This window comes from Puma concolor, chromosome B1 (assembly GCF_028749965.1).
Source record: "Puma concolor isolate L17-30 chromosome B1, mPumCon1.1.hap2, whole genome shotgun sequence".
Classification (NCBI taxonomy): Eukaryota; Metazoa; Chordata; class Mammalia; order Carnivora; family Felidae; genus Puma; species Puma concolor.
In genome coordinates this window covers 83,504,108-83,576,196 of record NC_141670.1, presented here as the reverse complement: position 1 = coordinate 83,576,196, position 72,089 = coordinate 83,504,108, and the positions used below count along the sequence as shown (strand labels likewise).

The window sequence follows — 72,089 nt, the reverse complement described above, 5'->3', positions numbered from 1 at the left end:
ATTTTGGTTTTGTAGCAACGGAAGCAGCCTTGTTGGATAACTTTTAGGGTAGTACATACATGTGGCTTCCTATAATTGTTTTAATGTTGAATAATTTTAAGAATATATTTAATATTTTTTAAATTAAAAAATATTTTAAACTTTAAAAATTCATTTAAAATTGAAGTTACTGAAGACTAATCTCAGGCCAGTTTTATTAAACCTAGAAGGGGACAGTAGATTATGGGAGCCTAGGTTAGGAGAGTGTAGTGGACATATGTTTTGCTTGAGCAGCCTCTATTTCTCTTTCTTTCTCCTTCTTCCACTGATTATTCTGTCATTATTATTATTATTACATGGAAAGCTACTTCTTCTACACCCACAGACTATGTAATTTGGGGTGGGGCAGACCCAGGCCCGGTGCAGGTGAGGGGGCTGCTCTTTGAAGGCAGATGGGTAGGTGTGGTCAGGCATGTGATCCCTGCTGGTCAACCAATTGTGTTCATCTCTCTGGTCAGTGAGCTCAGTTCTGGAAGAGATAGGGGACCCCCATCAGCACTGGACTTCTTTCACAACTATTGGGACAGAAGTACTGTTTCCACTGAGGTTGCGTAGCTGGTGGATGTGAGGCTGGAGAAGCTGGTGGCCTTACTGCCTTCATATGTGTAGGGCTTGCCAGTGAAAAACGGCCTTTGACGGAGGCAACAGAGTGAGGACAGTGTCATTTGATCTCCCGAATGCAAACGTGCCTCAAGTTAGATTTACTTCTGAAAAATTTTGATATATATAAAAAAGGCCTGACTACACGGAGAGTACCAGTGGGTATGAGGTGAGGAGATGAAGTGACATTTCAGGAGTAGCATCGGGAGGACTTGGCCATTTGATGGGCTGGGTTTGGAGGGTGTGGGAGAGAGAGGAGACAAAGGCAGATCTGAAGTAATTTGAGTGGTGTTAACCAAAGGAAAGAAGCAATTTTTCCTTTTACATATCCACTCCATGTAGAAAAACATATTCAAATAATAAACTATAAAATTGTAAATTAGAAACATGTGGCTGCTTTTTAGTAGTGTGTTTTTCCTTGTGTTACTACTGGCTTACATTTTTTGATAGGTTATATCTCTGAGGTTATTAAAAGTAATTTATTGAGTTTGTGCAATGCTTCATAGGTTTCAAATAATTTTGGAATTTTTTAAATCTCATTTAATCCTCATAAGAACTGTATGTGGTAGGTTGGATAGTTACTATCATCCCCCATTTACCAACAAGGGTGTTGAGGCACAGACAAGTTAAGATAATTAGTTAAGGAAACCGACACATAACTTGTAGGATTCCTATACATCATCCAGCTTTACTATTCCTAGTAGTTGTAGTTAGTTATATTCAGTAATAAAATTATAGGCAGTGACCAACGTATAAACAGGTGGCATTCCAAATATAGCATCTCATTTTCTCCAAAACATTACAAAATACATTTAATCCAATCAGAACTATTCTAAAAGAATACTAAATTAGAGCAATCTTGGGTGATTAGCCAGAACCCTGATGTGTATCTGAGGGATCACTGTGGGTCAAATTCACCTCTGGAATTCTGAAAATGAGGAGGACCCTGGCTTTAAAGAGAAGGTCCTATAAATTGGGAAGTGCCACTCTAGGGGGTGTAAACATTTCCTTTCTCGAGAAGTAATACTGATAGTCTCTTATTTTTCAGTTTCCAGGAAATGGAAATTGTTTTAATCTCATTGAAGGAAGCATACAGAGGCCTCAGGGAAGAACAAAGATAAGAGTCAGTTGCCTGTCAAATCGATGATATGAGTCAGCCATCCCACAGCCATTTGAATAAACAGGAGTTATTATATATATGATCTTTTGGCCAAGAAGGAAGTGTAGTTAGATTAAGTAGAGTGATAAAGAACAATGTACTGGGCCACTGGGCAAAGTTCATCATAACAAAACATCAGCGTCAATGGAATTCATCTTCCTAAATAGCCACACACATACTCAATTTTCAAGTGCTAACAAAATGGGGCTTGATTGCAAGTAATAATACTGAATAATTTTATGTCATTTCTAATTCTCATTTCTCTGTGGAAATGTAGGAGATGTTGAGACTAACACAAAAACTTTTTTGGACAGAAAAAGACCTGGTTTTGTAAAATTATGTGGCTTAATACTCTGTTGCTTTAGTGAAACTGTTGTTTATATTCTGTGGCTTGAGAGCCAAAATACAATACTGAATTTCATCCAAGTCATGTAGTTAAGCCCATGCTTCCAAATGAAACTAATGGTCTGGCTGTATTTAAATGTATTGATTCTAGATTCATAAAGTTGTATCAAAATGTGATTATACATTCTTTAGTTTCTATATAACTCCCCTACTCTTACCCCTGCAAAGAAATCTTTGATGTAAAAATTCTTCATTTCATCTTAAACTAGTAATTAGGTAAGAAATATGGTCATGATTATTTTTCCCCTCCTGAGAAAAAAAGGGAAACAATAGACAAATCTGATAAATCAATGCTATTCTAAACAAAATCAAAAACCATATTCTAGAAATGTGTCTGTTCTCTAACAAGAGGAAACCAATGTTAGATTCTATAACACCTTCTGGAATTTAGGATGACTGAGATCTGTCTAGTATCTCAGATATCCTCTGGAATTCTTGGAGGAGGAGAAGGTGGAAATGGAAAGAGGACTCTGGTTTCAAAGGGGGAGGGTCTTACAATTTGAGAAGTGTTAACCTACATAGTTTTGAACACAGATAAAGCCTTACTTTGTAAGATCTATGGTTTGATACTATGTTGATTTGTGAAACTGTTGTTTGTAATTGTTAGATAATATGATGTGTACATAGGTTCTTTATCACATATATAATGTGTATAAATACATTTGTAATTGTTAGAGAATAGAATGCATATATATTTTCATCACATATGTAATGTATATAATGTATATAATGTGTGTGTGTGTATACACACACACACATATATATATGTGTGTATATATATATATATATATATATATATATATATATACATACATACTGATACTCTGGTATATATATACTGATAATATATGTCTTTTCCTCCAGTTCCTGTAACAGAACGCCTAAAACCCATGTAACTTCCTAAAGTGATAAGAGCACTAGGATCATCTTTTGCTCCTGACACTGGGCTCCTGAAACCCTTGTAATTTTCTGAATAATGAGAATATCTTTTATTCTAATAAGGTGACTCTGGGTGAACTCCTGGATGGCTCCTGGATGAGGGCTGGTCATCAGTAAGTCCAAGCCATGATTAGAAGCTTGGAATTTTCAGTCTCCCACACCCATTCTCTTGAGACGGGAGAAGGGCAGAAAATGGAGCTAATTGTGGATGCCTATATGATGAAGCTCTATAAAACCCAATACTGTGGGGTTCAGAGAGCTTCCAGGTTGGCAAACACATCCACAGTGGGAGGATGGCACACCCCAGCTCCATGGAGACAGAAGCTCCTGCAACTCAGGACCCTTCCAGACCTCACTCCAGATCCTGTGTATTTCTTCATCTGATTATTCATCTGTATCTTTTACCATATCCTTTAATAAGCCGGTAAATGTAAGTAAGTATTTCCCGGAGTTTGTGAGCTGGTCTCACAAATTAATCAAAGTTGAGAAGAGGGCCATAGGCACCTCTAAGTTTTAGCCACATGCAACAGAAGTCATGGGTAACCTGGGGACATACTACTCGAGACTGGCGACTGAAGTAGCGACTGAAGTAGGTGGGGGCAGTCTTGTGGGACTGAGCTCATAACCTGTGGCATCTGACACTATCTTAAGGTAGATAATATTAGCACTGAGTTCGATTGTAAGATATCAGCTGGTGTCACAGAGAATTGCTTGGTGTGGGGAAAAACCTCCACACATCTGGTGCCAGAGGTTTGTGAATGTGGTGGCTGGAGAGCATAAAGGAGACAGACGGGAAAGAAAGACACAGGAGGGAAAAACTGGGTGTTTTTTTCCGTAACTCAGTTCTACTCAATACATATGTATTATACATCCGTAATATATAGAATTCTATATTATATTATGGGAAGAGGGTCAGGAAAAGAATTGCTTTCTTATCAACCAACTGTCCTACACAATTCTCCCTTCCCTACTTCCTCTGAAATCAACTGTGTGAGGGAGGGGTAGAAGACGAAGCAGGTGGGAAAAGTAGAGATGGGGGACAAGAAGAGAAAGGTGAAAGCAGGTGATACTTTTCTTTTCGGTGCCTGGTTCAGAGGTAGAGGTACTGAGATTGCCAAAAAGATTGGACTTCAAGCTCCCCTACCACAGTTTAAAAAATAAAACATTCTTGTTTTATACGAAGTAGGGCACATCCCCAAAATACCTGGGTGTCCAGGTACTGTGCTCCTGCTACTCAGTAGGTGGGTTACTTGTAACTTTAGGAGATACCTCCATGAGACACCCCCTTCCCCCAACCAAGATGTCCATAGTAGCTGCTTCTGATTTTGCTCTAATCCTATGTATTTCTTATTCTAATAGAATATTATATATATATATATATATATATATATATATATACACACATATATATATATGTGTGTATATATATATATATATATATATGTATATTTTCATTGTTGGCTTTGTCCACTCCATGATACATTTTACACGTGATACAACTATGATATAAATCTATCTTCTCTTAATTGCATATAATGTTCTATCATAAAAATGTACCACGTTTTATTTATCCATTCCCTGTTAACCATTTCCAAGTTTTGAAATTAGCAAATATGTCAATAAATAAATAAAAAAGATTGAAATGAAGTTTTTTCTGTGTATAAAATCCTGAGTGGTTTTTTTTTTTTTAATGTAGATATCTATCTGAGTGTTTGGATTAATTTTTAAAGGATAGGTATCTAAAACGTAAACTGTGGGTTCCTAGAGTAGAATATTTTCAAGTGTGCTACTACTGAGGTGACTTCCCTATTCCACTCTCATCTTCCGTCAGCAGTCTTTGAGGGATCTGCTTCCTCACAATCTCATCCTTGACATTTACAAACGATGTAAGTTTTGCAAATAAAATCAAATACGTGCACGATGTTACCTAGTTTACACACAGCTATTTTGATGCTCTGGGCATTTGAAACCTCACGTCTTTGTCATCCTATTTTCACTTTGGCAGATTCTGCTCCTCTAGCTCACAGGCTCACTTACCTCTGTCCACACCTCACTTACTCTGGAGACTCCGGAGAGGCTGGTGCTGGGGAGGAGAAGTTTCTATAGCATAAAGACTATTTTTTTTTTTTTTTTTTTACAAAGATGAAATTACCATGACTTTATTTAGGGCCATGGAATAGCACTCAAATCAAAGAGGGCATATCCAATATGACTCATAAAACAGTTATGTGAAATTCTCTAATCTTGAATATTTCTTTTATAATAAATACACTTCTCTGAGATAACCTTTAATGGTTGCAGACTATTTCATTTTATGGATGTTCCAGAACTTAATAAATAAATTCCTATTTATTTATTTGTTTGTTTTCCAAACAGTTGGATAGACTGTAATTGTAAAAAATCTCAGGACACATTCAACACTGGACTTACTGGTCAGGAGAGCCTGGAAATACATTTCTCCAAGAGTCTCAAGAAAGTTTGGACTCAAAAGGAAATGGAATATTTTTTCCATGTGTTCAGGAAATTGTATTTCTTCTTTTTGTGATTTTTCTGTCAATATTCTTCCTCTGAATTTTCATTAAATTAGAACAATTCTTTGGATTTATTATAAAAACTGAACAATTAGATTATGAAGCAAATGGATTTTGAGAAAGATATACTCGGTTTCATCTTTACAGAATTTCTTACCCAGAGCATAGTATTAACTGGACTAATTTACAATGTTACTTTAGTATTGTTTCATTCAGGATAATACAGCCCACTTTGCTTGACCTCAACATGGCATATTCTATTTTTACTGCCTTTATTTCACTCTTTAGGATCTCACTAACTTTTCCAACTTAGTTTTTTGCTTCAAAAGTAACATTTGCCATCATCACGGTAGCAAAATACAAGAAAATGCTTTTCTCATTTTTGCTGTTAATCACAGTTGGAGGTGATCCCTGAGTTAGCTGGAAAATATACAATTAATGCTATCTGTAGAGACTGCTATCTTTGTTCTTTTTTTTTTTTTTAAATTTCTTAATGTCTATTTATTTTTGAGAGAGAGAGAGAGACAGAGAGAGAGAGAGACAAAGCACAAGCAGGGGAGAGGCAAAGACAGAGGGAGACGCAAAATCCACGATGCAGGCTCCAGACTCCGAGCTGTCAGCACATAACCTGATGTGGGGCTCAAACCTATGAACGGTGAGATCATGACCAGAGCCAAAGTCAGACACTCAACCGGCTGAGCCACCCAGGCACTACTGTAGAATCTTCTTTGTAAGTAAAGCAAGCAACGGACTCTATTGGGTGCCTGACAAAGTGATGTGCCTACATGTGAGAATATCAGGACTTGTGAGTTCCAGACCCTGGCACTAGAGATTTTTTGCAGATGAGAGTGGTTTTGTTTGTTTGTTTGTTTGTTTGTTTGTTTTTTGTTTTTCTGTAAACCATAAAAGGGTAAAAAGGAAAAGATGGATTTCTGCAGTTTAGTTTCATGACTTTAAGAAGACCCAAATCTCAGATTTATTTCTTCAGGGCAGGGAGCATGACATAGTAATCATCTAATTTTTTTTCTCACTTAACCTGATCTGTGATCTGTTGGACCTTATCTGTTCTTGCAAGCAGAGTTTTGTTGCCACAGTTCTGACATTCAATTAGAAAAATTTTATCCCAAAGCTTCTAATACTTGGGAGTTGGGCCAACTCCATATTCTATTTTCACAAGCACTTCTACACAAATCTTTATAAATCTAAATAGAATTAAAAGAAAAGAAGTATCCCATAGGTACATAACACCTCATGATGGACTGTCTTTTTATGAGGTGGGGGTAATTGGGAGCGTGGGACAGTAGGAGGTCTGTTAGAATAAAAAGTGTGAATAAGTATTATTTTTAATTGGGGCCACTTGGACACCAGGCTATTGTTGCCTTTTTAAGGGATATGTGTTCCTTAGAGCTGCTTTCCTTAAAGAACTCTTGCCTGTGTCCGTGTCTCCACCCACCAAAGTACCATAAGTCCTAGAGAATGAAGGACATAAAAACAGGGTTTAGTCAATCACTGTTCTTTTATAAACTAGGCCCCTGTTCTTCTGGTTTTGTTTTGTTTTTTTGTCTCCAACAGAACATATTTTGAAATTTCTGTTTAGAATATTGACAGATAGTAGAGTCTTTATAGTCTGACTGACAGTTTGAATCCCTATCAATCAAATATTTAAGGTACTTCTACGACACAGGGGAACGACGGCATTTTATGTTATTTACGTGTCTCTGGAAGACAAGAACATTTCTGTACACTGACAGACTACATATGTAAAAGTAAAAGCGTCTGCCCTCTAGCTGGCCTAATCCTAGAAAAAATAGTAAAGAAGACCAGAATATTTCAAATTGGTAGTATAAGACATATAAAGAAAAGGCGTGATCATCTAGATAATACAAATCAATTTCCTATCCGTGTTGTACTAAAACCTAGACCCCCCACAGCACCCTGAGGTAATTCCATTACCATGCTAAATTACTTGGCACCTGCATGGCCTTTTTATTTTTGTGTTACTATTATTCCTGGCAAATGAATAAATTTTGCTCAGCAGAAATAAATTAGACAGCTTGTCACTCAAGCTAATCACTCTGGAGCTTTCCTTTCCCGGTTCAAAAGATTGGTTGACACCTACTGGGCATTTATTTAGTCACTTCTTGATAACAGAGCATCTATTTGCACATGGATATGAGTAGAGTTATAAAGATTTAAAAAGTAATTATCTTCGGGTCTCTTTAGGATTTGAAAGTCTAATTAAAGAAGTTTAAGACACTATAAGTCTTAAAGAATTAAGTTTATAACATCCAATCCAATCAGAGTTTGCGATTAAAGTGAGAAGCAGGTATGTTAAAGATTGCAGAAACATAAATCTTAGCCAGGATTTAGTTGCTCACAAGACTGAAGTTTCAGAGAGATTCGGGTCTATAACTGTGCTGAACAAAGACAGGTAAGTCCAGATCCCCTTTTCTAGCTGGCATTAGGAATATACCCTGGCACACACTTTGCATTAATGATAAATGCTGCCTTGTTGGGTTATACTGGGTAGAAAATGGCCGTGAGACACAACTGGCAGAAGTCATGGAGAAGGGCAAGGACATGGGTTTTGAAACATCTACTCCTTTAGATGACATCTATACTTATGCATAAAATTCACTCCATCCTGTTTATTCCTATATCCTCTCTTTGCTTTGTTTCTTTCAGGCTATACATTTTCTTAAAATATGTGAACAAATCTATTGGTTTTATGTATGCATCAACCCAAGATCTAAAGGATATGAAGATATGAGGCTCCTGGGTGCCTCAGTCGGTTAAGTGCCCAACTCTCAGCTTTTGACTCAGGTCATGATCTCAAGGTTTCAGGAGTTTGAGCCTCACATAGGGCTGTGCGCTGATGGTGTGGAGCCTGCTTCAGATTCTCTCTCTCTCTCTCTCTCCCTCTCTCTCTGCCCCTTTCTTACATTGTCTCTGTCTCTCTCAAAATAAATAAATAAACTTAAAAAACTTAAAAAAATAAAGGATATAAAGATCGACAGAATTTTGCTGTGTACTAAAAATGGTCCATGTTTTTCTCTTGGGAACGAAAAAGTTTTAAAGGTGAAAAATAAACATCTGAGAAGAAAGGGTAAAGGAAAAATGCTTTTGTTGATTATATGTCAACATCTAAAAACAAATCCTATCCTGAAATATCAGCAATTCAAGTAAATTGGCATAGGATGTGTCCAGAAGAACACGTTCTAGTAGGAAAAAAAAAATCAATAAACTTTATCTTAAAAAAATCAACTTTAGGATCATTTTTTGGGAGGTGTGCCTTTGAGATAGCTGAATATATTTCTTTCAGGCAGATGAATTATGACTTCTTGGGTAAAAAATAAAAGCTGTAGAAGTTTGTGACAATCACTAGAAGGGAGAATGGTGATATTCATCACTTTGGCTTTGGCCAGGGTAGGTAAACAGATCCATTTAAAATTTTGGTGGCAGAGGGATATTTGAAAAGCACTTCTAAAGTTATCTATTTTTCCAAACAATTTTCTTCATGTTCTACCACCTTGGGGGAGCTTTATGGAAACGAATGAGCAGTAAATAGACTCTGTATTAGAGAGGAAGAGCTTGCTACTAGCATACTAATTTACTTGTATTACTGAGATTTCAGGAGAGAATTTGCTTTTAGATGTTTACATACGATCAAAAAAAGTATTTTTCCTTTACTCCTTTCTCTCAATTATTTTTCACCTCTAAAGTTTTTACATTCCTGAGAGAAAAATATGGACTGTTTTCAGTATACAAAGCAAAATTCTGCCTTCTTTTTCAAGCCTGGCGTTTCAAGTTTGACCCATACCACAGTGAAGGAGATATGTTTTGTCCGACATCCCTTCGGCAGCGCTAAAAGATATACCAAAAGTCACGTGAGCAAGTTAAGCCTTGTAGAATTTACTTCGATGTCTTCGAAAAATGGAAAAATGCTCACCAATCAGGAAAAAAGAGACCAAAGGAGAATTATGATTTCCCTTTCATAGGTAGTTTTTAAAAAATGTTTTTTTTTTAATCAAGCTCAGAATTATTTTGTTTACACCGAAGTGTATTGCTCAGTGCCATGGTAATAATCAGATGCAGAGTTCAACAATATGTATGATTCCTTACCGGATATAAATAAGAGTTTAATATCATTTCTATCTCTGGGTGAAAATAAATAGCTCTGAAAAGTCGATTATTCTCATTTTCTTGCACACTTGGCCTCTAATAGTCATTTTGTGTCATTCTTGTCAGGGTCCTGATACGAAGTTGGATTGTATGTGTCATATTAGCTGTAAGCCTTTACTGAAAGTGAAATGAGAAATGCCTTTGCCAGCAATTCAGAATTCTAAATTGCCAGTCTTCCTTGGTTTTAGTTTGCCCCTTATCAACCAGCCTGTGATAGACTCACGCATGGATTTTGGAGTTAGATTGCAGGTTGAAACTTTACGCAGCCCCTTATATTTTTATTTGGCCTGTTATGCCCAGAATTCGTGATCCCCAAAGACCACCAAGGAGCCGAGTCTGATGCAAAAGCAAAGAGCCTTTATTCAAGCTAGCTGGAGCTCAATCCCTTACCTGCACCGATGCAGCGGTGAGATACCAGAGAGAAAGAGCGAGTTTCAAAAGCACAAAGGTTCTATAGGGATCTAGGGGCAGTTGGTGGGGTAATGGTTGTGGCCTTAGCCGATTGGCTGGGGAAGGGTCAGAGTCCCCTTGCGCAGGTTGCTGAGCGTGGTTTGAACTGGAAGTTTGAACAGGTGAGCGGGAAGTTACTCAAGGGGAGGAAGCGTGGTCTGAGGTTTGAGTGGGAATTTCTTTCTGTGGTTTTCCTGGGAAGGGGCCATGTCGGAGACATAGTCACTCAAGATGGAGGACACAGAACAAAATGGAGTCAGCCGGTGTAGGTCCGCTCTTTCAGGCCAAGTCCCTTTTGAAGCCTCTCCCCCACTGCCCGCTCCCCCCCCCCCCCCCCGACTATTGGTAGAATGGGAATAATGAATATACTAGCTTCGTGGAGTTGTGAGACACAAAGGAAATAACATGAGGGGTGGATCTAACTCAGGGTCTGTTACTGGCAGTAGCAGTGCTCCATGGAAAACTGCAACTTTTTGTGACACTGCTATTGGTATGATAAAGGGGTATTTCAAGTCTCCTCATGGTTACCACAGGATATCTTCCCTGGGGATGAGCAACAAGCCAGAGGGCTCAGAAAGCCAATGAGCTCTAATACTGAGATGTGCTCAGGAGGTGTGGTCATTGTCATTGGGTTTAATAATCATCAAAGAGAGTGACTCACTTCTTAGAAAAAGTGACTTCTAACTCCAAGGCCCTCAAAGACTGTGACCAGTAGGCACTGCCCTCTGATGTGCTTATCTAATTATAGGTTAGCTATAGTTAATTAAATACCTTAAATCTGATCATTTCTACCTAGGAATGTATATTACCTAGGCTAATATGCTATAGAAAACCCTGAGCCTGATACAGAACCTGGCAGAGGGTAAGCAGGTATTTAATATATATGTTAATAGCTCGTGGAGTAAACCCAGATCTTTCCTTGGTGTTGGGTTAGAACTCTGGGAGCATACCTTGATGGACCTTAGCTAATATAAGCTGCTGAATAATCCTTGAGGTGAGCTGAAACAGTTTGTTATTCCTTTATTTCTACTAACGTTTATTGAGTTTATATGGAAATGCTATAGTTGGCAGTCATATTCACAATTTTGCTTAATCCTTACCCTAGTCCTTCAAGGTAAATATTATTCTTAGTTTCATATAGGGGAACAGAGACTTAGGTAAAATGACCTACTGACAGTAGCAATGTGTAGACTTATATGACACCTTGGCTACTATCCAGATAGTGGTGTGCCTTGCCCAGAGAGGATTTGGGACACCAAGTGCTGTCATATTCAGTTGCTTCCAAAATCTTTCTTTGAGAGTGTATTATTTAAATACATTTTTCGTTTTAGGCTTGGGCCATGTTATGGACTGAATGTCCATAACAAATTTATATGTGGAAGCTATAGCTCCTTATGTGACTGTATTTAGAAATGGAAGTAATTAAGGTTAAATGAGATCATAAGAGTGTGACCTTGATGTGATAGGATTAGTATTCTTATAAGAAGAGATACCATAGAGCTTGCTTTCTGTTTTTACCATATGGGGACACAGAAAGAAGGCAATTATCTATAAGTCAGGAAGTGAGCTCTCCCCAGGAGCTAAACACTGTTGGAAATTGATCTTGAACTTTCCAGCCTCCAAAACTGTGAAAAAAAATAAATTTCTGTTGTTTAAATCATGCAGTCTGTGACATTTTGGTATGGCAGCCTGAGCAGACTGAGACAGGCCAACACAAGGCACAGATGCTTGGATAGTCTCTTGTATGCTTGCTGGTTTACTGGTTGACAGAAATAAGGTATGCAAAAAAAACTAAAGGCATATTTTCCTTTCCATTTGTTTATTTAGACTTAAGATTAAAAAAATTTTTTTTATATATAATTTATTGTCAAATTGGTTTCCATACAACACCCAGTGCTCATCCCAACAGGTGCCCTCCTCAATGCCCATCACCCACTTTCCCTCTCCCCCATCCCCCATCAGTCCTCAGTTTGTTCTCAGTATTTAAGATAGACTTAAGATTTTTTTTTAAAGCACTTTTAGGTTCACAGAATAATTAAAAGGAAAGTATAGAGATTTCCTCTGCCCCCGCAATGCATAGCCTTGTCCCTTATCAACATCTTCTAACAGAGTGGTACCTTTGTTACAATTGATGAACTTACATTGATGTATCATAATCACCTGAAGTCCAGGGTTTACATCAGGGTTCACTGTTGGTGTTGGACACTCCATGGGTTTGGACAAATGTATAATGACATGTAGCTATCATTATATAGTATCATACAGAGTATTTTTATACCCTAGAAATCCTCTGTGCTCCACCTATTTATTCATCTCTTCTCACTCAACCCTGGTAACCACTGATCTTTTTACTGCCTCCATATTTTTGCTTTTTCCAGAATGTCATGTAGTTGGAATCATATAGTATGTAGACTTTTCAGATGGGCTTCTTTGATTTTGTAATATGCATTTAAGTTTCCTCTATGTTTTCTCATGGATTGATAGTGTATTCGTTTTTAGCGCCAAATAATATTCCGTTGTGTGGATATACCACAGTTTTTTATCCATTCACCTAGTGAAAGACATATTGGTTGCTTCTAAGTATTGGAAAGTGTAAACAAAGCTGCTGTAAACGTCCATGTATGGGTTGTTTGTGTGGATATAAGTTTTCAACACCTTTGGATATTTACCAAGCAGTGTGATTACTGGATCAGAGGGTCAGAATATATATGTGTTTAATGTTTTATAAGAAACTGCCAAACTCTCCCAAAATGGTTGTATCTTTTTTGCATTTCTACCAGCTCTACATCCTTGCCAGCATGTGGTGTTGTCAATTTTCTGGATTTTGCCATTCTAAAATATATATATATTTATCTATAAAATATATATACTTCGATGAAGTGTCTGGTAAGGTCTCTGGCCCATTTTTTAGTTGGGTTGTTTGTACTCTTACTGTTGACTTTAAGGGTTCTTTGTACATTTTGGATATTGTCCTTTATCAGATGCATCTTTTACAAATATTTTTCTCCCAGTCTGTGACGTGTCTTCTCATTCTCTCGACATTGTCTTTTTCAGAGCAGATTTTTTTTTTATGAGCAATATGAGTTGATTTAACTATTTTGGAAACAACCCCTTCCCCCCCCCCCAATAATGTCTGAACCTAAAAGGTACGTAAAAATGGCAAAACATATTTTAAAATAGTAGATTTGAAGGTCATTGTAGCTTTTTCCTCATCACATGAACTCTTTCTGAAGGACAGTAAATTACAAACCATTTCAAACTGTGTTAAATCACATAATCAATCTGGCTGCATTTGTAGCTGCTTCTGGGAAAGTAATCTTGTTGGAGCTATTCCTCTTTGCTGTTTGGTCAGTTGGTCCAGAAGAAGAAGTCCTGGAGACAGCAGTGGGCCTCACCTGTCTTGTCACTACTCATTCTGCTCGTCCGCTGTGATGGAAGCAGGCACAGAATCCTGGGCCTTGTTGACATCACTGGTGCACACCCACTGCCCATTGATGGACTCCTTCCACAGGGCCTCCTTATTATTTCTGCCTGAGAAAGGCAGGATGTTGGCCGTGAGGGACCAGCTCACATGCCACATATCATTGAACTTATGCAGCAGTTTGAGCAACCACATATTGCCTGAGGCATCGTCATGGGTCCAAATGAACATGTGACCATCCTGGGAGCTGCTGGTGATGGTGCTGGTGAACAGGCTAATGGAGAGGGCCCAGGCCACATCTCGAACTCAGTCACTGTGCACTTGTAGCTTCTGTTTCTTCTGTTGGCTGGTCTCCTCTTCCTTCCACAGCTTGATGAGGTTGTCACAGCCACTTGATGCAAACTTCTTAATACAGTTGGGCTTCTGCACCGATAGCTGGACTATGAGGCTTCCAGGTTCAAAAGGAGGGGGTCAACTGACTGCATTGCAGCCAATAATGTGAGCGTTGTTGATCTTTTTCACTTCCCACTGGTCATCTCCTGTGTACGACAGCAGGGATATGGCCCCATCTGAGTTGATATAGGCCATAGTCATGGAAGGGCCCAGCACACAGAATTTACTGAGAAGTCGTATCCTGTATGCTTGTCCATCCGTCTTCTCCCAGATGCCATTCTCCTCTTTCTCAATAAGGATTTTTTTGTCAAAGGAGCAGCATGCCAGGATGTTGACATACAGAGAGTGGTCCCAGGCCACTTTCCACACAAGATCCTCATGACCCCTGAGGTCACCAATGAGGATCTTCCCTCCATTGTGCACATTGAAGATTCTGATGGACCTGTCTGATGAGCAGGTTGCCAGGCAGGTGCCATAGTAATCCATTTGGGCATCGTGAAGCATGTCCTAGTAAGAGGTGTCTACAGTGTTGATTGCTGACACCATGGCCCTGATGGCAGCGGCTCCCGGTCTTGGATGTGGCAGCTCCTGGTGGTGCCTCTGAACAGTTCCTCCAGAGCAGAAACTTTTAATTTTAGTGAAGCCCAGCTTATCATTAATTTTTTTCATGGTTTATGCCTATGGTGTTTTATCTATGAAGTCATCACCATACCCAAGTTCATTTAGGTTTTCTAAGGGTTTTATTGATTTGCATTTTACATTTATGTCTATGATTTATTTTGAGTTAATTTTTGTGACAGGTTTAAGTTCTGTGTCCAGATTTTGTTTTGCATGTAGTATGTCCAGTTGTTTGAGCACCATTTTTTAAAAAGACTATCTTTTTTTCCATCATGCTCCCATTGCTCTTTTGCCAAAGATCAGTTGACTATATTTATGTGGGTCTATTTCTAGGCCACTTATTCTGCACCATTGACCTATGTGTCTATTCTTTCACCAATACTACACTGGATTGGCTACTATAGTTTTATAGTAAGTCTTGAGATCTGGTACTGTCAGTCTTCCAACCTTTTCTTCTCCTGAAATATTGTGTCAGCTGTTCTTGGTCTTTGCCTCTCCATACAAACTTTAGAATCAGTTTGTCATTATCCACAAAATAACTTGCTGAAATTTTATTAGGATTACATTGACTCTTTAGATCAAGTTGGGAGGAACTGTCATCTTGACAATATAGTGTCTTCTTATTCATAAATGTGGCATATCTCTCCATTTACTTAGTTCTTACATTTCATTCATCAGAGTTTAATAGTTTTTCTTATATAGATCTTATACTTATTTTGTTAGAATTACACCTAAGTATTTACTTTCCTTAGGTGCTAATGTAAATGGTATTGTGTTTTTAATTTCAAGTTCCACTTGTTCATTGCTGGTATACAGGAAGGCAATTGACTTTTGTATATTATACTTGTGTCCTGCATCCTTGATATAATTGCTTATTAGTTCCAGGAATATTTTGGTCCATTATTTTGGATTTTCTACATAGATGTTTTCCTTTTATTTTTAAGGTGGAAGTTTTAGGTCATTATTGACTTATTTGCTGTGGGAAATCATATTAATTGTGTGTATCAGTGTTGGTAAGAACTTATCTACAAATTTAAAATGATTTTTAAATCCTAATTGATTTCTAGATATTCAAATGAGAAGACAACATTTATGTATCGTCAGAAAAAGATTTAGGGAAAATAAATTAGTAAAATAATAAGTATTATATGTACATATATCATATAGCATCATATATGTATAGTATTGGAAGGATATATAAAAAATATTAGTGTGATAATGTGATCTCTTTGTGGAGATGCTATATGTAATTTTCTTTGCTTTTGTTTATATGAATTTTTAAAAAAGATTTCATCTTTTTAAAGTAATCTCTACACCCAATGGGCAACTTGAACTGAAACATCAAGATCCAGAGTCAAATGCTCTACCAACTGATCCAGCCAGGTGCCCAGTATGATTTTTTTTTTTATATTTCTGTCTTCAAAATATGTAAAAGAGAATGAAAGTCATTAACAACCAAAAGCAAGTCAATTTTATAGATGGGTGAAATACACTTGATCCTTGAGCAACATGAGGGTTGGGGTGCTGACCCTGCCATGCAGTGGAAAATCTGCATATAATTTTTGACTCCCCCAAAACTTAACTACTAATAGCCTACTGTTGACTATTAGCCTTACTGGTAACATAAACAATTAACACATATTTTGTGTGTCATATATATTATATACTGTATTCTTACAATAAAGTAAGCTGAAGAAAAGAAAATGTTATTAAGAAAATGATAAGGAGGAAAAAAATACATTTATAGTAGGGTACTCTAAAAAAAGTCCACATATAAGTGGACTCACACAGTTCAAACCTGTGCTGTTCAAGGGTCATCTCTACATATCTTCTTCCAAAGAAGGACAAAGAATTGCAAATAAATGTTTAGAGGTATAAGAATTAGCAAGTAGGATGTGTCTTTTGTCCAGAAGATCTATGGCATTAATTCACAGATACAGGTGTAAAAAATGAAACAAAACAAATCACTCAGAATTTCCACAAAATGTTGCTTCTGTAAATATACTATCAACACTAACTTTAAATAGGCTGCACACAGGATATCTTTTAAATGGGTGACTGAGTTGTTCACATTTTGTTGTTCTTATAGGTGTTACCGCACAACTTTAGCTTTGTAGAGGACTCTGTGGGGAGTTCTTGGGATAGTGTCCTGAGAGAAAGGACAGTGGCTTTGGAGTCAGCAAACCCAGAGTTGACTCAGGTACCAGCTGTGTCACTGAAAAATCATTTAAGCTCTCAGAGACTTCATCTTCTCATCAGTAAAGCTGACTTCACAATTCTGTGTCCTTTGCATGATTTTTGTCAGTATCAAACCAAATGAAAATAATATACGCAGTGCTTTATGACTCATAGCACTCTATGCAAATTCTAGTTATCATTATTCTGAAGATGGCTATTACAACCAAAGTTACCCAAATTATAGAAACATAACAGAAGTAGTGCTGGAAATATTAATTTAAAAAATTTTTTAAGACTTATTTATTTTTGAGAGAGAGAGACACACGCACACAGTGTGCGAGCAGGGGAAAAGAGAGAGGGACACACAGAATCCAAAGCAGGCTCTAGGCTCGAAGCTGTCAACACAGAGCCTTATGAGGGTCTCAAACTCATGAACCATGAGATCATGACCTGAGCTGAAGTCGGATGCTTAACCAACTACTTAGCTTAACCAACTACTGAGCCACCCAGGAGCCCCTGGAAATGTTAACTTAAGCCCCTGGAAATGTTAAGCTTAGCTTAACTTAGCTAGCTTAAGTAGCTTAACCAACTACTGAGCCACCCAGGAGCCCCTGGATATGTTAACTTTCAATGTTGGAGTCTTAATTAGGCTAGGGCATGGCCTTTTCATATTCTTAATTTCTGCTCTGATCTTAATTAATGTATACCACTGTAGGTATTTTGGATTTCTGGTAGATGGTGAAATTTGAGGTTTAAGAACCCTTTTGAGCAATGGCTGTCTAACCAGGGTATAGTTTTGCAAATTCTAATTTTCATTCATTCAATATTTACCACTGAAATCTATTGCTTACGGTATTCCAAGTTTTGTGGTCACAGCAGCAAATAAAACAAAGCACCTGCTGAAATGGAGCTTGCAATTTAATGTGGGGGGGTGTTGTGGTCCATAATACAGTGGAAAATGAATATCTAATAGGTCAGTAATGAATATAGGATAGAGCAGGAAGTGTAAGAAGTGCTATGAAGAAAAACAAAGTGGAAGAAAGGAGGTCGTCCAGGAAGCAGAAACTGGGATGGAGATTAAATGCAGAAAGTTTACTGAAAGGATCAACACTTGTCAGAGAACAGGAGGAGGTAGGGTTGTTTGGGGGGAGAACTTGGGCTACAAAGTAGACACAACTAGGCCTCCACTAACACCCTGGGAGCTGGGAAGCCGGGAAGGGCCTTCAGAATAGTGTTGAATTGTGGCAAAGGAACCCAGGTCTTTATGCTCCCGCAATGACCAAAGAGTGGTTGCAAGCTGTCCCTGGGGAAGGGAGTGTGACCTTGTGAGGTGACTTTCTTCTGCGCAAGGCAATTCCCAGAGACAGCTAATAGCAGTAATCAGCCAGTAGCACTGTATCCATTAGAAGGTGTGTGTGGTGGGGGGTGGGGAGCAAGGGATTGCTTGTTTTAAAAGATAATCAGGGGAGCTTCTCTTAAAACTTTTTTGAGAGTATATTTGAAGGATATGAAGGAGAAACCAAGTAGACATCTAGGGGAGGAGGATTCCTAGGGAAGAGAATTTTGACCTTCATTTTTAGATTTTTCTTCATGTAATTTCTATGCCCATCTACTGCTTTTCTACTCACAGTAGAAATAATAATGCTACTCTCAGTAATAATAATAACAAAAACAAAACCAATATCATTTTTCACTCTGTAATTGCAAGCTTTAATTTTAGAAGCTGATGTAAAATGTAAATGTTTCATAAGATTTCACTAGAGTTTTAATAAACCAATCCATTTATTCATTCAATTACACAGTGAGTATCTATAAATGCCCAATGTATGCCCGTTACCACGTGAGGTGATATGGGTTTAGTGGTGACAGGTGAATCAGTCCCTGATTTGAAAGCAATTGACTTGGGGAGACAATTGAAACACGCTATTTGAAAACACAGCATAAAGAGTGACTTGGTGTGGTTAAGCACAGGGAATGAAGATACAAAAAGCAAGTCATTACACTAAACCACGATGAAACCAGCGTACATGATGGGGAAGGGTGGGTAACTAAAACAAAGTCAAAATGAAGCTTTCTTTGAATAGGGGAAGAATGGTGTGTCCACAACAAAGCTGGTAAAGATAGGGGAGGTAAGTTTCTTTGCAAAGGGAAACCATGTTTTGTTCACCTTTTAAGTTGTAGAATGGGTTAAATCCATAAGGGTCTACAAAGATCAAACCACCAATGCAGAAAACACACATTTCTGTAAGAAATCAGTTGTGTGAGAGGTTTTCATTGCTAAAGATGGACTTTGAGCATAAAAGAGACTTAGGTAAAACATGTATCAAGGACTGAGCTGGCATCTTTTATCAGTGTGGCTGCAAGTTTGAATAGAAGTGTATTGATCAGAGGTAGGATGAGTTCTGAAAAAGTTCGTTTTGAAAAGCAACATTGAATGTGTTAAATATTTTTAGGGGATGTGATCTGCTAATTGCTCTAACAAATTTTATACATCCTAGGGAAAGGTTTGAAACTTTCCTGTCAGTCATTCCACCACCTATTTATTGAGTGACGTCTCTCTTCTACTCACTAGTCTAGGTATATAGGGACCCCTACAGTCGTTGCTCTCAGGAAACTTAAATCCTGGTGCCTGTGGGGCTGTAGGTGGCTTATGACAAACAAGGAACCCAATGTTATAAGATGTTGTGAGATATTCCCATTCTCTCATAATTGGCATCCATGATGAGAAAGACTGAGTACCACCTGATTCAAAAGAGAACCACTGAACTGCTGCTCACTTCTGGGGCCCAGCCACCTCACAGGAGTTTCTTAGACTTTACAGAACCAGACTTTCTACTGGCCAGGCTCATAGAAAGTGAGCAATGTGGAGGGAAGAAACTCATCGGGGATTCCTGGTCAGTGATCTGGTAGGGAACACATGGAGGAGGAAAGAAGGGTGCTTTCTATTCCCAGAATCTAAGTGGGGAAGGGAAAGGGACTCTGAAAGAAAAGCTTATAAAGGTTGAGGACGTCTGCAAGAAAACAGGAGAGACTGACATTTTGCTTACTGTTGGAAGGCTATGTGGGCAGCATTTTGCCAATATGGCCCTATTTCTATATGAGTAGGGGAGAGACACCTGAATGGAACAACAGGGCTTAGAGAAGGGCAGCGCTTGAGCAGCTGAACTCCATCCATTTGGTGTGTACAGATGCCAGAATATCCAGCAGATCTAGCAGAAAGTGTCGCTGGCAAAGAATTATGTCGCTGGCATCTGGCATAAAAGGACTGCCCCCTAAGCAAAGTGACATTAACAGTAAGAGCCTTGGGACAAGAAGTTGGGGATGGGAGTTGAGCCAGAATGGAAGAGGTAGAGCTGGTATAATCCCCATGTGATGTCAAAATCCTCTGAGATTCCCCCATGCCTTTGAGAGATCCAGCTTTGTACTTTGACTCCCAGAGTCCACTGGTGGCCAGTTTGTGTAAGCCAGATTAGCAGCTACAACCATCAGGCAGAGAACCACAACCTGGAACAGTTAAGTACAATGAATTTTGTACTTCACATTTTGAAATTGAAATAGCTTTAATAACAAAAGAGACCAGAAAGTTTATTAAGTTTCCAAGATGTCTGGAAGTAATAGGAAATGTATATTCCATATAGCGTAAGTGAATAAAAGATTGAATGTTTTGGGGCACCTGGGTGGCTCAGTCAGTTAAGCGTCTGACTTCAGCTCAGACCATGATCTCTGTCCATGAGTTTGAGCCCCATGTTGGGTTCTGTGCTGACAGCTCAGAGCCTGGAGCCTGCTTCGGATTCTGTGTCTCTCTCTCTCTTTGCACCTACCCCATTCTCTCTTTCACTCTCTTTCTCTCAAAAATAAATAAACATTAAAAAATTAAAAAAAAAAGATTGAATGTTTTTTAGCCAGGTGAATCGAGACTTACCAATAACCAGTTATACAAATAAAGAGTCCTAGGAACTGAGTGCTATGAAGAAAATAAAGGAAAAAAAGTGAGATAGAATTTAATGGAGGAAGGAGAGAGGCAGCTGCTTTACTTTGGGTAGGCAGGAGAGACCTATTTCATTCAACAAAATGTCATTGTTTTTCTGCCCACTCACTATTCCCAGCTTTGGGGATATGGTGGTAAACAAAGCAGACAAAAAGTAAAACCATCAATAACCTTTGAATGTGTGAGACAGGAATGATATGCAGGAGGCAACCAAGCAAAGATATGAGACAAAAAGGAGGAAAAGGTAGAACAAGAAAGGAAGAAGCATAGCGTGTTGGAGTTTCAGGAGAAAAGGTCAGTGGCTGGGGCCTATGAATAAGGAAAGGGTTGAAGGGGGTAGGGGAGGGAGAGATAAGATCTGGCCTAAGGACGGTGAGATTCTTGAAGGTGAGATCCTTGAAGAGCATGCTGAAGAGTAAGGGTTTTGCTCTGGTACAATGGGAAGCCTAATGGAGATTTTTAAATAGGGGTAATAGTTTATGGGTTTTTTTAAAAAAAATTTTTTAACGTTTATTTATTTATTTTTGAGAGAGAGAGAGAGAGAGAGAGAGCATGAGCAGGGGAAGAGCAGAGAGAGAGAGAGGGAGACACAGAATCTGAAACAGGCTCCAGGCTCTGAGCTGTCAGCACAGAGCCCGATGCGGGGCTCGAACTCACGAACCATGAGACCATGACCTTAGCCAAAGCCAGACGCTCAACCGACTGAGCCACCCAGGTACCCCGGGAAGTAGTTTATGTTTTAATTTATGTTTTAAGTTTTAGAAAAATTACTCTGATTGCTTTGTGGTAGAGGGAGTTGTAGGAAATAAGAATAGAGTTAGGGAGATAAAATGTGGGCTGTCACTGTGTTCCAGACAATCTCATCTATTTTTTGTAGTAAGAATAAATGATGTTGGTCACTTTTCAGTGCTCCCTTTTCTAAATTTCAAAATACTTAGGGATGGAGTTACTTTGATCTGAGAAAATTACAATATTCAGCACTTTTGTGCTTTAGTAGGCCTAGAAAGAATTGCATTGATTTAGGGTAAGTAAGACTTACATTAAACGGATTGCTTTTGATTTAAAGATATTATGTTTCATCGGAGAATGGAAATTATTTTCACATGGTTGGCAATATTTGAAATAATTACTCAACTTCAGTTGATAAATGGTCTAAAAATTATTTTATCAGCTTTCCTCAGAGCACATCTCATTACAAATAACACTACCCTCAGGAGAGAAGAGTCCATGAGAAGGGTCAAGGACATCCTGTGAGTAACATAAGTAGAGGCTGAAATAACATGTTCTAATATATGATGCACTGATAGCATTTGGCAAAAACATCTGGAAGAGACCCAAAATGAGACAACAATCCCAGTTAATAAGCTCCACTGAGTGATGTTCATCAACTGATAATGTGAACTCAGGTTGAACTCTAGTCATAAAACTTGGAAAGAGGGAGGTTTGAGAAATTGTATGTTCTTTATTGCGAAATGACTGGCCTGAGCAGAAGATCAAATCTAGGAATGACTCTTAGGGTCATATAAGTTCAAGGCCAAGCTCAAATAAATAGAAAACACTCAGCACGTGCTGATCATCTCAAATTCCATTCCCCAACCCATCTATACTGAAGAACATTTTGGATACCCCCTGAAGGACTGAAATTCTTGTCTCTAATTTGAACTGAAGTCACAATTCTCTGTAAACCACAATTAAGCAGTCACTAGAACATATTAGACAGGCAAGCAACACAGTCTAGGAACTCATAGATCTAGAGGACTGTTTTTATTATTTGTAAGTAATACCCCATGTAGACTAATGTAGTTTATCCATTAGAGAAGTGTGAGTTAGCAACTGTGTGGTCATGATTTTTTTTTTTTAACTTCGAAAAAGTGATTTCTATTGCAGTTTTTCTTTAAAGACGTAATACAGCTTATTATAGAAATTTGAAAGCTAGGCAAATGTAAAAAAAAACACCCTAAAATTAGCTATAATACCATTTCTAACCACACACATGCATGTGCTCGTGTGTGCACCTGTATACACACACACACACACACACACACACACACACACACACACAATGAGCTCTTACTATTGGACCCCTTTGTAATCTTTTTTTTTTTTAATTTTTAAACATTTTTAAAGTTTATTTATTTTGAAAGAGAGCAAACAGGAGAGGGGCAGAGAGAGAGAGGAGAGAGAGAGAATCCCAAGCAGGTTCCTCACTGTCAATGCAGAGCCTGACATGGGGCTTGAACCCACAAACTATGAGATCATAACCTGAGCCAAAGTCAAGGGGTGGGTGTTTAACCAACTGAGCCACCCAGGCACCCCCAGGTTGGTAATCTTTTAAACATGTAACAAACCACATTCCTTGTCATTAAATCTAACAGACCCATCATAGTGTGACTGTTAAGTAATGTTCTGAGATTTCCAAAATACACTAGAACTTATATATTCTAAATTGTCACTTTGGGAGTTCATGGTATGCATTTAGGCAAACGATGCTGCTGAGCAACACAGATGTGCCACAGTCTTCTTATAGTCTATCAAGGGAAGGCATGTGACAGGGCCCTGCCATACCCTGTCTCTTAGGACGGGAGACATGAAACCTCAGACATCCCTTACCTTCACTCCTAGGGCAAGGCTGTCGTGGTGCATCTGGTGTGAGTGATGGGGAGGGGGAGGACTACATGTTGTGACATTAGACCCTTTGGTTTAAACTTTATGTCATACACCTGGGGGGCTCATGCAGTCTGTCAGACATTTCTGACCCAGGATCTGCCCTGTCCTTGAGATGACAGGTACTCTCCAGAGATCATCTGGATGTCTGGCCTTCCTCTGCATGTTTCTACCCTATGCTTGTCACTCTCTTTACTGTTAAGGAAAGACTCTAAACTCCAGGCAGGTGAACTATAATTGAGATCACTTCATACCAATGGAAGCCTAACAAAAACTGTGCCTTGGAGGCAAAGACTTGAATTAAACTCTTCCCTGCCCTCAAGCTGCTCACAGAATAATAAACTTGGCCTTTTGCTTGTTTTATTTATTTAAAAAATTTTTTTTTAATGTTTATTTATTTTTGACAGAGAGAGAGAGAGAGAGAGACAGAGCATGAGTGGGGGAGGGCCAGAGAGAGGGAGACACAGAATCTGAAGCAAGCTCCAGGCTCTGAGCTGTCTGCACAGGGCCCAACACAGGGCTCGAACTCACAGAGTGTGAGATCATAACCTGAACTGAAGTCAGCTGCTCAACTGACTGAGCCACCCAGGCACCCCTGCTTGTTTTTAATCACAGTGCAGCTTTATCAGCAGGCACCTGGGGTACTTGAAAGTCTCAGTTTTTCTATGGCATTCCTTTCCCATCCTTCACATGTTATTTCATTTGTGCCCAGACAGCCACACAGTGAGAATACAGGCTGATGTCTTCCTCATGCTTCTGCACATTCTCTGCTCTTGGCTTTGTTCATACCTTCATTCGTTCATATTTATCCTCCTGGGATGGGCTTAAAATTTTGAAAATAATAAATCATCAAGGTAATACATGTACATTTTTAAAAGTCTAATGTCTTTTCATGGGATTATAATAAAAATCGTAACAGTTGATATTAATTGATCACTATTCTAAATGTTATATATATATATATGTATATATATATATATAAACTCATTCACTCCTCACTACAGCCCATTGAGAAGGTACTTCTGTTATTATCACCCTATTTTGCAAATAAGAGTAATGGGGCACAGAGAGGTTAAATAGCATTTTCAAGACCTCACAACTAGTACTGGTAGAACTTGGATTCAAACCCATGTGTCATGGCCATAAGAACTGTGTTTTTAACCACTATGCTATTCTGTAACAATTCTTTGTTCCAGCCTCTCCCCACTGCTCATTTTAGGCCCTAGAAACCAACACTCACACAGGTGGTCTTGTTATTCCCCAGGTAGCTTACTGTTTTTTGGGAAAATTCTAATACACAAATCATGTTTCCTCTTCCTTTCTAATTCATCAGTTAACCCTTTAATTCCTTTTCCATTTTCCAGATCTTTACTGAAATATTCATCTGTTGTTATTATTATTTTTTCTGTTCTTTCCATTTTGCTTCTTATACCTTACTATTATTGTTAGATGGCGTCTTAGAAAAGAGAAAATAGTCACATGTCCATTGTACCATCTTGAATGAAAAGTCTGCTTTTACATGACCTAGAGAAGTGGTATTTGCATTAGGATTCATAGGGTATAACTTGTGATCCACCCCCAGCCTTCTCTCCCAAACTTGACTTTGGGCTTACATATGCTTCTTATATATGCTTCATATTTTTCTGAGTCTGGTGTCTAACCCTTTCAGTCTTTCTTGAAACCTACAGCTGAACATGATCTTTCTCTCTCATCTCAATTCCTGGAACACTTGTGGTGTTTCTCTGGAGGCAAGATGTGCCTCATGATTTCTCTTTTATTACCATCATTCCTATGCATAATTTTATTTCCATGTTGCACAGAAGCTTCTTAGGAGTGGCTGCCAAACCCTTTTGTAGTGGAAAAACCTGGGCTTGAAATCAGGTGTAGTTCTATTCAAGCAATAATTACAAGAGTAAGAAATATTTAAATTTACAAATTCTCAATAGCTGAAGAAAAAAAGCATTTGATAGGATTCAATAACTGTTGCTGATGAAAAAAATATCCCCTAGCAATTAGGATGGAGCTTTCTTAAACTATAATGGTTGTAGACAAAAAACTTATATTGTTCTTCATGGAGAAACTTCAGTTCAGACATATTCCCTTTAAGAAAAAGAGTGAGAAGGATGCCAACTATCACTGCTACTGTTTAACATATTACTGAAGATAGTGGCTAAAACAACAAGTCTTAGCTTCCATGACCTTTAGTTGTGGTTATGCAACTAAGTCTGGCCAATGGCATGTGAGTGAAGGTTACCACTTATACCACTTGCCAGTCTGGCCCAGAAAACCTCAACTGAGTGTCCTTCCCTTCTTTTTCCCTGCCACTAGGTGATTGGGAAGATGACTTTGCAGACCAAGAGGAACTATGAGCCTAGATCCCTGAATGACTTTATGGAACAGAAATCTCTCCCCTTCCCTTCCCTCATTCACACTGGACAGTGACCAAAATGACAAAATTTAATTGTGCTGAACCCTAAAATTTTCGCCTTGTTATAGCACTTAGCCTATCTAATACAGAAATAGAGATTCTACCACAGCAAAAGCCTGAAATATATGTCATTGGCTTAGTATTTGGGTGTCAGGAGACAAAGATTTAGATATTACTTCCCCAAAGCAGACTATTCATGCTATGCTGAAGTAAGTAATCTGGTAAGCATTGTTTACAATAATTTGGAAGGGATACTGTGTGCCTTCTGCATCTATAGTTTAGGAGAGTGGTTAGAGCCCAAGTTTTAGTGTTTGTTAATTGTTATTGCTTTTAACAATATTATAACAAAAAATGACTTTAGTTAGGAAAGAATTGCCTGATTTTCAAGAAGAAATTAAGAATCTCAGAGTGTTGGCAAAAGCAAACGCTTCTGAGCTTAAAACACTAGGATAGATAAGACTGTCAAAGACTTAGAGGGAAAAGACATCAATTCTTCTCATTAACCAAAAGAACTCGGCCCTAGGGCTGAGATCACATCAAGAATATTGCTTTTCATCATAGCCCATTATTTAAGATGCCTCAAAGGAGCTGTCATTAAGTTAGAGGCAAGGATTAATTCCAGTCCACAAAGAAAGGAAAAGATGTAGAATTTTGTCTCAGAAATAACTTTGGGTGTAGTTACAGGCAAATGGAGCTGACTGAAAGTAAACTGACTACAAGTCACTTAATTTTCTAGGGAATTTGTGTTGCCAGAGTTAAGTGTCAGCCTGGCTTGAAAAAGCTTTTGCCTGTTCCTGTAGCCAAACAACCCTAGCATCATTAGAAAACGTGTTACAAAATTTGTATACTCACAAGCTATACACAGGGCACACTGTTCAACACTCAGTTCAAATATGGCCATGGAATTTAATGACCAGGAAGAACTTACCAGGTACAAAACCAAATGTAAGTGCATTGCCGTAGAGAATAATGGATCTTTCCATATCCTGGGCAGGAGTCTTCACAGTGTTGCCCATCAGATTCTCTCATTGCTATGGACAACTGACTGATAATGTGTTTCAAATTCATCTCTTTTTTTTGCAGATATCTTAGTTCCACCATTGTGTATTAGGTATAGCAGTAGGCAGAAAACTTGTCTTCTTAGTTTATTGACTGTCTGGCCATGAGAAAATACATTGCAACCTGATGAGAAGACTGTACGTCCTAAGACATCCTGGGCTTTGCTGTACATGCAATAACAGAGGGAAAAAGAGAAGAGTGTGATACATGTGTGGGAATGAGGGTATACATGAGTATGTCATGACCAGAGGCCTGGGTTGTGGAAGGGACAGCCAGATGTCCAATAAAATCCATTCTACCTTTATTCCTGGACCCAGGGCTTGACTTTTCCCAGATCCCCTTGCAGTTAAGTGTGGCAACGTGACTGAATACTAGTTAATGGAATGTGAGTTGAGAAATGGCCATTCCCCATCTCTGTCCTTTTGGTTCTTGATTCATGGGAAGGACGGATGAAACCTCCCACATATGCTTCTACATACTATTTCCCTCTTCTGGAATAATGATGTCCAGGGAAACTTTGGAAAGCATGTGTTGACGATGGCAAAGATGCCATCAGCTTAGATTCATGAACAACTATGTGAAGGATAATCTCTATTCCCCACTGACTTGGAATATTTCTGTATCTTTACCCGAACAAAAAACAAACTTTTTTATGTGTTAGCATCATTATATTTTGGGGCTTAAACTGCTCTAATTAAAGCCACAGGCAATCTGGTGGGTGAGATAATGTAGTAGTAATTTCAGACAGTGACAATACTCAAACTCAAATGGATGGCAGCCTGAGTAGGCTTGGAATCACCATCACATCAGGCCCTGAGGATACAGAGAAGACGGCTATCTGGTCAGCAGCCAGATGAAAGAGGTAGGATTCAAGTCCATTTTTCAACTAGTGGAGGAATTGTGGGAAAAGCCCTTCTTATAAATCCAAAATCAGTATCAGTCACTTGAAGAAACTACCAGGAAACACAGTACTGTTCTCATTTCCAAGTATGTCTTCAGAATACTTGAGGACAAAAAAAAAAAAAAATACATGAACTCTTGGTCTGTCCCAGTTTTGATTTCAAGAAGTTACCAGACGCCTATGTAATAATGTATCATTGTGGTGGGCTCTATTCTGAGCACGGTGAAGGAGTTAGACGTGAAGAGCCTCTGTATTGCCCTGGAAACTCTGCTGGTACACACTGGAGGTAAGAGAAGAGTAAAACACATGATACTGGAGGCAATACTATACAGCTGTATTAAATAAGAATAAGGGAAGAAAGCTGGGAACTTGGAGCTCCCATATATTGGAAGCTTTGTGATAACCCTGAGGTAAGGAGATCAAAGCAAATAATTAAAAGTTGTTGTTGTTGTTTTTAATACTACACGGTTATCATTTCTTAGAGGGTTGAGTTTTGCTTTAGAAGTAAAAAGGAACTGTTATATGTCAGGGGAAACGGACAACATAACTCCTATGCGTTTTGTTCAAACGGTCCAGTAAGAGACATGATGGCTTCTTTTGCTTTCTTTTTGGGTTTTCTTTATAAGGCCCCTGTGGGAACCATGGTCCCTGTTCCACTGCTGCATGGGGTGGCTAGCAGATAATCTGGAAATAAACATTATTCACTAGCAGACTTATTGGGAGGGGTGGGAAACAGATGCACGATTTTCTGTCTTCTGTTGTTGGGATGATACTCTGCTATGGCTTCCTTGGGTTTCTAAGAGGGAGAAGTAGCCTGATTCTTTCAAACAAGGATTTAAATGATGTAAAATTTGTTGAGCTCATGAATTATCATATACATACGTACTCCTAACATTGCACCAAACTGATAGATGTCTGAATAGGAAAAAAAATAGTTTTTAAGACTATAGCATGTTAAAAAAAATGGGATCATGTTCCTTTTAAAGTGTACAGGCCAAGTTATTTTATTGATGAATTTTTCTGTTTTTCACTTTCTTTGAAACAGTTATCCTTCAAGTTTCAAGGACGAGTTTTGCAGAGTCACAGAACGTTTTGAGCACACCCAAAAATATGTTTCATGAGATATGAACCATCGTGCAATACCAAGGTATCGCTGGTGTTCAGGTTTAAAATAGAACTCTGGCTTAGAGATATTCAGCAGGACCCTGCAATGTTGGTTTCACTAGCGCCGCTTAACAACAAAGAAAAAGAAGCTATTAAGTATCCCTGAACATTTTTTCCGAACTTATTAGTTTATGTACCTGTTTTTTTTTTTTTTTTAGGGGAAAACATACTGTCATCTACCTTTTCAAGAATAAACTAATGCCTGTCTTAAAGGTTTTGTGAAGGTCACATTAAGCATTTCAAGCAGTTTGACATATGGCAAATGCTCAGTAAATGTTATGTTAAGGTATCATTATCCATGAAGTTTGTGTTTCAAATAAATTTTATTTATTTATTTATTTAACGTTTATTAATTTTTGAAAGACAGAATATGAGTGGGGGAGGGGCAGAGAAAGAGAGAGTCACACAATCCGAAGCAGGCTCCAGGCTCTGAGCTGTCAGCACAGAGTCTGATATGGGGCTCGAACCCACAAACTATGAGATCATGACCTGACCTGAAGTTGGACACTTAACCCACTGAGCCACCCAGGTGTCCTGAAAATAAACTCAAATGGTAAAATATTTATTGAATGCATAATTGTACTACGGTGCTGTGGTAAGAAAAAAGAAAAAAAAATCAATCTTGTTTCTGCTAAGACCTTACAATCTAAGATATATAATGCCAGTGTTCACATTTATGCAGGCAGGAAAGTGAAACAAATCATTGTTATAATCACAACCATGTCATTTAAGGAGAAGAGACAGTTTAGGAAGGTTTATGGATCTAGAAAGCACCTGGAATTAGAAAAGAGAATTCTCTTTTCAAAGAGAATATGTCAAAATGATCAAAACTTTCTGGGTTTAAAAGTCAATAGAATGAGTAATTCTGAAAAGAATGGCTATGCTTCTGTCTGTTTAATAGTCATTTAATATCTAAAAAGTAGTGACTTCTTACTTTGAGGAAATTTTTTTCCTGGTAAATTGTATGCACTATAACTGGCACTTAAGAGTTGTGCAACACTTAACTTGTAGGGTGGTTCCGTTATTAGCTGTTAAGTACAAATGGTAAGAATATTTTTCATAACACTCTGAGTCTCCATATGCTTTCCATCTAATTCTCTAAGAAAGGAAAGAAAGCAAGTCAGAATTATGAGAGGGGAAGGGTTTTTTTCCAATTACAAAACCTACGGTGAGTGAGTGTGACGGATATCTAAAACATGAGGAAAATTAGTTGATCACTACTTCCTTTTATCATTGAGATCCAGTTTTTCTAACTCTATTGTCTTCAAAACAAACCTACTTTTTTCAATTTAATCCCAAGTAACACTTCAAAGCTATTTAGGAGAACTGAAATTGTAAAAGGCAACTGATTTCGTTTTGTACATCTAATCAGTGAAAACACATATTGTAACATTCCAGTGACAAAGGATAAGAAATACTACCTTTCCTGTTTTTCACAACAAAAAACTGAGATGGCAAAAAGAAACATAGGAACAGACTTTAAAAGGTACATATTTCTCAGGGCATTTAAAGAGGATTGTCTCTAGAACTCTATGCTGCTTTGTGGATAGCAAGTAAGGAAGACTTTGTCACAGGTGATGTTAATCAGAGCTGCCTTTTTATTGAGCACCTCCTTGGTGCTGAGCACACCCTACATACCTCATTTCACACAAATGTCAAGGCATTTTTGCAAGGTAGTTATTCTTTTCTTTTTTTATCTTTATTTTTGAGAGAGAGTGCGAGCAGGGGAGGGGCAGAGAGCGAGGGAGACACAGAATCCGAAGCAGGATCCAGGCTCTGAGCTGTCAGCACAGAGCCCAATGCGGGGCTCGAACCCATGAACCATGAGATTGTGACCTGAGCCAAAGTCAGATGCCCAACTGACCAAGCCACCCAGGTGCCCCTCAAGGTGGTTATTCTTATCCTCCCATTACAGGTAAGGAAACTGAAGTTATGTGAATAAACAAGCAAGGGTTCAAACTCTGGATCCAAAATTGATTCTCTTTCCATACCATGCCAGACTAAGCCTTTCTATCGCTACGAATAATGTCATTTTAAATATTAAGAAAAGCATCATGGAATAAGAGCACATTTTTTCAGGCCTCACAGGAGTTACAAAAATGAATTAAAGTCCCTGCTCCCAAGGGATCTCAGTTAAGTAGGGGATAGAATTTAGATCATAGTAAATGCAACGCAAGATGCACAGGTGCTGTGAGAATTCAGACCACATGTTTCATTCTAGAGACTGAAAGTGGGTTACCAGTTAGTTGCCAGTGCACATATTCTAGCTGAACAGAGCTGAGGGCATAAGCTTAGATAGATACCTGTTGACACAAGAACAGGTTCATGCATGATTTTGGGTAGAATTTGTATTGATTTTTGCTTGGATGACATGTGGCTCTTAGGAGTTTCTTATGAGAAATGTGCTACATTTGATAAGACAAATGCTTAGAATAAACCAGAAGGCTCTTGCTCCACTACTGTATATGAATATCACTAAAATAGCCCTTACACCATGGCATTCCTCGGTTCCCCATGTTCTTCGCAAGTGTCTCACCTTTCTCCATTCTTTTCCCTTTGCATGGCCCCTCTGCTCACACCTACATGGGCAAATACCCAGGCCTGGAGGATAGAATTTTCTAATCAGCATCACTCCCACCCCTGATTCTAGTCTCAATTTTAAGAAATTCAATATAAACCATTCATGTTGGCTTCCAAGGTAAGATTTCTTTACTATCATTATAGGCTGGTTTAATTATAACAACATGAAGAGAGTAAAGGTAATTTCTTCCTACAAACATTAAATTGAAATGTGAAAAGTCCACAGATCGAAGTACAGAGAAATTAACTGGAAAAGTTCCAGGAGTGTAAAGCAATTCATACTTTCATTATTCTCTGAATTCTCTTGCTCTTGCTGAGATGGTACAGTCACTCTAGTCTCTTGTCTTTGACTCGTAAATTGCGTTAGCAACAAACCTAGTCTGTTCTCTCTTGGTTCAACATTTTATTTTTATTGGAAAAAGTACATTTAAAATTGCCTTCGTGCAAAAAAATGAATAAAAAAATTGCCTTGGTGCTTGAGTCATTCCTTTGATTAAATTAACCCAATAATACTGTTAAAACTACCTTAAAAAATACATACTAACAGAAATATCCTATTCTTCTTTTCAGCTGAATGATCAATTTAACAAAGTAACACTCTCAGAAAAAATGTGTATGTTAAGATTTAGATTTCGTAATTTATTTAAAAAAAAATGTAAGCTGCCAAGCCCAAATGTGTACATAATATTATTTACTTAACTATCACAATGAAAAGCCGTATGGATTTGTAGTAATTTGGAAATAGAATATCACAGGAGGGCACTTCTTTGTTTTTATATTGCCTTTTAAATTTTACTATAAATGAGTGAGAGCTATGTAGTTACAAAGCCTTAGTCTCATGTCTAGAAATTTCCTTTGGATTATTTAAGCTAATTTCCAAAGCTTTATTAAGAAGAGAATGTGGGACTGGATGGATTAAAGAATTCAATTGAGAACACAGCACAAATTATTAAAATATTCACCTGCTTGTCAAATTGGCACATCTTACTGAATTTATAGGGTTATTAACTCTGCAAGGTAAAGTCATTAATTCCTTTCTTTGTCAGGACACTGTGACCTCTTACATAAATAACTCTTCCAGTGGAACACAATGCATCTGTCAGTGCCCTGAAAGAGTTAATGCTCGACTGTCAGACAAACTCTTTTAAATAGGTCATTTACACACATGAAGCTTCCTTTTAACATGGGAGAAACTTTTTGTGTTGTTTTATGTATGAGAGAAGGAATGTGAATGTCATTTTATACATCTATATCTACGTTACATATAACTCATGATTTTATGCATGTGTGTATGGAAGGCATCTCCAAACACAAGGTTTACTCATGTGACTAAAATATCATCATCATCATCATCAGTGTAATCCCCTATCTTGCAATGAGGGAAATATTAGGATTTCAGGTCCCTTACTATATGTAAAACAATGACAAGATGCAGAAGTTTGGAATGAGAACTTAGATTTCATCTAGATGTGACAAGCCTTTCATTCGACAGCACGATCATTAAAGTATAATAAAATAGAATAAATCACTTGTAAATAACTGCGGATGAAGCCAACCAAAGTTTGGGGATCAGAATTCCAAATCAATTAATTATAAAAATAATGCTAACACACAAAGGCAAGCATGAAAGAAAATATTTGTTCTACATTTTGAAATAGACACCTAATGAATACAGACATTTTCCATCACTGAGTCACTGGACTCATTACAATGAAATTTTCATCCTGAAGTACGTACAGCTTAGGAAGGTATACGCTATATTGGAGTGTGTAATTCACACATTCATTTTTCACTTGACTGAAGTCTTGTGTCTTTGACTTCTTCCAAAATCTGGCTTGATGAGCAGATTCTCATGAATTACTGTTCTGTAGAAGGATTATAGAGGGGAAAAAAAGCAGTAGTATGGGGCATAGTTATATTTAAGCACAATAGGAAATGAATACATAAAATATACTTTAGAATTCTACATTCTCACAGAGTTGTTCTTGAACATAATTATTAGGGAATGAAAGGAATTTTCTTTCAGATTAGCACTATTAGAATAATATGTAGAGAAAGAGAGAATTTTTTAGAAAATCTATTCCAAAAGCCTTAGATAAGGCACAAACGTAATTACTCTGCTCCTAATTTCTACAGAGATGAGAAACTAATACAGAACTTGTGTAGGAGCCGAGTACAGTGGGAAGGCAGCAAATGATAAGTGAGTTGAATTAACACATATGTGTTTGAATCTAAAGCAACCTCCCTAGTCTATAATCTCTCTTGAGAATAACTTTTTTCTTTGGACATAAACAAGAAGAAGTCTGTACAACAACTCATTGCTAAATTTCTCTCTGATACTACCACATGGGAAAAGGATGTTGGATTGGTCTCCTTCATCAAATCTGACCCTCCACCTTTCTTGGCTAGAAAGTTGGATTTATGTTACTGCTGGAGAGTGTGTTAAATGGATGAGAAGAGTTTTGCTCTTATTAAAACAGAGTGTTTTCCACAGTTTTCTTCTATTTGGGTATAATGGGAACTGTGTATCCCAAACATTTTCCCGTGAGAAATGAGCTGATGGAGTCACATGCGCCCACCACCATGGACAGCGAACTCCGACTCACTTATTCTCCTTCCCCACCAGGCATAAACAATGTGCAAGTTCAAGGGGGGTAAAGCAGTTCATACTTTACACTCTAACATTTCTAGTTCTTGTTAAGAAGGCATTGTCACTCTACCGTCTCTTATTGCCTTTGACTTGTACATTTCTTTGTAGCAGGATTCTATGAAAACAGGACTAAAACATTTTTTAATAATTATGTGTGTTTCCCAATGTTTCCTGTGAGATGGATCAGATTTTATAACCCATTTCACTAACTTACTAAGACACATTTAATAACCTCATTTGCACAAATAGGGGGAAATAAAAGAAGCCTGAAATTTGGCTCATCTGACTTGCCACTGGTTCTTTTCACTGTCTTTCCATATATTTGAGACATGAATTGAGAACCAAAGCATTAATCTTGCTAATATAGAAATGCACATAATTCCTTGAGTACAGCATATTCTGTCTTCTTCCATGCCTTTTGTCATATTGTCCTTCAGCCTGGAACTGCCTTATCTTGCCCTGGGTAATGTTCATCTCTCTTTTAAGATGGGCCCCAGGTGATTCTGTCTCCAGAAGCCTCTGCTACCTGCTCCAGTCTCTTTAGATGGTATTGCCCCTAATACCTTAAAATTTGTTCACTACAATGACCACCTTTCACTAGATTCTCAGCTTCTAAAGGATAGAGACATTAACTGGTAAATCTAATTAAGTGTGGTGCCTAGCCCACAGTAAGCATTTGGTAAATATTTGTTACACTTAAACTAACAATGGTATTTTAATGTGCTTTGGTGGATTAAATTGTCCCAAACTTTTGCAGACTATTGTACAGAGAGACTCAATATTGTATAGGAAGAAATGGCAGAGGAAATGCTAAACACTAAATTTGTCACCAAAATATATCAGTAGTTAAAAGCATATAGCAATAGAGTAACAAACAAAATTAGGCTTTGGGTGGTAATTGCTCCATTTTAGAAATAGCATCGAAACATTTTTTTGAAACCATGCACAATGTAGATTAAAAAATACACATGTTAGTTCCACCTGCAAGTTTTATAACAAGGTAGCCTAAGTAAATTAAGTAAATCTGGCACATGACTGAAAACTTTGTTAAGTATAGGCAGATTGGGTTTTATTAATCCTTTTAGCTGAGAACTTTGTATATGCCATTTAAAAAATTTTTAAATGTTTATTTATTTACTTTTGAAGGAGACAGAGACAGAGCACAAGCGGGGGAGGGACAGAGAGAGAGAGAAGGAGACACAGAATCCGAAGCAAGCTCCAGGCTCTGAACTGACAGCCCAGAGCCTGATGCAGGACTTGAACTCATGAACCATGTGTGACATCATGACCTGAGCTAAAGTTGGATGCTTAACCGACTGAGCCACCTCGGTGCCTCCTGTATATGCCATTTACTCTACATAGCATGACCTTCCTGGGACTAAGTAATTACGTGACAACCATGGTTAATCTTTAAGAGCAATCCACAAGATAACCTGACAAGGCAAGTCCTGCTTATAGGTTATGTAGCTGGAGCAAATCTTTAAAACTTCCTTTCCTCACTCCAAAGTCTAGGAAACCTAGCAAGGCCTTTGAAGATAGGTGCTTGGTCCCAGGTTAAAACTAGAATCCAAAAATTTACAGGTCTTCAGTTCTGTCGTAATTTTTTATAATTATGGAAAAACCCCAGTCAGTTTTGCAGAAGGCAGAGTCAGGTCCTCTTTGCTCGAGTCTTAAAGCCCATTTCACAGAGATTTGTTCTTGGTGGACATCTCCCAAAATAGACATCGCTTGGGTTTATGCTTCAGGCAACATTTAATAGGAACTATGCACTTAATTATAGAGGTTATACAAGAGGCCATAATGAAAAAAATAAATGAAATTGGCTTGGTATTTAAACCAATAGCTCAGGCTGCAAGCACTCCTCGGCTCTTATGAATTAATTGCTCTCATGCTGGTATAGAGGCTCCAGCATTGTTACAGTTTATATTTTTTTCTGTAAGGGAGCATTAATATTTGGATGTTTTTTAATGTACAAATCTCCCACTTTTTAAAGTTGGCAATGAATGCTGTTTTAAAAAACCACTGTGTGGGTTAATACTGTTCTATGTAGGGGTACCTGGGTGGCTCAGTCAATTTAGCATTTGACTCTTGATTTTGGCTCAGGTCGTGATCTCAGGGTCTTGGGATCGAGCCCTGCACGGGGCTCTGTGCTGAACATGGAACCTGCTAAAGATTCTCTCTCCCTCTGCCCCTCTTTCCTGCTCAGGTGATATCTCTCTCTTAAAAAAAAAAAAATATGTTCTTTGTGAAAAAAATTGACCTGCAGTTTTCCACATGTGCTATGTGTATCTACATAGCACCTGCAAGTGGAAAAACAGGGGGCCACGTGACTAGCCAGTTGTGTAGAGGAGGTCATTTGCTCATGGAGCCTACATTACTTATTAGAGCTAACAGGCATGAGCACTTACTATGGCCAAGAACTGTTCTCAATGCTTTACTTGTTATAGCTCATTTAATCCTCGTAAAATTCCATGAGGTCGACATTATCATTATGTCATTATTAAATTATCTCCACATTAACTACCATTATCTCCATATTAGTAGCTTCTTCATGGTTACGTAGCTAGTAAGTGTTGGGAGTATGGATTCAAACCCACGTCTGGCTGCAGATCAGGGGTTATTAAATTGTATCCTCTATAGGGCCTCCTAGATATAACTTTGTAGTTTGGAAAATGAAAAGTATACAGAAGATCTTAAATTTTGCTTTTAGTTATAGTATGTGTTTTATCTTGTTTTTTAAAATGTTATTTATTTATTTTGAGAGAGAGAGAGAGAGAACACAAGCGGAAGTGGGGGAGGGTCAAAGAGAGAGGGAGAGAGAGAGAATCCCAAGCAGGCTTCCCACCGGCAGTGCAGAGCCCAACTCGGGGCTCCACCTGAGCAACCGTGAGATTATGACCTGAGCTGAAATCAAAAGTCAGACGCTTAGCCAACTGAACCACCCAGGTGCCCCTGTTTTACCTTTTTTTTTTTTTTTTTAAATACTTTGTGCCTAAGGGATAATTTCATTATGCTGAAGACAAATGTTTACATAAAAAAATCTCACAGAAGTAGCATCGATAAAATAGAATACAAATGAATCTTACTTGGGCACACCTCTCCCAAATCAGAAGTAACTAATTTTTTCCCTCACCAAAACGCAGAAGGCATTAAGAATATTAGCACCAACCTGGATTTCTTGTTTCTACAGAACTTTCAGGATCTGCGTCCTCTGGTTGTGCAGTTTGCACGGGAGATGGAGTTTTCTATGAATAAAAACCAGATAAATATTAATGCCACAATTTTCTAAAGTTAAGACCTTATAAAGAAAATGCCTCAAGTTAAAAATATTTTGGGGGGTGGGGCTCCTGGGTAGCTCAATCGGTTAAGCTCCTGACTTTGGCTCAGGTCATGAACTCGACGTCCATGAGTTCGAGCCTCATGTAGGGCTCTGCGTCGGGCTCTGTGCTGACAGCTCAGAGCCTGGAGCCTGCTTCGGATTCTTTGTCTCCCTCTCTCTCTGCCCCTCCCCTGCTTGCGCTTCTCTTTCTCTCTCAAAAATAAATAAACATTAACAAATTTTTTTAAAATATTTTTTGGGACTGAAGTTTGTTTCCTTTTGATTAATATGTGCGTTGTAGAGGTTACTTTTGGAAGAATTTATGGTTTCATAGATATCTACAAACTTTGATTTCAATTTGTATTTGTCTTTCTAAATAGTATTTGATGTTTCCATAGGTGAATTATTACCCCAAACATTGACTCTCATATTTCCATGCTGTAATGAAAAGCTAAAATGGAAATTTTTTTAAAAAGAGGTAAGGGAGCCCCTGGGTGGCTTAGTTGGTTGAGGGTCAGACTCTTAATTTTGTCCCAGGTCATGATCCCAGGGTCGTGGGATCCAGCCCTGCATCGGGCTCTGCAGAGTGTGGAGCTTGCTTGAGATTCTCATCCTCTCTTTCTCAGATTAAAAACAAAAAAGAAGTAAGGTCTCTTAGCATAATGGACATGATCCAAGTTTTCTATATACAAATAGAATATTTTCTCTGAATTTTGCCAACTAAGTATTTTATTGATTTTTTTTTAGGTTTTAGATCGCCAGCCAAGAGAGAAGACAATTCATTTTGCCATATATGCCCAAATACAAGGAGATGATTTTCTCCCAATATTTATCCTGCAGACAAGAGGAGTCATCTTGCATTCAAGTCTTTACAAAATTTCTCACATTACAACAGGCACTCTCAATTACTTTTATTAAGAAGTATTATTTAGACAAGATACATTTACATGGAGTGTTTATAATCCATCATAGGTTTGGATCATTACAGAAGTCACCTAATAGAAGTCCTTAAAAAAGAAAAAGGCAGGGGTGCCTGGGTGGCCCAGTCGGTTAAGTGTCCAACTTGGCTCAGGTCATGAGCTTGCCGTTTGTGGGTTCGAGCCCTGCGTCTGGCTCCATGCTGACAGCTCAGAGCCTGGAGCTTCAGATTCTGTGTCTCCTGCTCTTCTCTCTGCCCTTCTCCTGCTCACACTTTGGCTCTCTCACTCTCGCAGAGAAAATAAATAAATAAATAAACATTAGAAAAAAAAGAAAAAAAGAAAAAGGCAAAGGAACTTAATGTGAATTTACTATCAGTCTTGTTACACCCCTGTCATAGCAATGTTGTAACCCTTCTAAATAAGCCTTTTTAAAAAATATATATAGTGGTTATGGTGTGGAGATCACAGAGATCAAGAGCAGAGGATGAATGAGAACTCAACCGTACCATTCTTTTGTGACTAGGTCTTTAATGATCACAGTTCTAATTATAGCATCATAGACACACACAAATGTATCTTAAACATCTTAAATAGAAGGGGCCCCTGGGTGGCTCAGTCCATTGGGTGGCTGACTTCTGCTCAGGTCATGATCTCACGGCTCGTGAATTCAAGCCCCGAGTTGGGCTCTGTGCTGACAGCTCAGAGCCTGGAGCCTGCTTCGGATTTTGTGTCTCCCTCTCTCTCTACCACTTCCCTGCTCACACTCTGTCTTTCTCTGTCTCAAAGGTAAATAAACATTAAAAAAATTTTTTTTAACATCTTAAATAGAAAGTTATAGTAAAGGTTATGTGCTTTGGAATGCTGTATCATATGGACATAAAGTTAGCTTTTGTGATGAAGAAAAGAAAGTCACTCATGCTGGAAAACACATAGATGGAGTTTGAAAAATTTGTATAAAGAAATATGACAATGAAAACCAGCAAAAGTGTTAAACATATGTAAATATATCATGTTATTTTAAATATTTTGCACACACAAGTTAAAGTATATACTACAATTAGAAATATGACTCTTTCATCTCTATGCATCAAAGTATATTAAGTCAAGTGAGACAAAACTTTATAAAATTTTTCATTGGGAAATGGAGGATAGTTTTATATTTCAGCTTCCTCTATAAGGCAAATGCAAAAAAAAAAAAAAAAGTGTCCAGTTGAAAAAGATGGAATGAAATTTTGTTTCTCTTTGACTTGAATTGCACTCAGAGGAAGCGCACTTATAGCAAAATTAAAAACTGAATCTCACCTTTGTTAGTCGTTTAATACAGAAGGCAATTGAGAGGATAGTTCCGATGATACCAGCCATTACTGCATACACAATCCCTGTTATCTCTGTGGGAGAAAAAGAGAGCAGAAAATTGCAAAAATATGCAATAAGCTACGACAAAGCAACTGAAAAATAAAACAGGTAAAATCATGGTAGTATCACTTTGCGTTTTTACAGAAAATATATTAATATACTTTTAAGTATATCTTATATTTTAGAAGATTAGGTTTCCACAGTAACCATGTGGGAGACTGGAACTTTGAGTGCTAAAGTCTTTGTCCAAGGTCACACATCTAATGACAACCAAGACTCAAGAGTTCCAACTCACCTCCATTGTTCTACAGGACCTCACAGGCATAATTATGGATAAGAGCTATGTGGACATTCTACCTTGATATGGAAAAACCCCACAAACTCTTTCATAGTTTCAAAGTTATGAGAGAAAACAATTCCTAAACTATACTATATGCTAATATAATATATAATGTGCACACTGATTAGTATATTTCTAATGTAATAGACAAACTATATGACATTGTAAATATGCTAAAAATATTTTTCAAATCTTTTACTTGTTGAGAATGAAACACAATTGAAGTTACAGCTTCTTGCGTATTCATTCATATTTGTACTGCTTTCAAATGAGGTAAATAAAACTGAAGGCAAGACATAGAAGTAAAATGGCATATCTATTTGGCTAATTTATACTTAAAAGACTTATTATTGATTGAAAAAAAGGTAAAAGTGTTTTTTCCTGTCCCTGGTGTTGTCCAGCTTCCTGTCTATTTAGCTTTAATTCATGAATAGGGATTCGGTTCTACCATCCATTTTTCTTGTGCGAAGTAGGGATACAGGCCAAGTGTGAAGGGAGGCTGAGAAATGCAGAATAGTGAAGGAGCACATGAATCAACTAAAGCCAGGTCCACAGCAGCACCTAAGAAGTGGGGGTGACGGTCCTCCAGTCATAGAGGGTTGGGAGGATAACCCCAAAGTGGTAGCGTAGGCCCCAAAATAAATCAGGATTGAGATATAAATGGTCTATGTTTATTCTTGATGTGGTGCCAATTAATCAGATGATTTTAAGCTCCTTGCTTGCTTTACAAGTAGGAAACAAGGAAGTTCAATTGTTTTATAAGCTCTTATGAGACTTTGCTCAAGTACCCATGGTTGGTTAGAAGGCTAAAATATCTAAATTAAAAGAAAAATTAATATCAGATTATGTATTGCTAGTTCCAAAATGTTTAGGAAAATAAGAAATGCATATTTTAATTTTAAAAAGAGCATATGTTGTTTGCCTTTACAGTTTTGTATGATGAGAGTTAACAACATATGCTCTTCTGATTTAAAAATTGATGCTTTTTGGGGGCACCTGGGTGGCTCAGTCGGTTAAGCGTCCGATTTCAGCTCAGGTCACGATCTCACGGTCCGTGAGTTCGAGCCCTGCGTCGGGCTCTGGGCTGATGGCCCAGAGCCTGGAGCCTGCTTCCGGTTCTGTGTCTCCCTCTCTCTCTGCCCCTCCCCCGTTCATGCTCTGTCTCTCTCTGTCTCAAAAATAAATAAACGTTAAAAAAAAATTAAAAAAAAAATTGATGCTTTTTGGGGCACCTGGGTGGCTTAGTTGGTTGAGTGTCTGACTTCAGTTTAGGTCATGATCGCATGGTTCATGAATTTGAGCCCTGCATTGGGCTTGCTGCTTTCAGCATGGAGCCTGCTTTGGATCCTCTGTCCTCCTCTCTCTCTGCCCCTCCCCTCCTCATGTTTTTTTGAATAAACATTTATTTTAAAAAATTGATGCTTTTTATTTTCTTAGGCAATCGCAACTAGTAATGTGTCTAGTTGATCTTAAATCAATAGTTTAAGATGAAATTATTATTATTCTACACCAACTGTTAACATACCTCCCGCAGAAAAAATGTGTTCAAGTAGTCCGTCTCCTAAAAAAAGAAAATTTCAAAATAAAGTCAGAATACATAGAGTGTGTCTTTACAATTCCATATTGGAATTAGATTGTTGAGTGGGTTTCTTTTTATTAACTGTGTTTTGCAGCCACTGTTAAATTTTTTAAAATTGTTTTTAATGTTTACTATTTTTGAGAGAGAGAGAGAGAGAGAGAGAGAGAGTGAGCAGAGGAGGGGCAGAGATAGAGGGAGACACAGAATCTGAACCAGACTCCAGGCTCTGAGCTGTCAGCACAGAGGCTGATCCAGGGCTTGAATTCACGAACTGCCAGATTGTGACCTGAGCTGAAGTCCAACGCTTAACCGTCTGAGCCACCCAGGGGCCCTGCTACTATTCAATCTGAAGCAGTTAGCTAGTAAAATTTATGAAGTAATGTGTCAATATTAACAGTAGTAATTTCAGTATCTACTTTCAAGCACTTATCGACTTATATCAAAAGCAGTGCATTTTCAAAAATATGTAAAAATGGTGAGGAAAAAGGAGACACAGTGAGCCATTGCCCCACACGAACTGTAGCTCATCCCCAAGAGAGGTCATGTTGCTATGAGTTTTCCAGATTTATACCACAGTCACCATCTGGATCCAAATCCTTACTGTGTCTCATTTGAGCTTTTATCAACGGTTGCACCGGATTCCCTATCTGCAGAAGTTTCTAGTAATGTTGCCTTAATGCACCACCAGAGTTAACCTGATGAGTCCACATCTTACATTTCTTTCTCTGCTGTCTCCAATGCCACTTTAAATCATGAAGCCATATGACTACTACAGCCTCACAATTTTCTTGAATTTAGTTGTTACAAATAACATTATACCTTATTGTGTCACATACTCAGGGACTTGGTTATATTTGATCATTCCTTAGAAGGTATATTTAAAGGTTATTTGGGGCTTGTCTTCTCTTTCTTCATGATAGTTGGTGGTTGTGGTTGGTGTATGAGCTCTGGAGCAAAACAAATGGGGTTTCAGTCATAAGAATCTCTTTTACTAGTTGTGTGACCTTGGACAAGTTACTTAATTTCTTTGTGCTTTAATAATTTCTTGGGCAAAGGAAGATCATAACACCTGTCTCTCTGGATTCTGCAAAGATAAAATTCTGGATGTCTGCAAAGATAAAATTAGATAATGCATGGGAACACTTACAATCCCCCACCATGCTAGCCATTATTTTTAGGATTCAGGGCATATAGCACTGGGTGTCTATATTTGACCTTTAAATGCTTTCCAGTTTGACACCATCATGTTGGCTTCACATTGAAGTCACTTTGAAAATTAGATTGTCTCACTGAATGCAGAAGCCTAATAATTAGTTCCAAGCACTTAGCCTAATTTTCCTCTCCTAGTCTCTGTTCTTAAAATCTGCTGCTTCCATTTATCTCAGTGTTATTTTCTCAATGTTTTGATTAGCTAATGATCCTGCAGCCACTCTTAAGTTTTTTCTGAGCCTTAGAAAAAAAATCTAGAGTATCTTGCCTAAATCCCACCTGCAAAAGACACTTTCCCTTTCTGCATTCAGCCAGCTCTTGTGAAGTCATCTTCTTTTTCCTAGAAAAATAACCGGAGGGGTGTCTGGGTGGCTCAGTCAGTTAAACATCCAACTCTTGATCGTGAGATTGAGCCCTGGGTCAGGTTCCATGCTGAGAGTGGAGCCTGCAAAAAAGAGAACAGAATGGAAGGGAAGGGAAGGGGAGGGGAGGGGAGAGGAGAGGAGAGGAAAGAAGGAAAGAAAGGGAAAGAAAAAAGAAAATAGAAAAGACAAGAAAAGACAAGAAAAGACAAGAAAAGAAAAGAAAAGAAAAGAAAAGAAAAGAAAAGAAAAAAGAAAAGAAAAGAAAAGAAAAGAAAAGAAAAATAACCAGACATAGTGAATGCCACCTGACTACCCTTTTCTCAGCACTCAGCCTGGCTTAAGAGTTCTCATTTACTAGGCAATTATGCTATGTCAGGCTTGGGATGAAGCAATTTTGCCTACGTTTTCTTATTTGATCTTTAGAGAAATACTGTAAGATGAATGTTATGGGCCTATTTTAAAATTCAGGGGACAGAAACCCCTTAGGGAAATTCACTCAGGGTCAACAGCTGGGACAGCTGAACACTGCTTGGTTTGACCACAGACCATCCTCACCACTGCACCGTGAGATCCCTTTTACCTGTGTGCACCATTTTGTGGTCGCATTCAGCATTTATTCACTCTGATAGATTGTTTTAATTTTTTTTATCCCACAGTAGTATTTCTGGCAGGTATTCCAGAAGTGAGAACTCCTCTGGAATAGGGATTGCATCTACTTAGCTTCTGTTTCTCAGTGTTTGTCACAGTTTTGCCACAGTGACAAGTCTAATGAGATAGAGTTGCATCAGAACAATGACTCCAAAGTAACTATTTTAAAATATGAACAAAACCTGTTTTTTCGTTGTCTCTTCTTTGTTTTTGTTTCTTAAATTCCACCTATGAGTAAAATTATATGGTACTTGTTTTTCTCTGGCTGACTTATTTCACTTAGCCTTATACCTTCTAAATCCACTCATGTTGTAAATGTCAAGATTTCACTCTTTTTTATGGCTGAGTAATATTTCATTGTGTATGTATACTACATCTTCTTTATCCATTCACCTATGGATGGACACTGGTTGCTTCCATTTCTTGGATGTTGTAATTAATGCTGCAATAAACATAGGGGTGCACATATATTTTCAAATTAGTGTTTTGATTTTCTTTGGGTAAATATTCAGTAGTGGAATTGCTGGATCATATGGTATTTTGATTTCTATTTTTTTGAGGAAGCTCTATGCCGTTTTTCACAGTGGCAACACCAGCTTGCATTTCCACAAACAGTGAAATAGGTGAAGGGATAAGAGTACACTTCTTGTGATCAGTAATCACTTCTTGTGATTAGTTTCAGACCTGAAACTAATATCCTACTATATGTTAATTACACCTGAATTAAAACAAATTAATGAACAAACTTTGTTCCCCATCTGAGAGATACTGGTGTATAGTAACTAAAAATTCTTGTCTTATTTTCTTACCATGAATGTTGAATGGTAAGGCCTCTGTGGTAACCACATCTGTATAAAACAGAAGTTAAGAAAAAGATCAGAAATAAGGTGACTGAGTGGACTCCAGAACATATCGTAAAATAAAAATTTATTCCATGTCTCTCCCAGTGGCAGCTCTGGAATTTCTACATCAGGGCTTTACAGCTGAGGAAAATGTATCTTTATTTCCTCATGTGTGAAATGATAAAACCTGCCTCAAAATATTATAAGGACTAAATTAGTTTAGTGTGTGTGTGTGTGTGTGTGTGTATGTGTACACACATTAACAGAGTACTTGGCACATAATGAGCTTTAAATACATGTTGGTTATTATTGGTATTATTCTTATAAAGAGGGGAAAGACTGGAAGCTGTTTTTGCACAGTATTTTCCATAACTTTGAAAAATTGTTGAAAGGGGGAGAATCGTGATGATTACATAGGACGAAAGTTCTGCCTCATGCCTCCCTGTCTCCACCTCCTTGGTCCAATTCTACTTTCCTGGTAAAAATTAAAACAAAGGCATGACCGAATTCAGTTTTCTTCTTGCTTGATAGAGGGTGAGTCAATTCTTTTTTCTCTTTCAAAAGTAGCGTTTCAGAGTTGTAATAGAATTGTAGGAAATGCTGGCTCCAGTCTGAGGTGACTGGCTGAGGACGTGGATAACCAAGTGATGTAATAAATTCTAGGCCATGGTTATTCTTTAGAATAAACATAAGCACGCAAATATATTCTCATATGTCCTTTTAAAATCTCATGAAATGCATTATAAATTGTTTTTTAACATTAAACAATTATACTTTTAAACTTTATAAATGTAAAATTATGAATTGTTTTATCAAATTTGATAAATTAAATAGGATTTTTTATTGCAAAAATAATCTAGGTTCAATGAAGAAAAGTTGGGAAATGTGAGGAAAGCAAGAACAATATAAAAATCATCCATTATCAAACCACCCAGAGATGGGCACTTTAAACATTTTTGGTATATAGCCATTTGAACTTTTAGCTACTGCATCTAAATACAGGATCGTTGTGTTTTAAGTATGTATAAATATGTACATAGTGTTTAAAATATTATACCACAGACATGCACCGTATGCCACAGATTATTCTTCTATGACAAGATTTTTAATGGCTGTATACAATTCCATTGTATGAATGTACCATTGTTCAGTCATTAATCACTGACTTTGAGCATTTCTGTTATTTATGCTTATGAGAGTTATAAATCATTCTTAGATAAATATCAGTGAACTAAACTCTGTGGATGTATCTCTGCTTATACCTTTGAAACTTTCTAGTGAGAGAAATGGGGCCCAACCACAATGAAGAGTGAGTGGAAAAGTGCCTCCAGACGTTCCCCAGAGAGTGTCACTTTGGCGCTTCAGCTGAATGCTCAAGGTTTCCTGGGGAATCTACAAAGAATTGAAAATGTCTGACATTTCTGGTCAGTCTACTCAAGGTCAGAGTACCAAGACCTGCCTCTTCCTACCAGCTGCCAGCTAATCCTTACCCCCAAATTGTGCAGGCAGGAAACATTATCCCCAAACTGTTTTCTGCAATGTTTTCCCCTCTTTTATAAATCCTATTTTCACCATGTTCTTCAACTTGGTCCAACCACCTGATTCATCACATGTATTTAAAAAAACTGCTGTACAGATTCACTACATACGATAAATGAAATACACCTCTAAGTTAATCTTCAACTCGCAGGTGTGATGATTTAAAAGATAATATAAGAAAAAACATTTTAAAACAATAACCTGGTGATGGTATTTGAAGTTCCAGCAAATATTAAGATCAAAATTATGGAAAGAAATATTTTTATTGAGGATCAATGAAAGTGTGTAAAAATTATAAAAAAGGATAACTAATGAACGAACTTATCTATAGCTCTTAGTTAATGTTACATCTCCTTTATACCCTTCAGTTCAGTATAATTATTTACATGTAGGGCATTAATTTATAATTGCTTTAGGATACCAAATAGATTCTTTTGAGATGTAAAACTTGTTTCCAGGGCTGCTGGTTCCCAGGGCTAGCTCATTTTGAATTCCCTCAGCATTAGAAGAGTGCTTTGTACATAATAGGTATTCAGTGAAATACTAATAGTTATACAGTTTTTGGCCAATTTCTTATAGAGAAACAACTAGGTGAGTTTCCAGATTGCATCTAAAATGAACATAAGAAGGAAGTAAATAAGCCCTACTCAAAGTGGCAGGTACAGAATGAGTGCAAGAATATTTGAAAAACACGCATTCACAGAAGACCAACAAAATACTTTAAACATTTCAATAACATTCACATATTTTAAGCCCAAGAAAAAAAATCTAAAAGTGAGAAAGAAAACAAACCACACCCAAATTTTTAAGGGTTAAAAGTGTTAAAATGCTAAAACTTTAACCGAAGCCAGTGAGGAGTTTTCACTGTGAGCACAAATATGCCCCTCCTCCAGGCTTCCTAAGTCTTCTGCAGGACATCAGGGACTGCAGGAGTCTGGGGCCAGTGAGGGAGGTGTGCTCAGTCTAAGGGCCACGGACCCCCTCCTCTTTATGTACACCTATAAGGCCTTGTGTGATCCAGCACCCGCCCCCCTTTTCTCCACACCTCATTGCTTGCCCCCAACGTTCTCTCTTCAGGCGCAAGCCACACTAAGACGCCTCTTGGTTCCTGAAATGTCCTGTACTCTTTCGATGCCCACACCTTTGTGCTTCCTCTTCCCTTTGCCAGAAATATCCCTTCCCAGCCTCGTCTTGCCTAGTTATCTGCTTTTCAGGTCTCAGTTTAATACCATTTCCTTTTGGAGGTCCTTTCTTATTTTCCCTACCTAGACCACAAACTCTACCAACTCTCCAGGGTTTGGCATGGTGTGGTAGAGTCCCAGTGAAACCTTATGATTGACTATTTGTAATCCAGATCTGTCTTACCAGGGCCATCATGGTTACAGGGAACCTTGGGTATTCATTCATTTATACATTAATTTACAAAAGTGTTTTAGCATGTTTACAAAGAACACAACAAACAAACCAACAAACGAATAATTCATGGTCTTCACAGCAAGGAAATTCCAGTTTAGTAAAGAAATCCAAAGATTTAACCCATGTATAATAAGGTGTCTTAGGGTGGTGGGGAAGTGGGAGCACAAAGGAGACTATGGTCAATTCTCTGGGAAGGAGGAGAAGGTGGAAAGGAACACCTCCATGAGGTGTTCTCCTCTTGAGAGAACTCTAGGATTTTGACTGTGTGGCTATTTAGGTATAGAGTCGTTAGTGTCAGCAATGTGTTGGAATTTGATACTATTAAGGGAACTGCAAGTATCTATGCCACTGCAGCACAAGATGTGAAGAGACCAATGCAGCAAACAAGGGAAACAGCTGAAGAGGTAGTGAAGTGCGATGTGGTGTGGGCTGTGGTAGGGAATTTGGACTATATCCTTAAAGCAGTGGAAAGACCATAAAGGGTTTGAACCAAATTTTCATTTGGGGAAGATCACTGTCAATAGCAGGCTGGATGATGTGGGGAAAAAAAAGCATGCCCAGAACTCATCTTAAGAGGATCCCACCTTGTGTTCAGTAGTGGCCAAGATAAGCAGTCCCCTGGGAACCCAGCCACACCTCCTCACAGAGCTTCCTTATCACTACTTGGCATTGCTTTTGGTGGAGAAGGCCTGTAGTCTAAAGGCTTAAAGGAGGAGAAAATTACAGCAAGTTGTAAAAAAATATGGCAAAGACCCAACAATAGTACCTAACATTTCTTTTTTTTTTTAATTTTTTTTTTCCAACGTTTATTTATTTTTGGGACAGAGAGAGGCAGAGCATGAACGGGGGAGGGGCAGAGAGAGAGGGAGACACAGAATCGGAAACAGGCTCCAGGCTCTGAGCCATCAGCCCAGAGCCCGACGCGGGGCTCGAACTCGCGGACCGCGAGATCGTGACCTGGCTGAAGTCGGACGCTTAACCGACTACGCCACCCAGGCGCCCCTCTAACATTTCTTAAAACTGGTACATTAGTGCTCTGAATTTTAAACAAAGTCAGAGGAGGAGAAAAAAGTATTTTAAATGTATAAGCAAAGTACATGTAACTTTTAAAAACTTTTTGATATTGACATGAGAAGATGCTTAGGGAAAGAGACCTCGTCAGAATAAGTCTTGAACTTTATCAAAACCATTTTAATTCTCTAGCAAATAGACTTTTTTTTCTTTTCCAACAGCTATTTCTCAGAGGAAAGGAGAGTTTAGTGGAAATTTTGTTCCGAAGAAGTAGAGGCTGAAGCCCAAAGCTCCAAATTGTAGTCAGAGCTCAGGAACATCTAACGTCAAAGGCAACACATTGTTTAGAGGAACAAAGTCCTTGAGGCAATTTCCAAAAATTGCATATACTTTATTCAAGTCCCAATTGTGAATGTTGTGTTTTACTTGCACCCTTACAAAACCTGAATGGTGGCCAAATTGATTTGAGGCTAAAAATTTCCAGTTATGTTCTTAGAAATACCTGCTTTAATTCTCCAGATTTAGTTGTTTTGATGCAATTTCTTACCACAGTCACCTAAAGTCACCAACACAGTAAGTAAATACTTACAGTAAATAAATAAACAAATGTCTTAAGAGCAACTTAATAAAAAATGCTTTTAAACTTCTTTTGCTCAATAATCAAATATCTGGAGCTGATCTATAAAATGATCTTCGTCACGGTTTTCCTTCCATTTTCAGAAAGAAAAATAGATTATCTTGTAAATATTTCAATAGTAGCTAATACTTGTGCTTGCTTAGCAGTATGAAGAGGACTCAGATATCTGTTACTAAAATACATAGTTTGCAAAAAAAAATGTCAGCTTGAAAGAAAAATAGCTCTACTCACTCACATAAATTTTTATATTTTCTAGTACTTAGTTAAATTTTACAGAACTTGCTGGTTATTCTAAGATAGATTCACATGGGACAAATTGAATAATTTTATCAAACACTTCAAATTAAATAAACTAGCCCCTGGTTGAAAATGTCACCTAGGAGAAACAAAAGAAGTATCTCTTTGTACATTCCCAGGTGCTTAAGCTACTTTCAAAATTCAAGGTAAGGAAACCAAGATCCATAATATATACCCGTAACAACCATTGGGAGTATTTTGATGTTTACATTTGACAGCAATAGCTCTCCAGTCTATCTCGCTCTCCCACGTTCCTTGGCCCTAATCAGCTAATGGACATCTGAGGACACATGCAGTTATGCAAAGCAGCAAAATTTCTGTGAATAAGGGGTTACACAGGGCTTTTTACAATAGAATCTTCAGTTAGATTGATTAGGTAGAAAGCATCCAAACAAATTTGCAACCATTGAACAACAGATGTGGTTTGCCTAAACCTCTTAGGGATGGGCTTATGAGAAAGGCCTCTCTCTTTCTCTCTCTCTCTCTCTCTTTGTCTCTTGTGCTCTGGGCCCCCAGATTTCTGTAAGTAAATTGGCTTTCAACAAATCTGATTGCATCATTCGCTAATGAAAGGTCAATTTAAATACTGTCCTTTTTAACTCAGAAGGTACTTTTACATTTTATATTACAAGGTCTCTTGGAACAACTAATCCGACTTCCTTACTTTACACATAAGAAATTTGATATCATAAAAATTAAATGATAAGCTCAGTTTAACACAGCTGGGAAGGAATAGAACCAAGACCTAATTCTGCTGGTTCCAATAATGTTTCCATTTCCAGATCTGTGACTGGTCAAAATCTTGTCAGCAAGATTTCTTGGATATATTAGCATATTAGCTGGTGAACATTGGGGTGCATTGTACACACACACAGAAAAGACAATTAAATTCTGGGATCCTAGGGCCAAGGAGTTTTAAAATAGTCATGTATTATTCATTTTGACTTTTTCACACCAATTTGTTGTACTAATTACATTATATCACTTAGCCCTCAGTGTCCTCTTGCTATAGCCTCTTGCTACAACCATTACTGTTCTAGTAACTTTGACACGAGGGTCATTTTTTAAATCTGTTCACTTTTCCTAGGAAGAGCACAGCCAGACTATTCCTGAAAAATCCCACTGCCATATATATGTGTATATATATTGAATATATATATATTGAATATATATATAGACTATATATAGAATATATATAGAATATATATATATTGAATATATATAGAACATATATATAGAATATATATAGAATATATATAGAATATATATATATAATATATTGAATATATATGTAAAATATATGTATATTGAATGTATATGTAGAATATATATATATTGAATATATATATTGAATATATATAGGATATATATATTGAATATATATATATACTATATATATTGAATATATATATATATATATATATACTATATATATATGAGGTATTATGGAAGGTGTGTCAGCATTTGGCTACACAATATTACACATTTCCTTAGTTGCTCTAAAAAGTATACTCTGCAGTCCTTACCCTATGCTTACTTACAATGACTCACTGGTCGAAACTGGAAGGATGGGAAGAATTTTAGGTAGAAATGTGGAAAAGGAGGAATGAAGGTAAAGAAATAGCAAGGACATTGCAGTGTGCATTTGTGTGGAGACCAGGAGACAGGCGGCAGGCAAAGGTTGGCAAACTTCTCAGATTGACAAGAATTTAAAGTTTAAGTAGAAAATTAGTGCAAAATAAAACACAAGGGTAGCTTCAGCAAGGCCTCAAATTCCTCATTTAAAATTTTGTTTCAGTCCCCAAATACTGAAATGGCATTTGCTATGGCACTTTGTACAAAGTACATTACAGAGACTGGAACTGAATCACATAATTTTAGGTTCTGGAAGGGTATAATGAATGAATTAATATACCACCCAGAATATTAAAGATTCCAAATTTTCATGACCGTATCATCTCACACTTATAATATCTGAATTGTTCCAGAACATTCACCTCCTTTCTTTCTTACCCTCACAGCTCTGCCCTCACAGTTGTGCACTAAAACAGACTGAGACATCTGTATATTGAGGCAGGGAACATGAGAAGGTCCCTGTCACTATTCCCAGGGTACCAAGAAGGAGGGGCAACTTGTGGGCCCAGGACACATTTAGGGATACAATGGGGAATAGAGGTCCAGTCTCCTAACACCATCCTCTGTGCTCTATCCACCAAATCACATGGCTTTCCCAAATAGTTGACGTTCTAACATGAAATGTTATTAGAAGGAATAAAAATAAAGTGCAATATTGGACAAATAGCCTGCAATTTTGCTTTATGCCAAAACTTCCAGTAGCTGAGCTCCTGTCATGATGTGATAAAGTCAGCTCTTACAGCTGTTGGTTTGGGTTTGGTTCCCTCCTGACTTACAGTTGATAGAAGTCTTATCTTACGAGAGCAAACTCTTACAAGGACACATCCTGCATATGAAATGCCTTAGTTTCCAACTCAGAAAACTAAATTTTCTAAGTGCTATAGGTTTTTTTTTTTTTTTTTTTTTTTGGCACTGGATGACCATGAATATTGGTTGATACATTTATTTGTGGAAGTTTTACATAGCTAATCTGTGGTAAAACAGTGACAAAAACTCACATCCGCTGACTTCCAACCCAGTGTCTTTTCTGCCAGGCCCTATTATTTTATGCAGAATGAATGTATAAATGGGGATCTTGCCTGCCCCACCCCCACCCCCAAAAAATGTTTGGAGAAGGCTTTGGCTGTTAAGCAATAATATACTCAATTTTGCTCTTGAACCAAAGGATTGACAAACTCAATCTGGGTCAAGTTGTCATTCATTTTTCTTTTTTGGAAGGGTTTTAGTAAGCCAAAATAGCCAGTTACAATTCAGAAAAAATGAGCTTGCTAAAGAACAGAGTGGTTGTTGTGATAATATTTGAGCCTAGTGTTTTGAATAGCCCTCAATATTCTGTTTGAACTTTCTGATCCCTAGCTCTTAAGGAAGGGAACATCCTGTTAACTGGTGCATTTAGCAGGTGAGCTGTCAAACGCAATGACCAGCTTCTGTTCGTCTATACAGTGACATGCTCTGGTAGTTCCCTTGAAGCGAGGTAGTCACACTTCTGCCTTTCCTTAATTGATAGTCTAATAGCTCCTCATTGAGTCTGACTTGAAGCTGTGGACTAGAATGACAACAGCTTCCCTCAGGAACCTTGAACTTTATAGCCTGGTTCTGTACTACCCAGCTGCTGGCCATTCTCGTTGTCCCAAATCATTGTTGAGGCAGCGGGGTTAGAGAGATAAATCAGCCTATAATCTCGGCCACTGTACGTTCTTGAGCCCAGACGGAAAGAAAGCAAGGGATGTTCGTCTACATTGTCCCAGTGAGAAAAGAGGTCAGAGTTCCAGTCCAGTCCAAGCTTTGCCACTAACTGGCTGAGGATCTGAGTAAGTCACTAAACTTATCTGAGCCTCAGTTTCTTGCTTCTAATATGAGAGTAATGGAACAGATATCCTGTAAAGAATGTCACTACTCCAGAATCATGGAAATTTATATGGCTGAGATAATAATATTCATATTTAACACATTATGTATTCACTACCTGCTGGGTATCCTCTCTTGCCACCTTCAAAACCTGAGAGCATATTATTATATATTAACCATTATTTGTAGAGGAGAAAAACAAAGATCAGAAACATTGCCTAACTTGCCTAAGAGATTCAGTTGATAAATGGCAGAGCTGGGTTTTAAATTCAGATCTATTTGACTGCAGAGCTGTCTGCAAAGGTCTACTATGATCTATGCAGAATAAAAAGAATGAGAGCCCCAAGTAAGTTGCTTTGAGAGATTAAACTCTCAACAAATTATGTAACTACTCTCAAACAAGTCTTCACTTATGGCAAAGTAGGGCTAAGTGAAAAGATACAAAAATAATAACTCACCTGGTGTGTAACCTGAGGTGGGAGGGGGGTACCTCTAACACAGAAGGGCAGGGTGACATGTAGTGTCACAGCCATGTTATGGAAAGACAGATGTTTCTGGTTAGTAACAATTTGTTAGCTGAAACCTCCCTTTTTTTGAGCCAAGCATCTTTCAATCCACTTACTATGCCTATCCCAAATCCTCAGAACAAAAGAGGATCACGTATTTTAGGTGTGCTAGCTTTATTTAAAATATTGGCATTTTGGCAGCTGAACTTCCTGCACACATTAGGTTTGAACTTAAGGAGTTAGGGTGGATGAGAAAAATTCTAATTAAAAGTGAAGGGGCGCCTGGGTGGCTCAGTCAGTTAAGCATCCGACTCTTGATTTTTGACTCAGGTCATGATCTCAACGATTGTGAGATGAAGCCCTGCATCGGGTGTGGAGCCTGCCTGGGAGCAGCTTTCCTTCTGCCCCTCCCGCAATGGTGCACTTGCTTGGGAAAATGAAAAAAAAAAAAAAAAAAGAAAATCTTATCCCAAGGTTCTCACACCACTGATACTTTCTGCCACTGGTTGAACAATGACAAATAGCAACAATAAAAACTAGATCAACATTCTCAATCCTGACTGCATATTGGAACCATCTGTGGTGCACAGGCATGAGATTCCAGTGTGCTGCCAGTGGCAGGAGCCATCGCTCCAGACTAAATCCACATGTAGAAGCTTCATTTTCCAGGGCTTTGAGAGCTACTCTTAAATTTTCTGAGGTTCTTATGGCACCCTTATCTAGAGCTTGAACAAATTCAGAAGACAATTGGATAGTAGCCTGATTTGCTTGAGAAATACTAACATTCACAATTTTCCATATTACATGATGGTACGTCTTGTGGTTTTGTCTTAGAAAAGCCCCTCTCCCCCTGCAGTTGATTTAACTGCATGCAGTTTGCAAGGGTAAGCTCCTGAGTGTGTGAAACAGACGACAGGTGGAATGGCTCTACTGGGAAGGTGGGCAGTAAGCCTGGAGCCTCACACCCTGTGTCCACTGCCAGCTAGAGGCAGCTCCAAGGAGCTCTGCGAGAACTTAGCTAGGAAATCCTCAGTCTCAAACTGACTTTTCAAATTGCAGAATGAAATCCCTTGTGCAAGAGTTGGCAGACTTTCTGTAAAGGGACAAAGAATAAATATCTGAGGTTTTGTGGGCCACGTGTAGGTCTCTGTTACAGCTCTTGTCGTTACAGTACAAAAGTAGCTATAGGCAACGTGTAAGCCAAAGCATAAATAAATAAATGTGGCTTTGTTCCAATAATTATTGATAGACACTAACATTTTATTGATTTTATAGATTTTATTAATTTTTTTTAACTTTCATTTATTATTGAGAGGCAGAGAGAGACAGAGCATGAGCAGGGGAAGGGCAGAGAAAGGGGGAGACACAGAATCCGAAGCAGGCTCCAGGCTCTGAGCTGTCAGCACAGAACTCGACATGGGGCTTGAACCTACGGGCCATGAGATCATGACCTGACCTGAAGTCGTTCGCTTAACAGACTGAGCCACCCAGGCACCCCGATAGGCACTAACATTTTAATTTTACATAATATTCACATGTCACAAAGTATTATTATTCTTCTGATTTTTTAAAGCACTTAAAAAAGTAAAAGCCATTGTTAACTTGCAGGCTATCCAAGACCAGTGGTGGGCTGGGTTCGGCTCCCAGGCTGTAGTTTGCTGGCTCCTGCATTACTGTATTTAGAATCTCTGGCTATGGAACTCAGTTGTCAGTATCTTATAGAGACAGTCCCTCAGATAATTCCAACATGTAGTTAAGATAGTGAATTCCTTCATTAATGGGCCTTGAAATCAATTCACTGTGTCATTACTGGCATTAAAATAGTAAATTGTACAAAATAGAAGAGACTGCATCACACATAATAAGGACACTTATTATTTTGTGCAATTTTGTTTCACATATGTTTATGTATTTGTGCACAATGACTTACAGTATACATTCGCTACGTCCTAATCACATGTGAATGTGTCCTAACGTTGATATACCTTGCTGTACCCTACCTGAATACCTGGCCTCCAGAGGGGCTGAGGGAATCAACATCCCATGACACGACTGAAATCCATTCAAAGCACCCATGAGCTGTTGCCGAGTTGGCTCCACCCTAGAACAATCTTATCCATCTTTTATAGGGTCCCTAAAAGCAGTTACAGTTTCTAAGTGTACTGCATCATTAAAATGATTTAAGAGTTCTGAGAGAGAATTCTTAAGAACATAAAGTTAACCACTGGGATAATTACAAATAGGTTATATACATTCAAAACAGGAGGAGGATAAAAGCAAACTGACCATAGTGTGTATGTCAAAACATCAGAAATAAATCATTAAAAAAAGAAAAGTGTGGAATAAAGGCAACAAAAGATACTACATGTCACTGTGAGCCCATAAATGTACATAAATTAAATTTCCATATTAAAATACAAAGACCTTTAGATTGAGTCAAAATAGGATAAAAGGCACCAACAAATGTATGCTAGATCACAAGGAGCACAAACAAAACTAAAGAATGCAAAATGTATAAAAAAAAAGTGTGAAGGTATGTTAGACAAATAAAAATAAATAAAAACAGGAATCAAAGATTTAAGATTAGACAAAGTAGAATTAAAGGCAAAGACACTTAAAAAGACATGGAGGATTAATTTATACTGTTAAAGGATCTATTACACAATGATTCTTAGGTAAATATGGGCCATTATATCCCCAAAACAGAGCAACAAGAAATATAAAGCAAAAGAAGGAATTGACAGAATTACAATGGTTGTGGAACAATTTTAACAGTGATATATCAATGAAGCAAAAACAAAACAAAACAAAACAAAACAAAACACTGACAGGACCTGAAAAATATCTGACTTGCAATCACAAGTGATTGATGTTGACTTTTCTGGAGTAATAAATCAATGAGAATAAACTTTATGGTGTGTCCCTACATTCCTATAGACTCATTTTGAAGTGAGGTTGCTGAATTGCCTGACAAGATGGCTTTGAGATCTGTACGTGACAGAATAGCTCAGAGGACACCAAGAGGCATATTTGTGCAGTGTCTCTCCTAGCAAGATGCAATTTCACTGCCATGGTTCATCTTTCCAGTTGGCTTCAATAGATGGACTATACTCACTTTTCGTACTTTAGGATTATTTTCTTTCATTTGATTTTTAAGTGCAATCATGACTGAGAAATAAGTGGTAATCATCAAAGGTATGATCCTTAGATTAAAAGGTACCTAGCCCAGATTAAAAGGAGCAAAAGGCTAACATCATAGTCCCCCAATTAGGGTTCATTAAGTGCAGCAGCAGAAGACAGACCATCAGCTTTCATTATAGGCTCCACTTTAGTGAAAGCATAAGCAGAACACTGACAATGTTGCAAGAGTCAGAAGAGCCAAGCCTGAAACAAGCCCATATGACAAACGAGGTAGTTTAATGTATTGATTAAGTGCATAGATTCTAGAGCCAGCCTTTGTGGGTTCAAACTAATTTCCCTACTAGTTGAGGCCTTGGGCAGGTTGGCTAATTTCTCGGTACCCTTGTTTCATCTTTCGTAAAATGGGGATAATAATTGTTGCTTACCTTATAAATTACTGACTTAGTAAAATGAGTTAAAATATGTGTAAATTTTTGCACAAATAGAAAAGCTGTTCTTAAAATTCCTATGGAATTTCTAGAACCACAAATAACCAAATTAATCTTGAAAAAGAACAAAGGTGGAGGACTTACACTTCAAAATTTCAAAACTTATTACAACGCAACAGTAATCTAAACAGTGTGCTGCTAAACTTCTTACTCAACACATCTCTGGAGGCAAGGGAAACAAAAGTAAAAATGAACTACTGGGACCTCATCAAAATAAAAAGCTTCTGCACAACGAAGGAAACAATCAGCAAAACTAAAGGCAACTGACAGAATGGGAGAAGATATTTGCAAATGACATATCAGATAAAGGGTTAGTATCCAAAATCTATAAAGAACTTATCAAACTCAACACCCAAAAAACAAAGAATCCAGTGAAGAAATGGGCAAAAGACATGAATAGACACTTCTCCAAAGAAGACATCCAGATGGCCAACCGACATATGAAAAATTGCTCAACGTCACTCATCATCAGGGAAACACAAATCAAAACCACCATGAGATACCACCTCACACCCGTCAGAATGGCTAACATTAGCAACTCAGGCAACAACAGATGTTGGTGAGGATGCAGAGAAAGAGGATCTCTTTTGCATTGTTGGTGGGAATGCAAGCTGGTGAAGCCACTCTGGAAAACAGTATAGAGGTTCCTCAAAAAACTAAAAATAGAACTACCCTATGACCCAGCAATTGCACTATTAGGCATTTATCCACGGGATACATGTGTGCTGTTTCGAAGGGACACATGCATCCCCATGTTTATAGCAGCACTATCAACAGTAGCCAAAGTATGGAAAGAGCCCAAATGTCCATCGATGGATGAATGGATAAAGAAGATGTGGTAATATATATACAATGGAGTATTACTCGGCAATGAAAAAGAATGAAATCTTGCCATTTGCAACCCCGTGGATGGAACTGGAGAGTATTATGCTAAGTGAAATTAGTCACTCAGAGAAAGACAAAAATCATATGACTTCACTTATATGAGGACTTTAAGAGACAAAACAAATGAACATAAGGGAAGGGAAACAAAAATAATATAAAAACAGGGAGGGGGACAAAACAGAAGAGACTCATAAATATGGAGAACAAACTAAGGGTTCCTGGAGGGGTTGTGGGAGGGGGGATGGGCTAAATGGGTAAGGGGCATCAAGGAATGTACTCCTGAAATTATTGCTGCACTGTATGCTAACTAATTTGGATGTAAATTTTAAAAAATAAAAAATAAAATTAAAAAATAAAATAAATAAAAAATAAACTCTGAGGACCAAAAAAAAAAAAAAACAAACCCCAAAAAAACAAAACAAAACAACAACAACAAAAATCCCACAACAAAACAAAACAAAACAAAAAAGCAATGTGCTGCTGCTCAAAGAATCAAAGGAATAGAATTGGGAGTCTAGAAATAAACCCACATTTTAATCAATCAATTTTCAACAAGGGTTCCAAGACCATTAAATAGTGAAAGAACAGTCTCTTCAACAAATTGTGTGAGACAACTAGTATCCTAATGCAAAAGAATGAAGTTGGATTCTTATCTCACATCATCTAAAAATATCAGATCAAAAAAAGGACCAAAGACATAAATATGAGTTAAAATTATAAAACCCTTAGAAGGAAACATGGGAGTAAATATTTATGTTCTTGGATTTGCAGTGGTTTTCTTTTGCAATATAGGACACCTAAGGCACATGCAACAAAATTTTAAAAAATAGATAAATTGGACTTCATCAAAATTATAAACTTTTTGTGTTATCAAAGAATGTTCTCAAGAGAGTAAAAACATGATCCACAGGATGGGAGAAAATATTTACAAATCATCCATCTGATAAGGGTCTTGTATACAGAGTATATAAAGAACTGTTATAATGTAACAAAACCACAAACAACCCAATTTAAAAATGGGCAAAGAACTTGAGCAGACATTTCTCCAAAGAAGATACACAAATGGCCAACAACCACATGAAAAGATGCTCAACATCATTAGTCACTAAGGAAATGGAAATCAAAACCACAATGAAATATGACTTCACACCTACTAGAAAATAACAAGTGTTGCTGAAGATGTGGAGATATTGGAATCTCATACACTCCTGGAGGGGCTGTAAAATAGTGAAGCTTCTGTGGAAAAAGTATGGCATTTTCTCAATAAGTTATACATAACATACCATATGACTCAGAATTTCTACCCCTAGATACACTCAAAAGAGAATTGAAAACAGGTGTTAAAAAAAAAAAAAAACTTGTACAAGAATTTTTATAACAACACTATTTCCAAAAGCCAAAAATGTACACAAGACCAGTCTATCAACCGATGAATGAATAAATAAGATGTGGTACATCCATGCAATAGAATATTATTCATTCATAAAATAGAATGAAGTACTAACACTTGCTACATGCTAAGTGAATGAAGCCAGACATAAAGACCATGTATTTACGATTACATGTATATGAAATATTCAGAATAGGGAAACAGAAACAGAAAGCAAATTAGCTGTTGCCAAGGCTGGTGGGGGTGGGGGGTGGGGAATAAGAGTTTAATGCATTTGGTACTTCCTTTTAAGCTTATGAAAATGTTCTGAAACTAGATAACAGCTATAGGAGTACAGCATTGTGAATGTATTAAATACCACCACTGAGTTGCACATTTAAAAATGGTTAAAATGATGAATTTTATTACATGTATGTCTCCACACACAAAAAATTAAATATATGTACCTGGCTTAGAGTAGTGCTTGGCAGTAGGTAAATGCTCTATGAATGCTGGCTATTAATCTTTGGAATGTAACTGTATACAGAACCTAATCTATACTATACCCATCTAGAGATGGATGCACCAAAGTTGATTAGCTATACATAGAATTTTGTACGCTAAAAATAAAGATGGCACCTTCTTTTCTGGTGCTTACGTATAATAATTTGTATACAAAGAAACTCTTAACAAAAATCCCCAAATAGAGAGGCACCTGGGTGGCTCAGTCGGTTAAGCATCTGACTTCGGCTCAGGTCATGATCTCGCAGTTTGTGACTTTGATCCCCACGTCAGGCTCTGTGCTGACAGCTCAGAGCCTGGAGACTGCTTCAGATTCTGTGTCTCCCTCTCTCTCTGGCACCCTCCCCTGCTCATACTCTGTCTCTCTCTCTCTCAAAAATAAAGATTAAAAAAAAATAAAAAAAAATCCTCTACTATAATTGGAAGAGATGATTCTTCTTCAAAATATCTTTCACTTAAAACTTGCACATAGTGATTAATGAATTATTTTTAAATAAAATGGGCAAAAATTCTTTCACTTTTTGATAGCAAATGCATGTGTACTCACAAAGGTATTTCAAAAAAAATTATATATGACAAATGTAGGTAAAATGATCCTAAGACAAATATTAAATTCAGCATGATATTAAAAGAATACTTTACAATAGCCAAGTGATTAATACTAGGATGTGAGGTATAGGGCAATGTGATAATATCCATTGATATAATTCATCATTCAACATATTGAAGAATAAAAATACTGTGAAATAAATAGAAACTAATAAGATGAACAGACATTCTTAAAGAAAACCAAACAAAAGTTTAAAAAGTATTTCTGTTATGTTAGGTATAACAGATACTTTCTTTCTTGTGACAACTGTCAGGAAATGTATTATTTTACCATTAAGCTATGGAAGTCAATTTTCAAAGTTTCAACAATGATGCATAAAAGGCATTTTATAGAATTTAAGATCTTTTCTTTTTCTTGATTAAAGCTCTTTGTTTAATGCTAGCAAGAAATTTCTTAACATAAGGATTATTTGCTGAAAGCCGCAGACATCATAATTAATGGCGAGACATTCATATTATAGACAGTCTCAAGACAAGGATGACTATCATGACCATTATGCAGCATTAACTAACATAAAAACATTTAGAAGTTCTAACAAATGCAATATCATAAGAAAAGCAGCTATGAACATTTATTTCAAGTGAAGAAGAAACAAAATTTCACTTTTATAAGGAATATGATTCTTAATTTTGGAAATTGAAGAGAGTCAACTATTTTAACCAAATAAGGTTAGCCATGTCACTTATAAAATGAACGTATACAAAGTGATAAATTCATCTTAGGCCATTGATAAACAATTTGAAAATGTAATGAAATATATTTTAATTAAAACAATAAAAGGACATGTAAAATATCTCTTCAAAAGGAAATACATAAAATTTATCTAAAGTTTTTTTCCGAATTTTTTTCCGAATTTTTTTCAAACTCTTCAGAGGACATAAGATATCTTCCCAAACATGATATCTTCCCAATTCAAAGATTTACTATTACAAAATGTTTTATTTGCTCTGAGTCAATTTATTCATTTCATTCTATCATTCATTCCATTCTAGCCAAATAACCCTGGGAATATTTTTATGTTGCACAAAGGATAACTTTCCCAAATGATTCTGAAACTCATCTGGAGGAATAAACTAAAACTTCTGGCTTCCAGTCAAGGCAAAGTAGCTTCTTGCAGATCAAGCCTCCTGTCCACAACAAGTAGAAAAGCTGAGCAAATTTTTTTTTTTTTAATTTTTTTTTCAACGTTTATTTATTTTTGGGACAGAGAGAGACAGAGCATGAACGGGGGAGGGGCAGAGAGAGAGGGAGACACAGAATCGGAAACAGGCTCCAGGCTCTGAGCCATCAGCCCAGAGCCCGACGCAGGGCTCAAACTCGCGGACCGCGAGATCGTGACCGGGCTGAAGTCGGACGCTTAACCGACTGCGCCACCCAGGCGCCCCAAAGCTGAGCAAATTTAACACATCTAGAGAGGGCATCAGAGCCTACCAAGACAGTAGGCTCTGAAGGTGGAGAGGAAGTACAGAGAGGTGAGCTTGCCATTGGCTTTCCCCTGAAGACATTTGTCTATTTTCAAGTGAGACCTGAGAGGCCCTGAAACTTGTGAGAGATTTTAATGGTCTCACAGAACTAGGGGTTCAGGGCCCACTGAGGAGGAGTGGGAGTCATGACAAACTCAACACGTGTAAAAAGAAATTTTTTTAAGTTTATTTATTCAAGTACTCTCCATACCAAACATGGCACTCAAAACTCACGACCCTGAGATCAAGAGCCATATGCTCTACCAACTGAGCCAGCCAGGTACCTCTTATTCTAAAAAAACTTTTTAAAATAAACGCCATGAGATTTTTAAGTTGGGGCCTCCAAAGTGCTATTCCCTAGAAGTGTGTGTGTGTGGGGGGGGCAGGGAACAGAAAGTGAGCTTTCAAAAAGATGGATTGCTAGCTGCAACTCAGTTGCTCAGTTGCTGAGTGGATTAAGATGTTTCTTCTCAGTAACTGCCCACTGGAAGCCAAGATCTGACCTGGCACTGGTTTGCCTCACCTCACTCACCTCACCTCAGACCTGACTCTGATGGATCCCAGCTATGTTTAACATTCTGACATGTTATTCATCAATGATTTTTTGAATTAATTTTGAGTTTTTAAAAAATACTTTATGAAGTATTTATCTTGATGACTAAGGTTTTGGTGCCCCCTTAAATTTGGTCCTGAGGTGAGTACCTCACTTGTCCCATTCTAATCTTCAGCACCGAGTCCTACACTTGAAATTAGTGAATTTCACTGCATGCAAATTATAACTTGGTAAAGCTGTTAAACCCACACACACACAAACACACACACACACACACACACAGAAATGGTTTGTTTTCATTAGCAATCAAGGAAATAAAAGTCAAAACATAAATACACCATATTTTTCACTTAACCTTAATTTCAGATACAGATTTCTGGGACACAATTTGGGAAGAAGGTACTGAGACAAGATGCTTTCAAAATTTACTGATGGGTATATACTTTGGCATAACTTTTGGGGAAGCAAATTTAGCAATATTCATCAAAATCTTTAAAAAGTACATATTCTGACACAGAAAGATGAGTCTACAAGGATGTCCATCATAGTGTTTTTTAGGTATTAAGGAAGGCACTTGTGATGAGCACTGGGTGTTGTATGTAAGTGATGAATCACTAAATTCTACTCCTGAAACCAATATTACCCTATATGTTAACTAATTACAATTTAAATAAAAACTTGAAACAAACAAACAAAAACAGACTGTAAAGTAGAAACAACCTAAATATTTGAAACACGGCATAGGTTAAACAAACCATAGTTAGGCATCAGATGTAATATTGTGGAGCCATTAAAATGTTTTGTAAGTGTACTCATTAATATGGAATAGATGTTTTTTAAGTGTTTCAGAATATTATATACAGCAATTTTTAAAAAAAATTTTAACGTTTATTTATTTTTGAGAGACAGAAAGAGACAGAGAGCTAGCAGGGGAGGAACGGAGAGAGGGAGACACAGAATCTGAAGCAGGCTCCAGGCTCTGAGCTGTCAGCAAAGAGCCCGACGCGGGGCTCGAACCTGTGAACCGTGAGATCATGACCTCAGCCGAAGTCAGTTGCTTAACTAACTGAGCCACCCAGGAGCCCCTACAGTAATTTTTGAAGTACATATTTATAAACATGCCTAGAAAAAAACATCTGGAATATTTGTACCAAAATATCAACAGTGCTTATTTCTGGATAGCAGATCAGGAATGATGCTCTCCTCTCTTGAGGAAGAAAGTAGAATATGTTGGGTAAGGCTGAGGGTTCTATGGTCAAACCTCCTGGATTTGTATCCAGCTTTCCTGCTCACTGACTGTATGTCCTCAGGCAAGTTTTTAAAACGTTTCGGGGGCGCCTGGGTGGCGCAGTCGGTTAAGCGTCCGACTTCAGCCAGGTCACGATCTCGCGGTCCGTGAGTTCGAGCCCCGCGTCGGGCTCTGGGCTGATGGCTCAGAGCCTGGAGCCTGTTTCCAATTCTGTGTCTCCCTCTCTCTCTGCCCCTCCCCCGTTCATGCTCTGTCTCTCTCTGTCCCAAAAAAAATAAAAATAAAAACGTTGAAAAATAAAACGTTTCGAACCTCTTTTTTTCATCTGCACGATGGGAATAATACCTATTCCACAGAGTTATTGTCAGAATAAAATCCACGTAGAGGGCTTAGCATAGTGCCTGATATACAGAAAGTGTTCAGTTTGAACTAATACTTTTCTCATTTTTCTTGAATGAATACATGAAAAGTTAAATATATGCCATGACCCTTGTTCCCTCTTTACATATGGTTTTTGTAAAGGTGACAGTTCATTGTCTCTATCACTGGGTAATTGCTTAAGTTTAACACTTCTGTCAGTTATGTCGGTTTCTTGGTAAGAAACCCAGGCCTTTTGCTTGTATCTTCAAAGCAAATTGCTAAATTTGAGTCTGATTCCAAAATATCAGAGGAGATGAAGCTTTAGCTGATATGATGTCAGGAATCTCCTCCAGCACCTTTGCTCTGGCAGTTGGTATGACGCCTGGGGACAGAGAGAAGAATGTATGGTATTTTATGATTTGGGGCCTACAATGGTTTTAGAGTCATTTAATTTTCTGAGACAGACATGGGCCTGGCTCCCATGATGTTACAGAAGTCTCTTAGTGAACGGTGTCCCAAGGTTCTATGCGTCTGACACTTTTCTGATACTCTTAGCTGCTGGAGTATGGCTGTTGGCGGCTTGGGGTTCTGTATCGCAATAGAGTTGTGTGTCATAACAGATATGTATGAGCTGTGTATTGTAACAGATGTGCACAAGTTGTGTATCATAACAGAAACAAGCCCTATTAAAAGTTGAAAATGGGAAAATTCGTAATGATGGTGTATCTCCTCTGTTTACCGACAATTCTTGCTTTTTTCTCTATCAGATTCCTGAAATAAGAGTCAGCAGACATTCTAACCAAGTTTATTTGAGTAACCACAATGAAATGCATCTGCCAGTATCTTGGTTTTCCTGTTCATATTTGTCAGCATTGCTTAATGACAGAGGCCTCTTAGAAAGCAAAGGTTATTTGTTCAGTTTACCTTTTACATTTTTTTTTACCTTTTCCTAATTATGTTTTTTTTTTACCTTTTCCTAATTAAATATGCAGAAATGATGATAATGGCTGGAAATCTGTTACCCATCTACTTTTGTTGGCAACTTACGTGGTGATTGAACAGTCATGGCGCTTACTGGTGATTCGTGAGTCACTGAGACACTTTCAGTAGTTAGTTGAGAGGAACTATAGCCTATAAAGACAAGTTGAGGAAATTACTTAAAATGTGCTTCCCCAAAAGGTTCATAGATGTTTTCAATAATCTTCTAGAAACCAAAGTAAAAAGAAATCCATCACAGGAATGCTAAATCTGGTTTGCCAATTTAAAATTAGTGGGTGTCAGTCTTGAGGTACCGTCTCTTTTTTCCCTTCTTAGAGGGATCCTTCCCCAGGCATTCATAGTGAGGTGTCCGTTTCTGCCTAAAAACCCAATTTTACCCCAAGATTATGAGATTTATAGGTTTGGGAACAAGGCTACAGGTCATCTCAGGCTGACCTTTGGGAACTCATAGAAGTTAAGCGATGGAAGGGATTTTAGGTACTATCTATTCTGTGTTTTATTCAATAGGGACAAGGAAACGGATGCCCATGAGGATGGATTGATTTTCCACAGTGAAACTAGTCTGCTGCAAAATTCTGGTCATTTGTTATTTCTGCAACTATTATTTATTGAGTGCTTACTATGTGCCTAGCAATGTGTGGGATGCATAAATAAAGACACAGGTTTTACTAGTAAGAAATTCAAGTAGTCCCTGAAACCCAGCTCAGAACTCTTCCCTACAACATTTATTTACATGGACAGAAAGGCTCTCTTTTTGGATCGCTGAGAAAACGGAGATGGCTGTTTCTTTACTTACTCCTTCTAAGCATGTGCTTTTCAAACTGATGTACCTGCTGACATATGGAATGAGATGTCCAGGGTATCATGGTATACCTACACAGAGCTCTCATTTTGCCTAAACAAATGAAAACAAATATTCTTTCCTTCCTTCTCCTCCCTCCCTTCCCCTTTTTCTCCCTCCCTTTACTTGCTTCCTTGCTGATTCACCCGATATCCTAGGACATGTCAAGAGCTGTGCTAGATTCTGGAGATACACTAACGAATAAAACCTGTGATAACACCTGTTCCTTGGGATCTTCCAATTAAATCAATAAATTATGGCCTAGGATGCAAATTTTGCACAAATTTTAAAGTAAAACCAGGAAACTGAGGGTTTACTTTAGAGGGTCCTGGTTTATGAATTTCCTGGTTGAAGTGTTACAATGGTGCATTCTCAAATTCCTTCTTAGTGTCCGAATCTGAGTTCCAAAGAAAAGCATTGAACACACTCTTGTCCAGTGTCAGAAATGTTGCCTTTGTCCTTCCCCCAACTTTTGCGAGGTCAGCTTCTTCCAGTCGTTCACCTCTCTTCATAAATGTCACTGACTCCGAGAAAAATTTCCTGCTACCCTTTTGTAAATCAGCCTTCTGCATTATGTTTATCGCTTTTCCCGGTTTAATTTTATTGGTGTTCTTTATCATCGTTCTTATGTTAGTGATTTACTTATTCAGTTTAGGGCTGGTGCTCCCTCTCAATGCCCTGACTGTGTGCTCCACAGGAGCTCACTGCTCCTACTGGCGTGGCCTCCGTGTCCAGCACCTGACACACAAGCGCCGAACGAACAAATGAGTAAATGAATTCAGGGACTGGGAATCAAATAATTTCAAGAGAACTTACTCTCCATTTGGAGAATGACATCTGATAAATTTAGAATTAGGAATAGTGGCTTTACCCTCAAGATCTCCAGGGAAAGAAATATCATCTTTTCTTTATTTTTTCCCCTAGCCAAAGATGTTTAAACCACTTTCCAGGTTCTCTACTTAAACTAGTGAGTAAGGGGGTGCTCACACACCTTTCCATTATTCCATTATTCCAGAGAATGTCTTTGGATGGTTTCAGAAAACGCAAAGATGATGGCAGCATTTGCAATGAGGGCCGCGGGGGGCCTTTGGGGGTCGCATGGCCTTGATGACCTCTCATGAACTGTCATTGAAGACCTTAGTACACTATCCACTTGAGCAGTTGTAGACATGAAGCATTTATTTCTTCTCCAGGAATCCTTTCCAAATATTCCCCACCCCCCGCCACAAAAAACTGGGTAATGTATCTAGTTCGATTGAGTAGGCCTTCTTTGCCCTCTGAACAGCACAGTGCCTCTTTTCTGTGTAATAGCTCTAGAAGTATTGGAATATATTTAAATATTATACTGCATCCCTTCTGCTTGTTTTCTTTTCTTCAAGCTAAATGGTTTCATATTTTGCTACTTAAAAAAAGAGTAATTTTGTTAGTCTCCTGTTTTCCTGTAATTGTCCCATTTTCCCTGACTTCTCAGAAATCATCCTCACACACCCAGATTTGTTCCCTAGCCAGTAAATACTATCATAGCTAAATTATTTACTAATTTGCTATTCCTTTGTATAGTCCCTATTTCATTAGTAGGAGGCAGGTACCAACACTGTAGGCATTTTACAGATGAAGATAGGGAGGTGAAAAGAGGATAATTTGCCTTAATGTCCCCCAGCCTTTCAGATGTCAAACCAGGTTTGAGCTTAGTGCTGTCTCTTCCTCATCCCTGTGCTTTAACCATTACACTTTTTTATTGGCTAATATATCTTAGAAAATGCTGGCTCCCTTCTCTATCTCCTAGAGAGTGTCCAGTAGATCCTTTTGTGATCCAATTTGAGTTAGAGCCATGTCTGAGGGCTCCATACATTTCAAGTAACCGCCTGCTCCTTATCTATGCATTTCCAACACGTAGACAATGCATTTGAGAAGACATTAACCATCACATTCTCAGAAAAAGGCCCCAAATATTGCTAATTTAATACAACTTGGTAATACTCCACATTATTTCTTTATCTTAATGAATTTTGATTTCTCCCCAAACCACCTAACACTTAAGCCAATAAGCTGCTTTTTCTTCTTCCTCCATCATACCTCAGTAAAAGACCAAAGCGTGGGAAACAGCTCCCCCACGGATGCAGACTTCATGCTTGTAGCTTGTATTTTTTGGCGGGTGAAGGCGATTATAATTTTTTACAAAACGTTTTGAAAACTCAGGATCACATATCCACCAACACTTTCACTAACGACCATTTAATTTAGAAGTTAACCTCATTAAGCACAAATAAGGCAATACATTTATTCACACAGAGACATTTCTCATTATATTTGGTACAATTCTTTTCACTGTGGCGAGGCTTTGAACTGAAGCATGCTGCTGGAAAATTGTGATCCAGCCACAATTACAGAACTCCTTAACCCAATTCCCTCCACCTTACCAGCTGAGTCCCAATAGAAATCCATACACCAAACTGGGCTCTGAGATACTACTCATTTATTTATTCATTTAAGTAAGATAGAACTAAAATCAGGTAGTTTACATTTTAACCTATAATCTGACATCCACTATAACAGCATCATGCTACAAAAAGAAATGTACTTACCTGAGAGTAGTAATACAGTTAGTATTATTGTTTTTCCATACATCCTGAGATCATGAGCTGGCTCTCAAAAGTCAGTACCAGAAAACCACCAAAGACAACTGGAGTGCAGTCTGTGGCCCCAGCTGGGACTCTGTTATCTTTCCGACACACCTTTCTGAGGCATCAGTTGACAGGCCTGGGAGGCATTTTAAATTATGCAAATTTGTGAAACATCTGTCAATAAAGATACATGGATAGCGGCTTCACCGATTAAAGTGTTAAGTAAAATCTTCACTTCAGGGAACTGGCTGTTACATGTTAAGTCTACTTTGCATAAATTAAGTGGGCATTGCAAGGCAGTGGTCTCCAGAAGCTGCCCGTTTGAACGAAGAGGAATTGGACCTTGATGGCCTGAGACTGGGGCCCTGAGCAAGGCTGGGGTAGCTATCAGGGAGCTAGAGACCTTCTTGGTTTTCATGTAGGTGTTCTCCTGGGCCAGGACGACAATGACTTCTTACACGCGAAATAAATGTATTTGAGAGGTTACCTTACCACTGAGTGCTCTGGGGTTTGAAAGAACTCTCCAACTCACGACAAGCCACACAGCGATATGAGAGTACATGAAACACAGGGAAATTTGAATTCAAAACAGCATTTCAATTCAACAGCTAGTGCCCACATGGCTGCGGTCAGTGAATCATCTCTCTCCAAAATATGCCTCACTAAGTAAGCGTGAGTGAATGCCAAGGCAATAAATGCAAACGCTCAAAACCAAAAATAGACAACCCAAAAATCTTGTTGTAAAGCAGGTTAAAATGTGGGTTATGGAAGGCTGAGGCATATCCATTTTAAAGGGAGGCATAAAAAAAAATCATATGAATTAAATCTGAAACAGCTTAAAGAAGGTGATCTCCTTCCTGTGAGAGCCGTGAATATCTTTCCTGTTTGACCCAGAAAATCAATTTGCTATGTCAGCAATTTGTCAAAGAAATTATATGTACATTTTTACCCAAAATGTGGTTAAGAAACTATTTAGGAAACTAGTGGTTTGCAGCCACAGGATGTGGAGCCACAGACAAAAAAAAAAAAATAATCATTTACTGGGGAAAATATGGAGATAAATGTTAGCTAACATCCCAGAGAGGGGTTCTGAGGGGATAGAGAAGGCACTGAGATGCAGACCTGAGGGGGAACTAAGACTGAGGGACACAGAGGGGTCTCTGAGAGACAGCGTAAGAATGTGAAAGCCCCAGAATCCTGAAGCCCCTCTGAAGCCTGTGCCAATTCATGCAAAAACAATTACAGCAAAATTTACAAATCATTAAATGTAACCAATATTCAGTAAATGAATAACTTGCTTAATTTAGTATTTGCTATGGCTGGATATCAGATTGGGTTGCAGAAATTGTTTTCAACAGATACTCAAATAAAGGAGATTTATTTTGGATATTATTATGATCAGTAAAGATTATGTCACATGATTTCATACTTTTAAGGAGAGAACAATTATCATGAGCCTTAAAAATGCTATTGCCCTTTGAAAATAGGTAAACAAGGGGCTCAGTCGGTTGAGCGTCCGACTTCTGCTCAGGTCATGAAATCACGGTTCATGGGTTCGAGCCCCGCATCGGGCTCTGTCCTGACAGCTCAGAGCCTGGAGCCTGCTTCAGATTCTGTCTCTCTCTCTCTCTCTCTGCCTGTCCCACACTCATGCTCTATCTCTCAAAAATGAATAAACATTTAAAAAAAAGAAAATAGGTAAATAAATGAGTCACTATCCTCACAATGGATTACTATGCAGCTATTAAAATCACGTTTTCAAAAAATAAAATCAAATGATATTTTCAAAAACAGTTGATATGGAGACTCAGGATAAAAAAAGTAAGCAGAAAATGGCAAGATCCAAAACTGCATATACAAAAATAAAATCCTGTTTGATTCTTTTTTTTTTTTTCTTCTGTGCTTATTACCTCTGTTTGGAACACACGTACTGTCTTTTTACAGGATCTACTTCTATTATGCTTAGGATCTCAATTTCAGAGTACTTCCTCCAGGAAGGTTTCTCTAACTTCCTGTCTGCATCAGGGGCCCCGGTTCTGTACTCCTATTGCACTCTGCTCTTCTCTTATCATAGGACTTAACATATTGCACTGCAGTCATCTTTGTGTCCTCACTGGACTATGAATTCTAAGTGTGCATGCCCTGCCTGTGACTATCTTATTTACCACTGAGTGCTTGGGGCACAGTTGACAATAAAGATTTGTCAAATCAATCAATAAATAAATATTGCACTGCAGAGAAAAGAAATTTCTTTCAGGCAATCTTGAGGAACAGAGGTGGATCTATCATCTATCTATTATCTACCTATCCATCTATCCATCTGTCTATCAACTGTCTCCTAAATTATATCTTAGTTTCAGGCTACCCCCAGCATGGAAGTCTCTTTCTAAGGCAGAAGGAGAAAAGGAAAATCAGTCTAAAATCCAGCCTTCATACCTTCTTCCACCTGGACTGTTTGGCCGTTGAGAACACTTTTCTTCATGTGACCTCCTGCTTTCCTAGCGGATCACTTCATTAACCACTCTCAGAACTCCTATAGCACTTAGGCTAGTTCATTTGTTTTCCTGCATGGTCCTTTTCATTATATTTGTAAGTCTTATCTCCCTTGTTCTACCTTCAGCATCTGGCAGAATACCCTACAGAGGCTGAAGGGCAGTCAGTAAATTGTCATCAGTGCTGGCCACCAGATGACATAGGTAGTCACCTACATGAACATGAAGCCACAGGAAAGAAATGGGTGCTTTGCTCTCCGTCACTTGGAAGGACTAGTTAGCTCTTAATAATGTGGGGAGTGGGAATTGACCTTGGGTCAAGTATGGGTTTGTAGCTTCCTTCAGGCAGATATGTTGACACTAGCTAGTTTGATTAAAGACAGGCAAAACCTGTAAGGGTCTCAGTGTAGAAACTGGAGGTCAGACCCAGCATTACTTACACGCAGGGTGCGCGGAAGACTGTACAGTGACCTCTAGTGGCATGTCTATGTAATGGAAGGAAAAATGTGAGATCTCGAGATGCAACGGAAAAAATATACATCGGATTAATACTTCTCCCTTGCACGCATTTCCACAATCTTCTTAACATTCTTACTGAAACACATATTCAGAATCACCATGAAACCCTACTTGTAAGATACATCATGCAAAAGGGTCAGACAAATTTACATATCTTT

At 38.0% G+C, this 72,089-nt stretch overlaps 1 protein-coding gene and 1 pseudogene across 3 annotated transcripts; both read right to left on the bottom strand.

Annotated features, from left to right (window-relative positions):
• Positions 1-13,711: 13,711 nt before the first annotated feature.
• LOC112858582 (protein SEC13 homolog pseudogene) lies at positions 13,712-14,668 on the bottom strand (annotated as a pseudogene).
• Positions 14,669-31,805: 17,137 nt separating this feature from the next.
• GYPA (glycophorin A (MNS blood group)) lies at positions 31,806-69,049 on the bottom strand. 3 transcript variants are annotated; one of them, XM_025922457.2, is made up of 7 exons: positions 68,882-69,043; positions 65,504-65,587; positions 44,895-44,933; positions 41,810-41,845; positions 39,891-39,976; positions 37,519-37,594; positions 31,806-33,564 (listed from the first exon to the last, which is right to left on the bottom strand). In XM_025922457.2, the coding sequence occupies exons 1-7, from the start codon at positions 68,922-68,924 to the stop codon at positions 33,557-33,559; spliced, it is 372 nt and encodes a 123-aa protein (XP_025778242.1). In that variant the 5' UTR covers positions 68,925-69,043; the 3' UTR covers positions 31,806-33,556. The 3 variants fall into 3 exon arrangements, with proteins under 3 accessions (XP_025778242.1, XP_086560288.1, XP_025778243.1); XM_086704162.1 differs by lacking the exon at positions 65,504-65,587 and having other exon boundaries at positions 68,882-69,049; XM_025922458.2 differs by lacking the exons at positions 31,806-33,564; positions 37,519-37,594 and adding an exon at positions 38,563-38,875 and having other exon boundaries at positions 68,882-69,047.
• Between the last annotated feature and the right edge of the window lie 3,040 nt (positions 69,050-72,089).

What these genes read in the sequence shown, in the direction of transcription:
- GYPA (XM_025922457.2), bottom strand. Translation starts at nt 68,924, where the DNA reads ATGTATGGAAAAACAATAATACTAACTGTATTACTACTCTCAG. An exon ending in CTTACCATTCAACATTCATG is followed by an intron (nt 41,846 to 44,894) that starts GTAAGAAAATAA and finishes TTCTTTTTTTAG; the next exon opens with GAGACGGACTACTTGAACAC. An exon ending in GTATTAAACGACTAACAAAG is followed by an intron (nt 37,595 to 39,890) that starts GTGAGATTCAGT and finishes TTTTATTCATAG; the next exon opens with AAAACTCCATCTCCCGTGCA.